General features: G+C 56.6%; 2 protein-coding genes across 3 annotated transcripts in view; both read right to left on the bottom strand.

Annotated features, from left to right (window-relative positions):
• PCMTD2 (protein-L-isoaspartate (D-aspartate) O-methyltransferase domain containing 2) overlaps positions 1 to 2,864 on the bottom strand; it is an 11,185-nt gene extending 8,321 nt beyond the window's left edge. For both annotated transcript variants that reach the window (XM_065892926.1, XM_065892927.1), the window contains exon 1: positions 2,558 to 2,864. In XM_065892926.1, coding sequence (XP_065748998.1) covers positions 2,558 to 2,864 — 307 coding nt within the window. The remainder of the gene's footprint in view (positions 1 to 2,557) is intronic.
• A 25,446-nt stretch (positions 2,865 to 28,310) lies between these two features.
• Positions 28,311 to 63,338, bottom strand: MYT1 (myelin transcription factor 1). Its single transcript, XM_065891828.1, has 21 exons — positions 63,284 to 63,338; positions 62,241 to 62,271; positions 56,772 to 56,834; positions 55,775 to 56,022; positions 53,531 to 54,295; positions 52,278 to 52,412; positions 51,718 to 51,808; positions 50,550 to 50,663; positions 47,219 to 47,433; positions 45,702 to 45,826; positions 44,929 to 45,183; positions 42,111 to 42,265; positions 41,071 to 41,133; positions 40,887 to 40,955; positions 36,563 to 36,625; positions 36,149 to 36,232; positions 32,577 to 32,798; positions 31,912 to 32,003; positions 31,243 to 31,346; positions 28,769 to 28,912; positions 28,311 to 28,451 (listed from the first exon to the last, which is right to left on the bottom strand). The coding sequence occupies exons 1-21, from the start codon at positions 63,336 to 63,338 to the stop codon at positions 28,311 to 28,313; spliced, it is 3,234 nt and encodes a 1,077-aa protein (XP_065747900.1).
• Positions 63,339 to 70,029: the final 6,691 nt, after the last annotated feature.

Below are 70,029 nucleotides of genomic sequence, written 5' to 3'. Positions count from 1 at the left end.
TCCAACAGAAATCCTGGTAAAGGCAACCCTCTGTGCGCCCACAGCTTTGTTTTGCACTCTGCCACTTGGTTCATCTGGCCCCTTCCTGTTGCAGCAGCCTGGCCCCAGGCCCAGGCCTCCCTGCCTCTGCTGGATGACTCACGCGCTCTCCTTTCTCAACACCTGTCACATACAGAGCTGCTGCTGTAACATTCTCTCATCAAAACACAGCCTACGGGCATCCTTGGTGGCTCAGTGGTTAAGAATCCGCCTGCCAATGCAGGGGATACGGGTTCGAGCCCTGGTCCAGGAAGATCCCACATGCCGCAGAGCAACTAAGCCCGTGCGCCACAACTACTGAGCCTGTGCTCTAGAGCTCGCGAGCCACAACTACTTAGCCCACGTGCCACACCTACTGAAGTCCACTCACCTAGAGTCCACACTCTGCAACAAGATAAGCCACCGCAATGAGAAGTCCGCACACCGCAACAAAGAGTAGCCCTCGCTCGCCGCAGCTAGAGAAAGCCGTGCGTAGCAAGAATAAACAAAAAATAAATAAACCCAACGCTGCCAAAAATATAAAATATCATTAAAAAAAGAATAAACATAGTTATAAAAAGAAAAACCACAGCCTACTTGAGAAGTCACATTTCCAGTGTTTGTATCACATCCACATTATTCCGTTTCCATCCCCACTGCTCTCTTGGTCACTTGCCAGAGACCAAGAAAACTTGCCTTTTTTCCCCCTCATCATGTTCTCATCAGCCCCTCACCTTTGTTAGGCACTTATTGAGGACACACCTCCTATTCCCAAGAAGCTTCACACCAGACTAAAAACACATATCCCCTGACCCACCCCAATAAAAAGAGAACTGAAAGCGGAGGGAGTACAGGGGGCGGTCAGGATGGTGGCACCAAAGACACAACACTGAAACTAGTCCCACAAGGCCCCTCAAGCAGAGCATCACACGACACCACACGACACTGTCAGGTTAAGCTGACAAGTGCTGCGTCCTCCCCACCCCCAACTGGGACCTCAAGAAGGGAGCGCCCTCAGCAAAGGGGTGGGGCCACAGAATGAGCACAGGGACGTGGCAGAAAGGCTGCGGTCAGAGAATAAGAAGCCCTAAGTCAAATGAAACACTTCAAGCCTCACATCTGCAGGCACTGGGAGGCCAGCAAGGTTTTCACCTCTGCAGTGATCTGCACGAAGCACCGTCACGGCTGAATGAACCAGACAGGGAGGCCCAGGACACACAGCATCCGGACAGTGAAAACGGCGCAGTGCGCGCAGCTTTCTCCCTGCAGATCCAAGATGGCTACCCGCGAATGCAAGCTCTCAAGTTACCTCCTTCAAATACATCAAAGCACCACGCAGTGTCCACACAGCTTCCCTTCCTTCAGAACTCTCCTCCCCTAATAACTAGTGAGAGTCCCAAGAAAGAGGGGACTCAGAAAAGACAAACAGCAACATCAATTGTAAGCCATTTCTTTGTAACTTCTACACAACATCAAGTGCAGCAGGTCAGCTGAGGTTTACTTTAAGTCACCTTTTCCTGAGCATTTCAGTTCTTTCCAACAGCATTTCTAATCTAACCAGTTTGATATCCTTAGCTCCTCCAATTTTTCAGCTCCAACAGAGGGAATTACAATTCACTAATTCCAGAATGATGAATAACCCTGGCTCCCTTTGCAAAGCAGTTTCAATCCAAGTTAAGTTCAAAAAGCATTTAGCTTAAAAAAAAAAAATTCACATTTAATAATCTGAGGGTAGCAATTTATAGCCTCAAGTCAGATGATCAGAATCTCAAAACTTCAGCAAATTCTAAAGTATATGAACTTATAAAGAAACCAAAAGTTTCATTCCATATCCACAAAAAGCAACTGTTACTGTTAAGATTTTCTTAAGTGCCTGTATCAACCGCAAAGAAACAATATTGTGATGGACCACTAATGATTTAAACATGACTTTAAAGCCGTTATTACTTGAAATCGCCGATATTCGGAATCTTACACTGACCCGGTAACGATGTTAAGATACTTAAGCCGAAAGCTTTGATATTTAGCAAACCTGGGAAAACAGCCTAATGGCTTCAAATGAGATAACTTGTGAAATCCTTCCCATCCCTGGAATATATTTAAAAATAAACAACTTACAAGTATTAACTTTTTTAGTATTAAAACAAAAACAAAAACTGCTTGGAAGAACTTTAACTTCCAGGGGACTTTAAAGTTAACTATTCCCAGTTTAGAGACCATGACAGGGCAGGCTGAGTGACTGTATTCATCGAGAAATGACCATACGGTCCAGATTTATACAATGTCTAGGTCCTCCGTTGTCCAAAAGGAGGGTGTGCCGATCAGATGTTGGAGGTGCAGGCTGGGGGGGACAGGAAAGCTTCAGAAGGACGCTTCTGTTCCTTACGGGGATTTCTCGGTTAATACAATCACCCCCCACCCAGGGACTGTGTGCACGCCACGACGGCCGGGAAGGCCGAGGGCAGTTACAACTCGGTCTCCACAAAAGGACACGCTGCCGGCAGGCTCTCCCTCCTACGTGGGACAGAGCCAGACTCACCGAGGATGAGCCCCACCATGGAGCTGAGGTAGCCGGTGCCGCTGCCCAGGTTCAGGAAGGAAAGGCCAGGCTGCAGGTCCAGGGCCTCCATCACCTCCGAGTAGATGCACGGAGCGGAGAGGTGGATGTTGCCGTGCTTCCACGCCAGGTCCTTGTACGCGTTCTCCTTAAACTCCTCGAGGTAATAGTCGGCGCGGTCTACAGCTCGGAAGGCCCGCTCCACCAGCTCGGAGCGGATGTACTGCGCCGCCTTCAGATGGTCTATCAGCTCGTCGTTGTCTTCACCAGCACTCACCGCACCTCCCATCTTCGGGACCGCGCTTACGGAAAGCTGCCGCTTTACGATTTTTAAAAGGGCAATTCATGCTAAAGGTTAGAGCGGAGCAATAGAAGTTCTAAACACATACCAATTTCAGATCCTGAATTCTGAAAGTAATACAGATGGAATATATCTAGCCATCACCCACCCCTCCCACCTTACCCTCCTCCACTCCCAAGAATGCCAGATTCAAAAAAGAAAAGTTAAATTTGAAATTCAATTATATCCATCCAAAAATGAGTTTGTAATTTATAGCATGGACTGAATACAGATGAACATGCAATACCTAAAACACAGCTGACGACTTAAAAACATCATTAAAGTATTAATTCAAAACTTTACTAAAAGTCATCATTCTAGAAAGTCAAGCATTTAGGATTAAAATCGTCTTGAATATACACCGATCTCTTTTTTTTTTTCTTTTTTTCTTGGTCGGGTCTTAGTTGCGGCATGTGGGCTCTTTCATTGCGGCATGCGGGCTTCTCTCTAGTTGTGGCGCACAGGCTCCAGGGCACGTGGGCTCTGTAGTTTGCAGCACTCAGGCTCTCTAGTTGAGGCACACGAGCTCAGCGGTTATGGTGCCGGGCTTAGCTGCCCCGCTGCATGTGGCATCTTAGTTCCCCGACCAGGGATCAAACCTGCGTCCCTTGTATTGTAAGGCGGATTCTTTACCACTGGACCACCAGGGAAATCCCGAATATGTATCTATCTTAACAGGTATATATCCACATATGGAAAAATCATTGAATGTAAACATAAAAAGGGAGCAGATATGTCTACTAGAAAATCATTCTAATATCAACCTCTTTGAATATTTCAAGTGCTGTAGATCCTTTTTTTGTACATAAATCTTCAAAAGCAAAAAAAAAATTTTTTTTTAATTCAGGTCAACAAATAATAAAAAGTTATTCATTGTTCATTTGAAATTCAAATTTACCTGCTGTCTTATATTTTATCCAGCAACTCCACATCCCACATACACATAAACACCAAGTCAAGCAGTCCATTCAAGCTCCGATCTGGACGTTCTGATGTACAAACTTCAGGCAAAAACAACACCCACAAAACCCTCTTCCCCTCGAAACATACTGTGACACACACCTCACTGTGACGAACACAGCACCCGTCTCAAGGCTACAGCTTAGGAGCAAGAGAAGCTGCTACTAGAACTCCCTCAACTCCTCGAAGTATCAATACCTACTACACAACCTTTCCAGCTCATCGACAACGGAAAGTACATTTCCGCTCTCCTCCCAACCGCCTTCAGGAAGACAAAGCAACAGCACGTGCTTCCCTCTGAGCCGGCTACCAGAACACCACGTACCCTCCTCTAGTTCACAGCGAAAATGCTCCTTCACCTATAGAGGTTTTACTCTTCCTAAACAACTCCAATTTTATACTTACCCTAGGGACTTTTACTTCAAATAAAATGGTAATGTTTACAAAACATCTGATACAAATTGCTGGGAAAAAAGAAAACAGCACTGACTTCCCGGTGGTCCAGCGGGTAAGACTCTGCGCTCCCAACGCAGGGGGCCCGGGTTTGATCCCTGGTCGGGGAACTGGATCCCACATACATGCCACAACTAAGAGTCCACATGCCACAACTAAGAGTCCGCATGCCGCAACTAAGAGTCCGCATGCCACAACTAAGAGTTCCAAACACACACACCCCACACACAAAACTGGCAGTTGTGGTGGGAGAGATTTCCCCAGGAATGAAAGCCACCGACCCACACAGACTAATCTTCAGCTTCTCACAAGGACACAAAATGTGTGAAAGGTGGGACTTTTAATACAAACGCTCTTCTATGTTATGGCTGGAACAGTTCATCTTCATCGTCAAGATTTTAAAGCTGAAGACTTCCCTGGTGGCACAGTGATTAAGAATCCGCCTGCCAACGCAGGGGACGTGGGTTCGAGCCCTGAGCCGGGAAGATCCCACATGACGCAGAGCAACTAAGCAACTACCGAGCCTGCGAGCCACAACTACTGAGCCCATTTGCTGCAACTACTGAAGCCCGCACGCCCTAGGGCCCACGCTCCACAACGAGAAGCCACCGCAATGAGAAGCCCGTGCACCACAACGAAGAGTAGCCCCCGCTCGCCACAACTAGAGAAAGCCCACACACAGCAACGAAGACCCAACGCAGCCAAAAATAAAAAATTTTTATTTAATTAAAAAAATAAAAATATATAAAATAAATTAAAGATTTTAGAGCTGAATATTAGACTTCCAAATCACTAGGATCTTCCAATTATTAGATTCTCACCCCCACTCTAAATTGTTTCAGAGCCCTTCCTGGTTACACTCCACGGCCAGTTAACTTAGCCAGATGGGATAACGTGCTAATGAGGTCAAGTTTAATCCTGGGTAAGCCACTTAGTTCTGAGGCTAAGGCCTATAGCCCTAGTCTTGGACAGTCATCTTAAAATTGGGGTCACCAGTTAAAAGTTGGGTCACGTTTGCTTGCTTTAGGGAAATGTCTGGCACCCACACATCCTCCAGGACGGACCTGAAAGCCACCTCTTCACCCAGAAGCCCACAAAGTATAATGTTCTATCCTCAGAAAGCAAACACGGAGTATATGTTGGGTATGTTTCATTGTCTATTAAGTATTTATCCCTTATTTTCAACTTTGCCTCACTCTGAAAGTTTATTCCACGTGCAAAGGCCACGTTTTTAGTAAAACTAGCAACTAACTACAACCTTTTTACAGGCACCACCTGCCCGTCACGACCTCGTTTGGGCTTTACGACATTATTAGGCATATTGGGACTGAGAAGTTATTCTCGTGATCACACACCAGTGTGAAAGGACAGGGCTGCCATTCAACCCCGGGCCTATGTTCTCTACCCCACACCAAATGCAGCTTTTAAAAATCCTCAAGGGAGCAAAACTCTACCAATGAACACACTGGTAATCTCTACCCAAAATGACAGACGAAATAAGTGCGTGGTAACCCTATCTGCTGCCACTGGTAGGCTGCACGCGATAACCTGTAGGATCTGATATTTACTATTAACTTTCCCTGGCAATCTAACACTCCCTCACACTGGAAACAATCACTGCTTATTACTGACCACGAATGTGGTCAGTCCTAACGCCACCAAAAACACCAGCAACCGGTTAAGAGATGTCCTTGCCAAACCAAATCTGGACCTACAAGCCACTCAAATTCAATTTTTCAAAGTAATGGCAAGTCATTTTTCGGATGCTGCACCCGACTATACTTTGCAACCCTGAACGCACCGCTCCGCAATAACCGGGCACCACCCAACAAGAAAGCCTTACTCTAATGCTGCTTCTTCCCAAACCAGCCGTAAGGGCACAGGGAGGAGACGGCGCTCGGCCATCTGGAGCAGGACCAGGCATCGGAAGGTCTCAGGTGGACAATCGAGGAGGCTGTGACAGTGGCCAGGCTAACGAAGCATGCAGCTCTGATACCCGGGGCCAAGATTCAGGTCGACGCCGGGTTTATCAGGCTACTTATTAAGGGCAACATGGACAAAGTAATTCAGCTGGAAGATGAGCTGGGGAGAAGGAACCAAAACCACACCTCCTGCCGCAGGAATAATGGAAGAAATGGAGACTTCTTTCATTTTGAAAACCAGAACTCTTACAAGGAACGCAGAGGGATTTTTTTTTTCCCCAAGTACTCGAAAGGCTGTCATATACACAGTATACATGAATGAGCCTGATGAAAGCCAGGCCAGTGGAACACGTGTTGGATGGAGATAATTTCTACTAAACACACAAAAAAATGCTTTCTAAAACGGGAAGTGAAAACACTGACACGTTGTCAGAACGAGGAGTCTCTCCCCGCCAGGGATGTCCCGCGCCAAGTACAAGCAGGGAGGGGGCCCAGGCGCTGGTCTCAGGGGCCGAAACCCACCATCCCCAAGGGCCCCTCCCACCCTAGCGTACGGCTCTATTTCCCCCCAGCAGAGCCACAAGTTCGGACTTGTTTATACAGGGACCTGCCGGTCTACCCAACACTGAGAATGCAGTTGTTTACTTCAGCCCCTCCTCGGTCAAAAAGAACGAAGAAAACGTTGACAAGCACATGAGCAAAGGGGGGAAATAAAGGACTTCTCTGATGTGCAAACATCAACTCGGGAGACACAGGCCCTCGCAAACACAAACGAAACACACGCACCAAAGCCCGGCGAGCTCTCCTTTCCCAACGGAAGGCGTCTTTCAAGTCTTGCCCGAAGCTAAGTCCCCAAGGCTTGAAGGGCCAATACTTCCTTAACAGGCTCTGTCACCTTCTGAAAAGGTCCAACCTGTTTCAAACCTTGGTAACTCTCCACTTGCCGTGCTAATTGCAAATGCTTCCTACTTAGTAAGTCAGGGACGAGCTACGCGTCTGGAGAATTAAGTCAACCTAAGGGGTGTAAGCAATGCGCACCTGGAGAGACCTCGGGAACCCCCGGAACGCTGGAGGGCGGACCCCCGGGGAGGGGGGGGGGCGACGGGAGACGCCTGGGACGGGGAGGGGTGTTTATGCTTGGGGGTGGGGAACGAGAGGACAGCGGAAGAGGACAGGAAGACGGGGAGAAGAGAGGGCGGCCCTGGGGGAGGGTCCGGGAGCCCGGGACCACGGGAAGGGGAGGGGTGGAGAGGAGGGAGAGAGGGGGAGGGGGCCGAGGGGCCGCACCGCCCCCCATACCCCGCTGCAGGCCGGGCCGAGGGCGGCGGCGGCGGCGGCTCAGTACCTCCTGGCTCGGCAGGCCCGCGGAATCGGCTGCTGGGCCGCACCTGCAGCTCTTCTGGCGCCCCTCGCCAGGCCGCCTCCCACTACGCAGCCCCGACCTCCGCCGCCGTAAACATCCATCGCCCCACTGCGCCTGCGCGCCCGAACGCCCTACTGCGCGTGCGCCCGGGTCCAGCGTTTAAAGGGGCAACGGCGCAGCGGAGGGCCCCAGCCAGACGTCCCGGCCGGCCACGCGCTCCGCTGGGAGGCGGAAGTCAAAGGGCAGCCGCAGGTGACCGTTAACTCTTCCGCGCCCCACCGCGAGCCAGGACTCAGCTGTGACCACGACAGGCAGGGCTCACTCCTTGGAAGTGACCTTCCAGGAGGGGACCGACCGGTGAGGAAGAAATGAAAACACAGGGGATGGACAGCAACTGGCGGCGGCGGTGGCTACTGTGGCTTGGATGACACGGAAGGGACATTCCAGCGAAGATCTTCAGGACCGGAAGGATCCAGCTGTGCCAAGAGAGGGTCCAATGGCTGCAGGCCAGGGAGAGCTGAAGGGGGCAGGAGCCTCTACCATGCCCACCCCTGCGAGGGGTCCACACAGCCCCGACTTGCACACCCACCCTCACTGGCTTCACCGCCGCCTCCCACGCCGCATCCTGATCAGCCCTTCCTGTCATTCTGCGTCTCAGAAGCGGCCTGCCCCTGCATCCCGGCCCACTGGCAGATCCTCGGTGTTACTTCCCCGGCCACCCACCGACGCGGGGGGGCCTTCTGCCCCGATGCCACACATCCCTTGTGGGCCACCTGCCCGGCCTACCCAGTAAACTTTGTGAAATCTGCCCGAAACTCACATAGGTTTTCCAGCTGAGTCTTGAGCAGCAGGACCCTTTCTTTAAACACAGTCCTATAAGGGAGCCCTTATACTTAACAGGTGCAAGCACTGCTGCCTGGGTCCCTCCTGCCCCCGCATTCCTCCCCAGACTTGAGCTGCACTTAGGGGCATGGTTTTCACCACTTTCCATGTTCCAGGGAAGGCTTGCTTCTCTTGGTGGTCCACAGCCCCGAATCAGTGGCCCTGTGGTTGCCGCCAACCTAGTGACGGTCACACCGGCTCTCAGAGCCCTTCCTACCTGATTGCCTGTGATGGTCTGTGACTGTTTCAAATTACAGAGGCCCTGGAGCCATCCTTGACCCTCTCCCTGCTGTGAGGGGATATGCCCTCCATCCACCCCACCCTGCCTAGGCCTTGCTTCCCTCCTCTCTATGCGGCCAGGCTGTAACCTCGCATCTCACCACCCCTCCCTCTGCTCTGCGGAGTGGTCTTCCTAATATAAATAATAGACAACGTGCCGTCAGTACTGGTCTTTGTAGAGCATCACGCTAAGCACGTCACAGAGATTATTTCCTTGGAGTAGATATTAGCATGCTCTCCAGGAAGAAGGGCAGCCCCGACCATGGGAGCGGGCCTGGGCTCACGGCGAGGTTGTCCTGCTGGACACAGACATCTGGCAGAAAAGCTGCACTGTGACAAAGGCCACATCTTAACTCTGTCCAGGTAGAAGCCAGAACCAGGTCTCTGTGCCACCAGCGTGCCCTCTCCCAGCCCACAGCAGCGAGGCCTGCCCCTGCCTCAGCACAGCTGAGCCTCCCTCTGCCCTGCCCCTCACAGGTGTCACTCATTTAGACACCCCTGCTTCCTGACAGCATCCAGCCCATGCAGAATTTGTCCGTCTGTAAAAGAGATGTCAGTGCCCTGCCAAGGCCACCAGACATACTGTAGTTGGATGAGCTGGGATTATTCCTCGTCCCGGGGAGTGGGGGTCACACCATGGGGAGCTGTGGGGTGTCTCTAACAGGTATTGGGAAAGCTCACTGAAAGATGTAGGCTTGGGTTGGGTGATTTGTGGGCCACTCATGGTTGATGTATCTGGAGGAGGGGTCCCCAGGCACAGGGGTGGTCATGCATAGGCCTGAGGCAGGAGCACACCCGAGGCTGGAGCCACATGCGGGGTTGTGTCGTCATCTTCAAAGAACAGTACTAGGACTTCCCTTTGTTCAGGTAGCCCTTTTTTTTAAGGTGTTTTTTGTGTGTGTGTGGTAATATACAGATAACATAAAATTTACCGTTTTAACCATTTTTAAGTGAACAGTTCAGTGGCATCAAGTACATTCTAATCGTTGTGCAACCATCACCACTGTCGATCTCCAGAATTTTTTCATAATTCCAAACTGAAACTCTGTACTAAGAAACTCTGAAGCTCCGACCAAGATGCAGTGACAGGAGTTGGACTTGCCCCCGTTCGTGAAACAACAAAGAAATGGACAAAATCCGTGATGCAACAGTTCTCGGGACACTAAACATTGTGCAAGAAAGCTCAGTGACTCCTGAGAGATGAAGAACCAATGGGCTGAGCCCTGCAATTGCCCCCATCTTACCACTGTGAGAATCTCCAGGCTGCAGTGCAGAGAAAGGGAACCCAAGCAGAGCCAGAAGGCCTCCCTGAGTCGAGGAGATAAAACTGAGAATTCAGGGAAGCCAAGGCAGCTAGAAGCCACAGCTGGTGAGGAGAAAGCGACATTGAGAAGGAACTTGGGGATCTGCAGGAGACCCCCCCGCACCAAAGTTTCAGCAGAGAACTAATCAGCACATGCATGTCAGTAAACACCCCAAGTCTGGGCGAAGAACCGGCCGGAAGGATTCGAGGTAACGCCCCACACCGTAACAAGGCAGGAAGTAGTGCGGGTTCCCACCAGCCAGACTGGAAAACCTCTTGGTTCACTGGACATTGGTTAGAGGATGGAGAAGGCTCTTGCCTCAGTAGTGAGGAATAATTAGCCCCAGACTGGTCACCGCACAGACCCCACCTAACAAATCAAAGAAAGATTTGGAAGAATGAAACTATTTGCTTCTAACTGTATCCCAAAACAAAGCTCAAGAATTTTTTTTTTTTTTTTTTTTTTTTTGCGGTACGCGGGCCTCTCACTGTTGCGGCCTCTCCCGTTGCGGAGCACAGGCTCCGGACGCGCAGGCTCAGCGGCCATGGCTCACGGGCCCAGCCGCTCCGCGGCATGTGGCATCCTCCCGGACCAGGGCACGAACCCGCGTCCCCTGCATCGGCAGGCGGACTCTCAACCACCGCGCCACCAGGGAAGCCCAAGAATATTTTTAAGAACACAAAATATCCAACCCTCAACAAGGTAAAATTCAGTGTCTGGCACCCAATCTAAAATTGTCAGGTACACAAAGGGGGAAAATACAACTCATAATGAGGAGAGAAGTCAAACAATTGAAACTGGCCCAGAGCTGACACGGATCTTAGCATCAGTAGACAAAGACACTAACACGGGTGCTGTAATGAATATCAAGCACCGAAAACAGTTAGGTAGAGACATAGAGGTTACAAAAAAAGACTCACATATAACCTCTAGAAATGAAAATTACAATGTCTGAGTTGAAAACTATGCAGATATTATTAGCAGCAGATTGGACATTGCTGCAGGAAGGTTCGAAGAGGTAGCAATAGGAACTGTCCCAAATAAGACATGGAGAGAAAGAAGAATAAAAAGTTAACAGCCTCAGTGACAACTGTGGGACAACCTCAAGTGACCTAATATACATGTAATTAGTGTCCCAGAAAGAAGGAAAGACAGGTTGGGAGGGAAAAAATTATTTGAAAAAACAAAGGCTGAAAATTTTCCAAATTTGATGAAAACTACAAACCTCAATGTACCTCCAGCTCAGAAACATGAAGGAAACTACACCAAGGTGTAACACAATTGACTTGCTCAACCAGTGATAAAGAGAAAAAACTTTTAAACACCCAGAGAAAAAAAGACACATTATGTACAAAGGAATAAAAATAAGGCTGACAGCAGATCTCCCGATGGAAACAATACAAGCAAGAAGACAGTGAAGTAACATATTTAAAATACCAAAAGGAAGAACAAAACCCTGCCACCCTAGAATTCTAGCTTTCAAAGACAAAGGGGAGGGGCTTCCCCAGTGGTGCAGTGGATAAGAATCCGCCCGCCAATGCAGGGGACACAGGTTTGATCCCTGCTCTGGGAAGATCCCACATGCCACGGAGCAGCTAAGCCCGTGCACCACAACTACTGAGCCCACATGCTGCAGCCACTGAAGCCCACACGCCTAGAGCCCATGCTCTGCAACAAGAGAAGCCACCACAAGTAGAAGCCTGCGCACCGCAAGGAAGAGTAGCCCCCACTCGCCACAACTAGAGAAAGCCCACGTGCAGCGACAAAGACCCAACGCAGCCAAAAATAAGTAAATTAAAAAACAAAACCAAAGGGGAGAAGAGTGTAGTGTAAGTGCCTGGCATGAAGCTTTGATCACCGAGGCATCCATGTCAGATGACATGGCTCGTGAATAAACATATCACCAGCTGTACGACACGACTACCAGCAAAACAATCAGGTAGGGAATTCCCCTCCCGCCTTGCATGGAGTTCCCATTTCAGAAAACCCTGGGAGACCTAGAAAACTGAGCACCTGAATGACCCTGCCTACACCCTAATTCCTGCCCTTATGCTCCAGGCTTGCCAGTAATGAGTGACCCCATGATCCTAGACACCCCACCCTCAGACCCTAATAAAGGCAAAGCCCCAGGCTCTCTTTCTCCCCCTCTGACCTTGCTGTGTGGCCCTGAGCTGTGCCATGTACCCTCCAGCACCTGTGAGTAATAAATCCTGTTCCTCAGAGTTCCCTCACGGTTTTTGCTAAAGTGCATCCAGTGATCATAATAAGAACCACAAGAGCCAGTCCAGCCACAGCATTGCCCCAGTAGCAGGGTTAGGGGGGGGATGTCTCCGGGGCTCACTACAAGTAATACAGGCCCAGAAAGTGCCTCAGGCATTCCTAGCTGAGAGCATCACCATCAACAAGCTGGGACTGACACAGCAAAGAGCAAATTACATCCAAAGTGAGCAGAAGAAAAGAAATAATAAAAATTTGAGCAGAAATCAATGAAACAGAAAACAAGAAATCAATAGGGGAAATTAGTGAAACCAGCAGGTGGTTCTCTGAAAAGACTGATAAAATTGATAAACCTCTAGCCAGGCTAACCAAGAAAAATAGAAGATACAAATTATTAATTATCAGAAATGAAATAAGGGCCATCACTATGGATCCCATGAATATTAAAAGCAAATAAAAATATTGTGGGGACTTCCCTGGTGGCGCAGTGGTTAAGAATCCACCTGCCAGTGCAGGGGACACGGGTTCCAGCCCTGGTCCATGAAGATCCCACATGCTGCGGAGCAACTAAGCCTGTGCGCCACAACTACTGAACCCATGCGCTGCACCTACTGAAGCCCACACGCCAAGAGCCCTTGCTCCGCAACGAGAGAAACCGCTGCAATGAGAAGCCCGCACACCACAGTGAAGAGTAGCCCGCGCTCGCCACAACTAGAGAAAGCCTGCACACAGCAATGATGACCCAGTGCAGCCAAATAAATAATTAATATTTTTAAAAAAAGAATATTGTGAACAACTCTAGCTCACAAATATGATAATCTAAAAAATGAACCAGTTCCTTTTAAGACGCGATTTACCGAACTCATACAAGGATATATAGATCATGTGAATAGTCCTACAATCTATTAAAGAAATCAATAATTAATGACCTTCCAAAACAGAAAGCACCAGGCACAGATGGGTTTACTGGTGAATTCTACCAAATACTTAAGGAAGAAATTATACCAGTTATCTGATCTCTTCCACAAAACAGAAGCTAGGGAACACTTCCTAACTCATTCTACGAGACCAGAATTTCCCTAATACCAAAACTAGACAGAGACATTACAAGAAAGGGAAAGTATTAGGTTGACCAAAAGTGTCATTTGTTTTTTTCTGTAAGATGCTCTAGTAGCACTTAGCTGTCTTTAACTTCATTCGAAGCAATTTTGTTAGATTGTCTGTGACAGCTGTCATATCAGCGTGCATTTAAAACAAGACTTATCAAAATTGGTGAATTTTTGTGTAACCATTTTAATATTGAAGATGGAAGGGAAAAAAGCAACATTTTCAGCATATTATGCTTTATTATTTCGAGAAAGGTAAAAATGCAACGAAACGCAAAAACAGATTTGTGCAGTGTATGGAGAAGGTGCTGTGCCTAATTGACTATGTCAAAAGTGCTTTGCGAAGTTTCGTGCTGGAGATTTCTCACTGGACGATGCTCCACAGTCAGGTAGAGCAGTTGAAGTGGACAGGGATCAAATCGAGACATTGGTTGAGAACAATCAATGTTATACCACTCGGGAGATAGCTGACATACTCAAAACATCCAAGCCAAGCATTGAAAATCATTCGCACCAGCTTGGTTATGTTCATCGCTTTGATGTTTGGGTTCCACATAAGTTAAGTGAAAAAAAACCTTCTTGACCGTATTTCCACACGCAATTCTCTACTTAAACGCAACAAAAACGTTCCATTTTAGAACAAATTGTGACGGGCGATGAAAAGTGGATACTGTACAGTAATGTGGAACAGAAGAAATCGTGGGGCAAGCAAAATGAACCACCACCAACCACACCAAAGGCTGGTCTTCATCCAAAGAATGTGATGTTGTTTATATGGTAGGATTAGAAGGGAGTCCTCTATTCTGAGCTCCTTCCAGAACACCAAACGATTAATTCCGACAAGTATTGCTCCCAATTAGGCCAAGTGAAAGCAGCACTCAACAGAAAGCGAAAAGCGTCCACAATTAGTCAACAGAAAATGCATAATATTCCATCAAGATAATGCAAGACCGCATGTTTCTTTGATGACCAGGCAAAACTGTTACAGCTTGGCTGGGAAGTTCTGATTCATCTGCCATATTCCCCAGATATCGCACCTTTGGATTTCCATTTATTTAGGTCTTTACAAAATCTCTTAATGGAAAAATTTTCAATTCCCTGGAAGACTGTAAAAAGCACCTGGAACAGTTCTTTGCTCAAAAAGACAAAAAGTTTTGGGAAGATGGAACGATGAAGTTGCCTGGAAAATGGCAGAAGGTAGTGGAACGAAAGAGCGAATACATTATTCAATAAAGGTCTTTGTGAAAATGAAAAATTTGTCTTTTATTTTTACTTAAAAACTGAAGGCACTTTTTGGCCAACCCAATACAAACCAATATCTCTCATGAGCATAGACACAAAAATCCAATACGTACAAATTGAATCCAATAATATATAGAATGAATTACACACCACGACCAAGTGCAGTTTACTCCAGGGATACATTTAACATTTCAAAGTAATCCATCACATCAACAGGCTAAAGAAGAAAAATCTTATGATCATATCAATTTTGGATATGAAATTGGATTTTGTCAGATGCAGAAAAAGCATCTGACAAAATCTAATACCCATTCATTATAAAGACTCTCGGCAAACTAGAATTAGAGGGGAACTTTCTCAGCTTAGTAAAGAACATCTACAGAAAACCCACAACAAACATCATACTGGATGAGAAAATAGATACTTTCCCAAAACATTGGGAATAAGGCAAGAATGTTCTCACCACTTCTCTTCAACATTGTACTAGAAGCTCTAGCTAATCCAATAAGACATGAAAAGGAGAGAAAAGGTGTGCAGATTTGGAAGGAAGAAATAACTGTCTTTGTTCACAGATGACAAGATTGTCTACATAGAATATACCCCCAAAATCTATTAAAATAAACAAACAAAAACCTCCTGAACTAATAAATGATTATAGCAAGGTTTCAGCATACAATGTTAGTATACAAAAATCTATCGCGTTCCTACTTACCAGCAATGGACAACTGGAATTTGAAATAAAAAACACATTTACATTAGCACCAAAACAAACAAACAACAACAACAAAAAAAACCTTAGGTATAAATCTAACCCAAAAAAGTACAAGATGGGGGCTTCCCTGGTGGCGCAGTGGTTGAGAGTCCGCCTGCCGATGCAGGGGACACGGGTTCATGCCCTGGTCCAGGAAGATCCCACATGCCGCGGAGCGGCTGGGCCCGTGAGCCATGGCCGCTGAGCCTGCGCGTCCGGAGCCTGTGCTCCGCAATGGGAGAGGCCACAACAGTGAGAGACCCGCATAACGCAAAAAAAAAAAAAAAAAAAAAAAAAAAGTACAAGATGGATAAGAGGAAAACTACAATACTCTGATTAAAGAAATCGAGGAAAACCTAAATAAATGAATAGCTATTCCACGTTCACAGATAGGAAGACCCAATGTTGTTAAAATGTCAGTTCATCCCACATTGATCTGTAGATTCAATGCAATCCAGTCAAAATCCCAGCAAACTATTTTGTGGATATCAACAAACTGATTTAAAGTTTATGTGGAAAGGCAAAAAAAAAAGAATATCTGACACAATATTGAAGGAGAAGAATAAAATTGGAGACTGACAGTACTCGACTTCAAGACAATTTAAAGTTGCAGTAATGAAGACAGTGTGGTATTGATAAAAGAATAGACAAACAGATCAACAGAACAGAATAGAGGGCCCGTAAAAAGACCTGCACAAGTATAGTCAACTGTTCTTTGACAAAGGAGCAAATCAATTCAATGGAGAAAGGATAGCGTTTTCAACAAATGATGCTAGAACAACTGGACATACAGATACACAAAAAAGGATCTAGACACAAACCTCACAATTATCACATAAAAGTTCTAGAAGATGATATAGAAGAAAACCTGGGTGACTTTTGGCTTGGCGATGATGTTTTACATACAACATCAAAGACAGTATTCATGAAAGAAACAATTGGTAAGGTTGATTTCTTTTTCTTTTTCTTTTTTTTTTTTTGGTTGCACTGGATCTTAGTTGAGGCAGGCGGGCTCTTTAGTTGCGGCTCACCAGCTCCTTAGTTGTGGCATGCGAACTCTTAGTTGTGGCACGCATGTGGGATCTAGTTCCCGGACCAGGGATCGAACCCAGGCCCCCTGCATTGGGAGCGCAGAGTCTTAACCACTGTGCCACCAGGGAAGTCCCAGTAAGGTGGATTTCATTACAATTCAAAACTTCTGCTCTGTGAAAGACACTATTAAGAGAATGAAAGGATAAGCCAAGGACTGAGAGAGACTATTTGCAAAACACCTAACTTATAAAGGACTTGTATCCAAAATATATAAAGAACTCTTAAAACTCAACAACAGAAGCCAAATGATCCAATTTAAAAATGGGCCAAAGACCTGAACAGATGCCTCAGCAAAAAAGACATACAGAGGGCAAATAAGCATATAAAAGGATGTTCAACGTCCTACGTCATCAGGGAAATGCAAATTAAAACAACGAGGTACACTACACACCTGTTACAACGGCTAAAACCCAAAACACTGACAACACCAGACGCTGGTAAGAATATGGAGTAACGGGAACTCTCATTCATTGCTTGTAGGAATGCAAGCTAGTGCAGCCACTTTGGAAAACATTTTGGCGGTTTCTTACAAAGCTAAACAGTCTCATTAGATACAGCAGTCTCCCTGGTATTTACCCAAAGGAGTCGACAACTTACGTACACACAAAAACCTGCACACGAATGTTTACAGCAGCTTTATTCATAATTGCCAATTTTTGTGCACAACTGTGGTACATCCCAACTATGGAATGTTATTATTCAGCACTAAAAAGAAATGAGCTGTCAAGCCATGAAAAGACAGGGAGGAACCTTACGCCATTTCTAAACAAATGAAAGAAACCAGTCTCAAAAGGCTACAGACTGTGTGATTACGTACATACTGTATGATATGACATTTTGGAAAGGGCGAAACTGTAGAAATAGTAGAAAGATTAGTGGTTGCCAGGGATGGGGTTGGGGGAAGGGGGGATACATAAACAAAGCACGTAGGGTTTTTAGGGCAGTGAACCTATTCTGTGTGATACTGTAATGGTGGCTATATGACATATGCATTGTCAAAACTCACAGAATGTACAACCCCAAGAGTGAACCCTAACGTAACTGATGGTCTTTAATAGTGTATCAATATTGGTACATCAGTTGTAACAAGGTACCACATTAATGCAAGATGTTAATCATAGGGGAAACCGTGTGCAGGGGAGAGAGGGTATACGGGAAGTCTCTGTACTATCCCCTATTTTCTGTAAACATAAAACTACTCGCAAAAATGAAGTATATTAATTTTTTTTAAAAGGAGATGAAAATTTTTTCAGACATACAAAAGCTAGAAGCAGCAGCAGACCCACACAACATGTGTCAACAACAAATCAGCCCTTGCCATGGGCACTTGCCAGCTACCTCTACAAAGATTAAATCATGTGCTGCTCCTGTAGCGGCAGCTGCTGACTTTCAACACCCCTTGAAAGGAGTTCAGGGTGGAGAGCAGAAATGAGGGACTCTGTGCTCTGGGAAAAAGTGGCAGAACAGGTCTTCAGATAGTTAGATATTTTCAGGAGCCAATTTTATGAGCCCACTTCTTGCATCTCCTCGTATCTAGAAAAGCACTAAAATCCTTCATGGTGACGTCTGCTCCTTGTGACTAGCAGAAACCTTCTGCAAAAAAAATGCGTTTGACTGCATGTACTTCCCCTTCACCAAAATCACATCTATACTGACCTTCCCCCCCACCTCTCTGGAGCGGTTTCTCAGAGATATCTGGGATACTGTCTCCCGGGCTGCAGTCCTCATTTTGCCCCAAATAAAACTTAACTCGCAACTCTCACGTTGTGCATTTTTTTAAGTTGACACATGAAATGATAAAGTGAGTTTTTCATGCAGAAAGCAAACAATAACAGATGGAAATACAGCTCTACACAAAAGAATGAAGAGCCCTGGAAGTGCTAACTGTGCGGGTAAATATATAAGATTATTTTTTAGCGTGCCTCGGTCCTGGACAAGGACGTCGCTTCTCACTTCACCTACTTCAGTGCTGTTTTTACTATGGACAAGAATTGCCTTTGCAATTACAGTAACTAAAACATGCCTCCCCCACCCCACCCCACCCCCAGTCCCGCTTCCGACGTCTCCTCCAACGGAGGGGGAAGGGCTCACGTCCACTCTCCGCATCTGGGGCCTCGGAGTGAGATTACTGCCCACAGACGCATCAGACTCCACTGGGGGGGGGGGGTCAAGGAGGGGGCCTCAGAACAAGTGAATGCTGTTACACCTGGACCTTCTCTCCTGCCTCTGGCCATCTGTGAAGTGAGGCAGGACGCATCGCATCCCAGGGCCAGGCCATAGCAACGACGAGACCCGATATTGACCACAAGGCGTCGCCGCTGCACTGTTGTGTTGCGAGCGTCCAGACTAGGTCATCTGAAGAGAGAGACGTTTGTTCTTCATTTTAAGCCATTCGTGGCCATTTGTGGTGGAATTAGCCACAGTTTCAGACGTGAGCTGACGCTTCTCTGCTATTTGTACTATGTTTGATGTTGATCTGAAAATATTGGTGAACTCAAATGTATTCATATAAGTAAAATGACTGGGAAGGATTCTGGAAAATAACTTCTCATCTTAAAACAAACGACCTTAATAAAAGGTTAGCAATGCCTGGGCACAGGAATCTTCAATGATTACTTTTATGTGTCCACTTGACTAGGTTACGGTGCCCAGATATTTGGTCAAATACCAGTTAGGTGTTACCATGAGGGTAGCTTTTAAACGTGGTTCACATTTACATCAGTAAACTTTGAATAAAGCAAATTACCCATCAGAATGGAGGGCCTCAGCCATGCAGCTGAGGCCCTAAGAGCAAAGACGGAGATCCCACTCACCACCCTCTCACTGCCACTCACCTCCAGACATCAAGACCTCTGGGTCTCCAGGCTGTTGGCCTGCCCTACAGATTGCAGACTTGCCCCCCCCACATTGTGTGAGCCAGTTCCTGGAAATAAACCACTCTCCATATATAGATATAGATGTACGGGTATAGATAGATACACATGATATGGATATAGATACGGATACGGATATAGATAATAGATATAGATATGGATACGGATATAGATATAGACATAGATATAGATATGGATACGGATATAGATAGATATAGATACGGATACAGATACAGATATAGATACAGCTGATATAGGTATCTCCTCTTGGTTCTGTTTCTCTGGAGAACCCTGGCTAACACAGGGTCCTGACCCAGAAGTGGTAGCAGATCAGGGCCCAGAGGTCTGTCTACAGGACACCTGGGGCAGAAGCACCCTGAGGTGCTGACACCCGCATTTCTTAGGGTCCCGTTCCCAGGATTTGAGGGGCCCCTTCCCCTTAGCCAGCTCTCACTGTGTTTTATGATTTATGAGAGGGAAAGCTTGAGGGGACAGCGTGAGCGGGTAGCAGCCTTAGAGACATGGGGCCAGCCTGGGAAGAGCAGACTCCAGAACCTCTGGCTGCAGCTGTCAGTGGACAAGACCAGTTGCTAGTGCAGGTGGCAGCAGCAGTCGTATTCACCCTGCGGGCACCAGGTGGGTGGCAGCTAGACTTTGCAGACAGGAGTGCCCTGGGTGGCGCCTCCAAACCCAGGGCTTAGCTGGCAGCTGTGGTCAGACATCAGGTGTCTGGTAACCCACGAGGGGCAGATCTTGGAGCCAGGAGTGGTGGCTGGTGCTGACGGGGGGTGCAAGAAGGAGAGGCAGGCTAGAGGGTGTCCGCAGAGCATCAGGGGTGGCATGTGGCCCGGGGTCTGGGCTCCCGCTCGCTCCCTCCCACTCTCCTTCAGCAGCATGTGCTGTGGACCCCTTTACAGAGAAGGAAACTGAGGCACAGAGGCTGGAAGCGTCCTGCTCAAGGTTCCCAGGTATGAGACGGGCCTGGACTCAAACCAGAGAGCTGACACCTGTGCTAACGTATCGGAAACCAGGAGCCCCCGTGAGGGGCATCTCGGCATACTCCTAGCTCATGTCCATCTGCTGCCCCTCACCACTGTCCAGACGTCCTTCCTGGGCCCTCCTCCGACCCTACAAATCCCCCACCCTGCTGAGCATGAGTTCTGTGCTTGGCTGCCCACGGCCACACCAGTCGGACCCTCAGCCTCCGCCAGAGCAGCAGGGGGGCTCCGGGCGACACTCCACTTAAAGGGTTTAGGTGACTGAACAATGTTTGAAGACCGCCAGTCCCGACCCCGGGCTCCGACGTGCAGGGCGGCAGCAGCATCCCCTCCCCCACACCACTGGCCACCCAGGGGCACATAAACCTGTTGGGGGTACCCTAGGGCCCCTCTAGCATGAGCGCGGGGTGGGTGTGGATGGCCCCTGGGGCAGAGCTCTGTGGCCAGGGGGGTGAGCCTTGAGGCCTGGAGCACATCACCGCCACTGTGAACCCCTCTCACAGATGCCTCTGAGCTGGCTTCCCGGGGACATGCGATGGCAGGGGTGGGGTGTCCAGATGTCTCAGGGCAGCCTGCTCCCCGTCGCAGTGCACGCACTTGTCTCAGCGTGTCTGCCCCCTGAACTGACGAGGAAACTGCCGCACGGAGGGTCGACCTGCCCAGGGCCTGGGCCGCTCTGAGTGCTGTTCACAGGACACGTGGCGACCGTGAGCTGGGAAGTATCCCTGCTGCACTAAAGCATTTGCGGTGGGCTGTGGACCAGGGAAAGAACCCCTCTGAACGTGCACACATGATTTCTCAGTTTAAAGTTGTCCGGACTCTAAAAGGCCCCTAGACTCAGCACTTTAAGAAGGAAACACGTTTGAGGGTCTGGTCGTGATCCCAGACCCCAGCTTGACAGGAATCACGTGGGACAGACCTTCCCCCACCCAGGGTCAGCACAGGGGATGAGGCCAGGAGGCCGCTGTAACCTCTGGGAACAGCATGAATGTGGAGGGTACAGTGTCAAGGTGGCTCTGGAATGATCAGGAAGGTTCTGGAAAACGTGGTCCCAGGGCAAGGACCATGTCTTACTCCTCTCTGCCTCTGACTGAAAATGCGTGCATCGGAGGAGACTGCTTTTAGGCGTCCAGAGAAGACATCTTGGACAAGCCTGGCTGCCCTTGAGGGAAACCCATGGCTACCCCAGTGACAGTGAGTCCTCACCGGACAACAACTGGAGAGGGGCCACTCTGACAGCAGGTCTGGCCTACCTGGTGGCTGCCACCATCCCCAGCTCACAGTGAAGGAGGAGCCTCTCCAGGAGGCTCCAGAAAGAGATCAGAACATGTGGCTGGTCCGTCCTCCTCCCGTCGGACGGCATGGACTGTGAACCTGGCAGTAAAGCTGAGAAGGGAATCTCCTGGGCCTGGTGGCCGCAGACCCCTGACATCCAGGTGGGGCCCCTGCGGCTACGTCAACCTCTTTGTCCAAGACACAGAGGCCAGCTTCCACCTGGCTCCTCCCACACTGCAATGGGGCAGTGTACCTTGGGCCACACTACAGACAAGCTGATCTGCAAAGAGCCTTCTCATTCTGAAAAAAAAAAGACCCCGTCTGTAATTAGCCCGAGGTGAAGGGAGACAAATACTTTCTCTTTGTAGCCCCTCTGTCATGTTTTAAAGCAAAGTTATTTATAAATCAGAAGCACTGATTGCTTTTCTCTCAGAGCTTAGCACCCTGGAAGGAGGGACCAGAGCTCCCCTGGAGTTCACCGTGGAGCCACCTGTCAGGGAGGGTTAGGCTCAGGGTCTCTCCCTTGACGGTCCAAGCAGGTCTGGGGACTTCTTAACTCCTGGGGCTCCTGCCAGGCGTGGCTCCCACCTGGGGGCTGCTCCTAGCTGAGGCGTCCAGGGGCACAACTGGATCCTCCTAATTCAGACCCAGGGCCCTGGGCCCACCTCCTGCCCCATGCAGCCACCCCTCTCCCCACTCTGGCCTGATCTAGGGGGCACCCTGCTCAGCCTTCCTGTGGCAGGTGGGACATCCAAGTGGAGACCCAGAAGGTGCTAGAACTGGGAAAGGCAGGCCTGGGGAACAGTGTGGCACACTCTTGTAGGGATGGTGAGAAAGGGAGGGGAGAGGCCAGGAGGAGACCCAGTGCAGCTTCTGCGGGGCGCAAGGGGGACAGGCTGGAGGAGGGCACAGAGGGGGAGGGATGGAGGGAGCCATAAAAGGCGCTGGAAGGGTAGAGGCCAGGCTTCAGTGGCCCACACACCCTAGACCAGAGGGGACAGGGAGAGGGGCAAGGCTAGCAGGGGCGGGGTCTGGGGGGCAGAAGGGACCACAGGGGCCTGTCCCTAGGGTCAGCTGCCAGCACTGGTGGTGTGCCCACGATCGTGGATCCCCTGGCACCCCTATGTGTTTTAAATCTGACGGGCACTTGGCTGAGGTGGGGGCTGGGATTCTCTCGGAGAAGCCACCTCCTATTTCAAGGAGGAGCAAAGAGAAAGGCAACGCCATGACACCTGCAGACCCGTATGGCAAGGTTTGGACCCGTATCGCCCAGTGTTAGGAAACCCTCCACATCCACAGCTGTAACAGCCTCTATGGAGCCAGGAGCCTTAGGGGTGCAGTGGCTAAGGGGAAAGTCTCTCCTGCAATCATGGGGTGGCATCAACACAGCCTCCACACACAGCCTGATGTTCACCCACTTGGGGCGTTACCTGTGGGTCCAGGTAAGGAGGGCAGGTAGACATGCCTATCTACATTGGCACCCTCTCAAAACCTGGCTAAAGTGACAGTTTTTAAGGTATAAACTGGCAGGCAACAAACACATGAAAGGATGCTCAACATCACTAATCATTAGAGAAATGCAAATCAAAACCGCAGTGAGGTATCTCCTCACACCAGTCAGAATGGCCATCATCAAAAAATCTAGAAACAATAAATGCTGCAGAGGGTGTGGAGAAAAGGGAACCCTCTTGCACTGCTGGTGGGAATGTGAATTGATACAGCCACTATGGAGAACAGTATGGAGGTTCCTTGAAAAACTACAAATAGAGCTACCATATGGCTCAGCAATCCCACTACTGGGCATCTACCCTGAGAAAACCGTAATTCAAAAAGAGTCATGTACCACGATGTTCACTGCAACACTATTTACAATAGCCAGGACGTGGAAGTCCAAGCTATTAGGAGGGACAGCCTAAGTGTCCATCAACAGATGAATGGATAAAGAAGATGTGGCACATACATACAATGGAATACTACTCAGCCATAAAAAGAAATGAAATTGAGCGATTTGCAGTGAGGTGGATGGACCTAGAGTCTGTCATACAGAGTGAAGTAAGTCAGAAAGAGAAAGACAAATACCGCATGCTAACACATATATATGGAATCAAAAAATATATATGGTTCTGAAGAACCTAGGGGCAGGACAGGAATAAAGACGCAGACGTAGAGGATGGACTTGAGGACACGGGGAGGGGGAAGGGTAAGATGGGACGAAGTGAGAGAGAGGTATGGACATATATACACTACCAAATGTAAAACAGATAGCTAGTGGGAAGCAGCTGCATAGCACAGGGAGATCAGCTCGGTGCTTTGTGACCACCTAGAGGTGGGATAGGGAGGGTGGGAGAGAGACGCAAGAGGGAGGAGATATGGGGACATATGTCTATGTATAGCTGATTCACTTTGTTATACAGCAGCAACTAACACACCAGTGTAAAGCAATTATACTCCAATAAAGATGTTTTTTTTAAAAAATGGTATAAACTGGCAGGAAGGGGAAGATGGAAGAGGAGACAACAATGTGATTCAGAAGGCAAGAAAGACACCGATATGCAGTGGACGACTTAGCAGACCCCAAACCCGAATTATAGCTAGAGTGTGGGAAGCTCAGAACCAAGGCCATCCGCACCTCAGAACCCGGGTACCTGGCAGATTCAGGTGATGCTGGAGAAGGAAGAAAGGGCCTGTAACAAAGATGGCTGGTGGCAAGTGTCTCTGAGAGCTGGGGAACGCTCCCCTCCCTCAGGATAAAGCCTTGAGTTTTATTCTCTGCAGGGTGTAAAAGAAGGGTCTGCAGGCTGGGAGAGGAGGCCTGGCTGTGGACGAGGTCCCCACCCCAAAAATAAATCCTAAGAGAGCATATGCCAATGACACCGAGACCCTCCCCCAACCCTGGACCCCAGGAGGCTGGTGGCTGAGGCAGACCCTCCAAGCAGGAGGTGGGATCAGCTTTTTGCGGGGTGAACAGCTAATGTCATCGTCAGACTGTGGGACCATACAACCTCCTAGCATCACGGTGCTGCTGCATCTGCTTGAAGCCAGAGGGGCTGCCGTGGACCCTCTGCCCACAGCATCACACACAGACACCAGCAGGTAAGTGCAGAGCCCCATTCAAGCCCAGGTCTGCTGACACCACAGTGGACAAAGCCTCAGAAGCCCAGGATATCATCGTGGATGGAAGCCGAGAGATACTGAGGACCCAGAAGCCCGAGGCCAGGCCGCCTAGTACCTCCCAGAATCCTGGAGCTGGAGAACAGCTTGGAAAGCCTACAGGTCTTATAGGAGCAAAGCAGCCTCCTCAGTGCTGTGGTTCTTCAGCGTCAGGGTCCTACACGCCAGCATCCGTGCCCACGGTGCTACCTCTCCAGGAAGCCCCCTCTCCTCCAATCCACCTGCCACATCCGGCACACGGCCTCCGAGAGGTCTTCCGAGATCCCACACTCCAGGGGCACGCCCTTGGCCCACCCGGCCAGCCATGGGCCTGAGCAGCCCTGAGGGCACGGCTGAGTCCATCTTTGCTGGAGCCCAGGCCCAGGGCCAGTCCAGGGCTGGTTTGGAGCTGACCTCTCCCCAGGCTGTCCTTTCGCTGTGGCCCACCTGTCCCCCAACTATGCATACAGGACTTCACTGAGATGCGGCTCGTGGAGGGAGCCTCTGGCCCGCCCCTGCCCCTACCCTCCACAGCCCCTCTGTCCCCCCACATCTGTGCACTCACCTGCTCTGGACGCTGACCTCTGGGGCCCTCTTCCCAGCCGTGCTGTCTTTGTTGTTCCTTGGACCAACCAGGTTCTGCAGAGCCCGCAGGCAGAGCTAACCGCGACGAAGCCAGCTGGAGGCCTGCGTGGCAAGTGCTCCGGCACCCAACCGTCACCTCCACGGGCACCAGCGCTTCTCACGTTGCTGGAGCCCTTGGAAATCTGTGCTGAGGCCGTGCCATGTGGCGCTGGGGAGAGGTTCTGGCTGAACTGGGGCCAGGTCGGGGTGCGGTAAGCTGGGTCCCCCGAAGCGCAACGTTTCAGAGTCAGGAGGCTAAGAGGCCCGCTAAACCCTCGGCAGGGAGCGGGCGAAGCCCGGGGAGAGGGTGGGGGCAGGGTGTCACGCGTGGGACAGACACGGACCTTCGCCCGTTCTTCCGCAGTCCTGGCCTCTGCTCGTCTCCTGCCAACTCTCATGCCTCCAGGACGCTGTCACCCCAGCATCCGCGTGCTGACACAGATGAGTACCAACCCGGACCACTGGTTCCCTGTGCCCCCCCGGGGAGCCCCTCCTCAAGGCTGCACAGGTTCCACGCACTGTCACATGCTCTGGTCCCCACAGCCAGCAGCTGAGGCCCTCCAGACCCTCAACTGTCCAGCTGGGACGGGTCTTGGAAGTGAGGCCCAGAATTCCTAAGAATCTCCCTTCGTTCTCAATTCGGGTGGGAGCTCCAGTTTGCCCTCAAGGGCCAGATTCCCAGTGAGGTCAAAGTGTGTTGACAGTTCAGGTTGAATGTGACCAGAAGCCCCAAATCTAAGTCTTACCTGGGAGAGCCCCGCCTGACACAAAAGGGTAAAGCAGTGAGGAGCCACTGCAGCCATCGCCGCCTTCAGGTATGGCTGAATCCAGGAGCTCTGTCTGCCTCCCCCTCCCACCTCCACCTTTCTCTCTCCCCCTTCCAGCTCTGCCTCCCTCCTAAATGTCCAAACTCCCTCCTCTGCAGATGGCTCCCTCCTGCAGCCAGGAGAGGTGGCCTTGGGCAGCCCCCATTTCACACCCCCAGTCTAGCAACCCCAGCAGGAAGACTTCTTCTGACCCTAAGAGAAAACTCTGATTTACACATGCAGGCCTGCGACTCAAACCTTGGGGGGGAGGGCGGTTCCACAAAGGAGATGTGGGTTCCACGTGTAGCATCAAGGAGAGACCACCCACCATCCACTCCCCAGGAAGGTGACCCCTAGAGCTCTCGGGACAGAGACGGCACCCTCACCAGACACAGCTCCCACTCGCAGTCAGAGTGGACTTTTATTAGGAAATCACCCTGCAGACACTGAGAAGTGCTGTGCTGTGGGTTCAACGTTTCCTGAGGAAGGAGAATCACAGTATCAGAGCTGTCAGAGGGACGGGAGCCTAGAGCGGGCAGCTGCTCAGGGAGGCCTGCGGCCAGCACCCCTCACAGCGACAGGACTCAGCCATCAAGAACCGGCACACAGACGCGACACAAGAAACACGCCAGAGCACACACGTCTGCACTACGCTTAAATAAACAATAAATACAGAATTCCATTTGCTGTCGTCCGCGCCTGAAACCAAAGGAGCCAAAAGGGATGAAGAAAACCAAAAAGTCGTTCTTTCCATTGGACCGAGGGGGAAATATCCCCAAATTATCAAAATTCCTGTTACAAAATACTTTTTTAAAATTCCATTATTAAAAGAATAAATAACAAAATATATAAAAAATAACTCAGTTGCATTAAAATCATAACTAGAAGTTACAGCAAGATTTTTCGTGTGGCCTATCGCATAGTGAAATCGTTAATTTCGCTTTGATTTCATTGATTTCCCTCTCGTGTGTGCTAGTGTGGGATCTAGGTAAAATAGTATAAAATTAATAAATAAAAATGTTAAATAAATAGCAAACGTTAACATAAGAGGTTGTGAATATAAATACTTACATTTTGACAAAATTAAATAATTTACAGAATAATTAAACTAACTACTTTCTTATTTCTTCCAGGAAGTGCAATTTCTCTACTTTTAAATACTAACTTGGAATCGCAGTCACAGTTGATTTGGACTCTATTTACACGTTAGGAACATTGTGTTTTTAACACATTAAATCAAAATTTACCTTCTTTCTAATCTCGAATGGATCTAAAAAGAAGTGACACCTTGGTGGTCTCTAGTTAGGAACTTATCCCCTGACCTCGCTGACACTGTCCCCACCTCAGTAAAGCTCAGCCATGACCCGGGTGGTGGGCGGGTCACGGGCCACGTGGCACACAGAGAGCCAGAGGCCCTGGCCTTGACCCCAACATGGGTCTAAAGGCCACAGCCTCCAGGGAGCCAAACCCCGAGCACGGGGTCTGCAGGCTCGGCCGGGGGTGCTTCCATGTGGAGCTGGCGCTGTCTTTCAGGGGGTCCCGGGCCAGCTTCCTCGAGGCCTACTCCTAACCTACCCTCTGGAACGCCGTTCTCTTCCACCCTTAACGTAAAAACTGAATTAAAGGACAACAGGAAACACACTCGCCACGCGGCCTCACCGCGCAGGCGCACTGGCCGCCCCAGGCTGTCTCATCACACGCACCACCGCCCGGCCGGGCTGCCCTCTCGGCCTTGACAGACAAAGGAGTACTGTGGCTGCAGCTCCAAAACTTCCCTGAGAACCTGGTCCTTGAGTTTCCCCTGGAGACTTCGAGCTTTCAGAAGCAAAAATAAATCACTTTGTAATACTTCACGCCCCGCACTCGTGTGGAGAGGTCAAGGCCTCTGGCCCGGCGAGCGCATCGCATCGAGGGAGACACGGATTTCCAGGCACCCCTCTGGGTAAACCCCCCGAGGCCGCCCTGGGCTGCCAACTAGAAGTCACTGTGAGTTGGGAATCTCCACTGGGAGGGCAGGGCAAGGGAGGTAAAAGATGGAGGCAAGTCGGGGTACCCCCGGTGCCCCGGATCAGCACGAGGGCTCCTCACACGAGGAGAACTAGACCTGGATGCCCCTCACGGCCTGCTTGATGCTCTCGAGGAGGTCCTTGTTCTCAGGGTTCTGGTAGCACTCCTGGTTGGAGTACATGTCGGTGAGGGTGCTTACATAGGCATCAAAATTCTGTTCGCATATTGGCTCCTAGAGGACAGAACCAGGTTAGCGAGGCCCATCCGTGTGGGCCCCAGGGTTTCCAGAAGCAAGGGAAATCGATGGGGGAAATCTCGGACCCACACGCCCACGCCACCAGAGACAAGCCCACGGACCCACCACGGGCAGCACTCGGGCTGAGACAACCACAGCCCAGGCTGCTCAGGGTGCTACAGCCACCATGGCCAGCTGTCTGCCCAGGCAGAATCCCCAGCTCAGGGCCCTTCCAGCAAGACCCCAGAGGCAGAGGGGCACCCTCCCTCCCAAGAGCCCGAGGACGTGGCCGCCACGGGGCCGCTGCTACCTACCATGTGCGGAAGGCGGATGTTGGCAAGACTTTGGATGAGGGCTTGGCTCAGGCCGGACAGCTCCAGGAACAGGGCTTCGTTCTGCTCCTCGATGAGCCTGTTCTCCTCCTCGATGTTCTTCAGGCTCCTCTCCATGGACGAGATCTGCGCCAGACAGAGACGGGAGCTGCCTTCCGACGCATCCCCCCGGGAGCGCACGGGGCGTGCCCGCTGGGCCACGCCTCACGTCCCTCTGCGAGAGGGTGAGGAGGCAGAGGCCCTGCCACAAGTGAGGGCTGGCAGCACCCTGGTCCCTGGGTGGAGGAGGGGATGCGGTGACTGAGCCAGGGCGGGGGTGCCACGGCTTTATGTGCCCCACGGGGTGGAGAGGAGCACAGACTGAGGCACCTGGGCTCAAGTCCCAGCTGCTACTAGCTTCCTGTTCTTCCTCTCTGGTAGGGACACTGTACACACCTTGTGGGACGTCCACCTGCCTTTGGGTTTCCCCCACCAGAAAGACCAACCGAGTGCCTTATTAAAGCTGTGAAGGCGGGCTTCCCTGGTGGCGCAGCGGTTGAGAGTCCGCCTGCCGATGCTGGTGGACGCGGGTTTGTGCCCCGGTCCGGGAGGATCCCGCATGCCGCGGAGCGGCTGGGCCCGTGAGCCATGGCCACTGAGCCTGTGCGTCCGGAGCCTGTGCTCCACGGCGGGAAAGGCCACAACAGTGGGGCCCGCGTACAGCAAAAAAAAAAAAAAAAAAAAAAAGTAAAGCTGTGAAGGCAAGCAAAGCAGGCCGCTGCAGCTCTCTGCAACTCACGGCGGAGTGGAACCAGCACACCAGAGAGCATCCTGGGATTTCTGGCACAAACACTTCTCCTTCTCTGGACCCAGCAGGGCACTAGGAGGGAGCCTGGAAGTTCTCCCAGGGGCTCTAAGGGTTCCACATGGAACAGCAGAGGACGGCGATGACAGGGCTCACGGCCATGGGCAGTCTCGCCTGCTCTAGGTGCCACAGGCACCACATGAGCCTCAGGGTGAGCAGAACCCCGTGCAGAGGGTCACCACCCCCTGGGGAAGGTGGGAGAGAAGCCCACCCCGGGGCCTGGCCCAGAGGAGACATGCTCGGGAGGGCAGCCCCCAGCCTCACTGCATCTCAAAGGAGCCTCAGGGCAGAGGCAATCTCACGCAGTGTGTGTGACACACCAAGCCATCCCTCGGGGGCAGGATGGCGAGCCGCCGTTTAGGAGGCTACGGCTCTGTGACCCGCGGCTGAGAAGCGTCACTCTCTCACCGCCTAGTGACAAGCCTTTGGCTTTAAAAAAGTTTTGAGTAGAGGTCTGGAGCCTGCCTTCTCTGCCTGAGCCCTCCTGCGGGCACACAGCTCAAAACCGCCCGGACGGGAAAGGGGACTCCAAGTCCTTCCAAAAGGACGATAGTGAATAATCTGTCTATAAATAGGTGGGCATTGGCAAATAAAGAGAAATCAGAGGTGCTTCCCAAGGGTGTTGACACTGGGAGATCCCTTGGGCTTTGAGAAGGAAAGGAGCAGGGAGGTATGGGAGGGACAGCCACCCAGTGGGGTGTCTCGGTCCCCAGAGACAGCCCCTGCACCCCTTCTCTGCTTCCACTGCCTGTGAATGTGGAGAAGACGCTGCACAGCAGGACAAAACTCCCTCCAGATCCTCATGGGCTGATGCTCTTTTTACACCAGTTCCTGGGTAACAGGAGGTCAGCGTAGAGGCCCGTCTGCCAGGGGAAGGAGGGGCGGCACAAGTCACGTGGACTCCAACATCTCACACTTCCCATCCACCCCCTCTGCCCTCCAGTTCCTCAGGGCCAGGTCACCTCCTTGTCCCTGGGGACGTGGCTGTGTGCGGCCTCCCCTTCTGTGCCCCTAGCTCTGCTCCGGCCCCCACTCAGCAGCCAAGGGAAGGGCATGGTCTTCTTTTCAAAATAGACCATCACCGTTCTTTGTAGGTTTTTGTTCTTGCTTTTTTCTGGTTGCAAATGTTCGATTTGGGGAAATCAGAGAGGTAGGATGCAGACACCTAAAGTAACGTGTAACCCTGTCCCTCAGCAGTTCTTTCTGGGTCGGACGCCGTGCTCACCGCTTTCCTCGTAGAAACGCATTCACCTTACAACAAATGAATGCAGTAGGCTCTCTTATTATCTCCACGCTACCTGGGAGGACATCCAGGGACGGATCAGATGAGAGCCTCACAAGGTCACAGAGGTGGCTTGTGGCAGCGCTGGGCTGGAACCCAGCAGCAGCCGGGCTCTGAGGACCCACACTGGGGTTCTGCCCCTACTAACCAATGGGACCAACAGCCACCAGCACCTCAGGACTCCTGACGCCGCTGAGCAGAGCGCGCGCTGAGCAGAAGCTGGACAAGGCGCTGGGCGCCCCGCACGCTCCCCAGAAGAGGAGGCCGAGGACGGGAAGGACATCCTTGGGTTGGAGGGCGGGGCGGGGGCAGGTAGGCAGCACCACCCACCTGGGACTGCAGCTGCACCATGGCGGCCTCCATCTCGGAGTTGGACTCGTTCAGGTCGCGAATCTCCTGGTTCAGCTGCTTGATCTCCTCGTCGCTGTCCAGCACTGCCCCAGAGAGAAACCTCAGTCGCGGCTCTCGCAAGTGGGGGTCAGCCGAGACCTGATTTCTAGATGGACCCAGGGACCCCCTTCCCAAGCAGAAGCCCTGGCTCATGGCCCACATCTCAGGCTGGGAAAGGTGGCCTTCAGGACTAGTAGACGTGTGTCAGCTGTTTGCCTCCTGGCCCTGGGTCTTGGTGGGAAAATAGACGCCTCTTGGGCAAGTGTTAATTGCTGAGATAAAAATGGAAGTTTTTCCCCGATGGCGCTGATTTCCTCAGCTTCCCTCTTCATTGAGCCTGAGTGAGTTCACAGGCCCACACTATGGCTTCCAGCGCAGCCAGCGGGGCTCACCAGCCCCCAGGTTAGAGCCGTAATGACCACGCGAGGGCACAGGGCAGCCAGAGGCTCTGAGCCCAGGTCAGGAGGGCCAGCGGCTCGGCTCAAGAGCTCTGTCCCCACCGCGACTCGCTCCAGGGCGGCTTTGCTTCCCGACCCGCTTCTCGCCAGTGCCACCCGCCCACTCTGGCTGCAAAGACCACGTGCAGGGGCTGCAGGAGGGCAGCCTTACCATCACTCGTCTTGAATTTTGTGCCGAGAACCTCATCCCCTGAGACTTTTCCCTTCTTTCCAGCGAAGGTCGCTCTGGGACAGCCGGACAAGCTGGAAGCAAAGGTCACACGTGAAAAGCCAGTGCAAGCTCACGCACCGTGGGCCAGTCTGAGGTCACATGTCACAGAGAGAGCTGGCGGCCTGGTGGGATCCTGTTTGGAATGTCGTCGCTCATCCCCGGTGCCCCTTGCTCCCGACTCCAGCCCCAGGCTCCCTCAGTCCTCAGCAGCCCAGGCCATTCCCAGCTCAAGCCACTGCCCTGAAGTCTTGTCCCTCGGACGGCTCGGGGCAAGCGCCACACCACCTTTTCAGAAAGGACTTCCTACCCGCTTCCTGCTGCTATCTCCCCGCAGTGTGTACCATCCTTCACCAAACTAGGTATTTAACTTGTGTGCTGGTTTGCAGGGGGGCTGGTGTCCTCTTGTTCTCCAGAGACTGACACTTGATGGACTTGCAGTAATGGCTTGTGGAATGAATGGGCTACCAGCTCGGGTCTTGCTTTTCCCTCGAGAAACTACCATTTACACCTGAGCCCTGGTCTAGCCCTCCCTGGGAGCCTTGCCCACAGCCCCGCAGCTGGGGCCCTCCTGGGTGATGCAGGGGCAGGGAGGCTGGGATAGTCACCTCCTGTGGGTGAGGAAGCTGCCGTTGGCATGGCCAGAGCCGTCGCAGCCCGGGGTGGGGCAGGTGGGCCCCTCGTTCTTCAGGGGCTTCCAGGAGGAGGATGAGCCATTGAGGGAGCCCTCTTTCTGCCTTCGGGCGGCCAGAGGGCAGCCCGACGCACTTCTGTGAGAGGCGTATTTGCCGCTGATGTGACCAAGCCCCACGCAGCCTGGAACTGGGCACCTGGGCACAAAAAGGTCAGAGGTGAGCCCCAGGCGCCGGAGCGCAGAGACCCCCCCCTCCCTCCGCCGGCCAGACCCTAAGACACACCAGGGTCTCCTGGACAAACTCCAGGCCTTGGAGCAAGAGAAGCACAGGAAGCACAGGAGGCCTGGGGCCTCCCCAGCACAGGGCTCACGCTCCCCCCCCCGAGCACAGGGCTCATACTCCCTCCCCAGCACAGGGCTCGCGCTCCCTCCCTAGCACAGGGTTCGCCCTCCCCAGCACAGGGTTCGCCCTCCCCAGCACAGGGTTCGCCCTCCCCAGCACAGGGCTCGCCCACCCCCCCCAGCACAGGGCTCGCGCTCCCTCCCCAGCCTTAGCCTCACATCCCCTGCACAGCTGGGGGGTCAGCAGCCACCTTCTTGCCCTGACCCTCAGCAGCAGTGACCCCTGGGGCCTGGGGCTGGCTCTTGGTGGCCTCAGGTCCACAGCGGGACCTTGGGGCTGGCATCATTTCTGCATCAGCCCAGAGGCCACTTGCTGGGAGCTTGCCCTGAGCACTGGCCACCTGTCACCGCTTTCTACAGGCCACAGACCCAGCAAGCACAGAGGACCCAGTTCACAGAGAGCTCGCTGGGGTACAGACACGCCAGAGGCAGGAAGCCCCCGGGAGGTGGCAGGGCTGGGGGACAGCGTGCTGCCTTGTGGCCCGCACACTTGGACTCATCTCACTGGCGCCCTCCTCGGCCGGGCCCATCCTCATACGTCCCCTGTCTCAGCTCTCACCCCCTTCTCACTCATCCTAGCCACGTGGGCCCTAACGTGGGCTGTCCACCAGGCCTGCCCAAGGTCACCTTCGCCGCCGATCCAGAGCGGAGTCACTGCCAGGGGCCCCTGCAGGGGACTTGGGGAGGTTCCCTTCTATGTCCACCGCCAAGCCTGGACACCTCCCAACTGTGGGGTCCCAGGGGGACCACCGGGCCCGGCCGTCTGAGGTACCTGAGGTACCTGACGTTACAAGATCAAGAGGCCAGGTGAGAGTCACTAGCTGAATCTAAGCGCTTCTCTCCTGCTCTCCTTGCGAAAACCCTTGTCTTCTCAGGAGGGGCTGCTGGGGTTTCCCAGCAACTGCCCTCGTGGTGAGTAGCTCAGATATGTCAACGGTGACTCTGCGAGTCTTTCCCTCCACACCCCAGGTCCAAATCTTCAGAGCTGTCAGGTGACCTCATGTTAAGATGTGTGGCACACCCAGGGGACCCCCCGGTCAGAGGCACATCTCTTTGGTCGGGTGCCAGGGCGGCCGGGGGCAGCCGAGGCCTCTCCACGGGCAATGGATGTGCAGCTCCCGAGCCGCCACGCTGGAACCCCCACAGACTTTCCTTCTTCTTTTCTTACTGGGGTACAGCTGTTTTACAATGTTGTGTTAAGTTTCCACTGTACAGCGAAGCGGAGCTCCCTGTGCTATAGAGCAGGTCCTCGTTAGTTATCTGTTTTACACGTATTAGCGCGTATGTGTCAATCCCAGTCTCCCGAGTCATCCCACCCACCACCTCCACCGACTGTCTAGGTCAGTTATTCAGTCGTGGCCAAAGGGATTTACTGCAACGTGCTGACCGACTCAAACGCTGCAGACACGAGACGCCTACGGGGGAGCTCTTCCTCTACGGGTCCCTCCGCAGCCGCCCCAGTGCCGGCCGACCAAGTCACGCCACGCAGCAGGGCCTGGCGCACCGACTGAGGTTTCTGCGGCCACCTGCCCTGGTCTAAGATGCTCGTCACTTATAAATACGGTTAGTCTATGGCTAGGGAGGAGATCCTACAAAACGGAGGTGCTGAGTGGGCGGCCCCCTCTCCTTGCCGTGGAGCCGTTAGAGACTCCATCCATCCTGTAAATGGTGAACTGTTTCTACAAGTCACCTTCTCCACTTGGCTGCAGAATCTTGCTGTTTGTTTTTAAAGCAAAGCTGACAGCACATCAGGGAAAGGAAAACCACTTTTCCCCGTTAACCTGAAAAACGCTGATCTTGACGCTAATTGTTTGCAAATGCAGCACAATTCGTTTATCATCCCTACCAGCAGGATCCTGGCTAAACCCGTAACAGCAAAGCGTCTGTATGATCACAGGCCAATTCCTAGGTTCTCAGAAGAAGAAGTATTCTTTACCCACCCCCTCATTTAGTAGGCAGCATTCCCAATACCAACAACCACGTATTTTGCATGTTTGATTTAGCATTCATTACACTTTTACTGTATAAATTAAATAAACAAGCCACTGCCTTACTACAGCAAACAGCCGGCGGGGCTGTCCCCTTTGAAGGGCATAATGCGGGTCAATTAGGCCCCTCCTCCGTGGCCAAGCAGATGTTTGGGTGGCCAAGCAGCTGGGGTGAGCTCCCGGGAGGAGCAACGGAACCTCGGGCCAGGTTGATCCCCTCCACAGAGGTGAGTGTCCAGCTGTTCCTGACAGTCAGGGCAGACCTGCTTCCCGTGCAACTGCGTGCCCTGCCCCAGCCAAGCCACCAGACAGCCAGAGCCCTTCTCTTCCAGCCCTCACCCGCCTGGGGGCACCCACTGCCTGCTCTACCTGGTGTCAGCTCTGAAAGTCCCGGGCAAGCTGGGTGGTGGGTCACCCTGTTTGCACCTGTGGCACAGCCTCGCCCCCACCTGCCAGTGGGGAGCTCGGGGGGTCCCTCCTGGAAGGATCAGTTTTCAGCAATACCAGCCCCCACCAGGCGAGTCGGGGTCTGGGTCAGGGTCCATGACATGTCAGGCACCCCCGGTGAGAAGGTCCGTAGAGGGTTTCAGGCACTCCGATCACTTAAGGCCCAGGATGTCCTCTCTCCTCCCCCACAGGACTGTTGAGGTCCCAGTTCAAGGTGACCTTCCCAGGCTCCCTCACTTCACGTCAGCTCCCTTCAGAGGTGTGGGAGCGCGCACACGTGATTCAGAGACTTGCTGTCTTTCTAACCACCCTCTCCTCCTTGACTCTTTGCACCTGACCTTTCCCACCAGGCCAGGAGCCGTGCAGACCGCAATGCCCGTGAGTGCCTGGGGTCGCCAGGCCCTGAGGTCCATGCCCAGGTGCCCAGGTGCGCGGGCAGCAGGGCACTCTGCCTCTCCCGGCCCGTCAGACGCCGCAAACCCAAGAAGCCCAGACAGGAGCCCGCACATGCAGGTGCCCTCTACACAACGCACACGGCTCCCGCCTGCAAGGTGTCCCCGTGCACGGTGCGAGCATGTCTGTAAAAGTGGGCGTCGTCACAGCTATATTAATGCAAACAGAATCTAGAAGGAGCTTTTAAAATTATAAAAAATACCGGAAAACCCCAAGTCTGCACAGCAGCCAAGAGGCCGGCAGGACCTGGACTCACTTCATCAGCTCAGGGTCCTCCTTGTCATCCTTTGCGGGTGTAGCCTTGGCTCCGCTTTTCTTGGCACGAGGGCAGCCTGACAAGCTGGTTTTGAAAGAGGAAACAATGCCACAGTGGTCCAAGGACAGCAAAGCCTCACACCCTCCAGCCTCACCCCTCCCCTTAAGCTCTGTGACAGCAGCCCCGGCGGGCCCCGGCAGCGGGGCCACATGCAGGAGGCGGCACCGTGAGCCCCCAGCTCTGGTCACAGGGCGCCCTGATCAGGCTCTGGGAACACTGGCAGTTCCCATGAAAGGGACGAAACCGTCTCTGGACGCAGCAACGTTAATGTCTTACTTGGAGCCTGGAACTTCGTCTGAGGAGGAAACCGTCCCCACCCGCTCCGGCCTGGCACCCAGGGCACGGCAGGCTCACCTCCGGTGCGATGCGTAGTTCCCCGTTATGTGGCCGGAGCCGTCGCAGCCGGGTGTGGGGCACCTGCGGAGGAGAGCGGAGCTGGGACCAGAGCCGCGGAAGTCACTTGGCCACAGAAGACGCCTCTGTACTCAGCCCCCTACAAGTCGTCTACCCACTAAGGTCTCACATATGGCCACGTGTGTCCCGGCCGGCCTGCTGCCACGACCTCCGGGCCTCAGAGCTTGGCCACCCACGCTCCCCAAGGGGGCCCGGGGGGCGGAGAGGAGAGCACGTTTCCACTGCGGGATGATGGGCTCTTGACTCGGCCTCCTGCAGAGGACCAGGCTGGACTAGAAGGTTCCAGAACACATGTGGGCCTTTAAACAAGCGCTCAGGATGCAAACCTCACATCTAGGACCGGTTCATCCTCCTTGAGCTTGCTGGAGGAAGACGGCCTATTCCCACCAAGGGCTGCCACCGTCGTGAGCACGAACAGACAGCACTGAGCCCCTGAGACGTGCCACCCCCAGAAGTGGCGACGTCGGGGCGTGAGTCCTACTTGGTGAGTGCCGAGTTCACACGGGTGCGGGCTTTCGAGGGATGGCCGGCACCAGCCGAGGGGAGGGAGGGGAGGCACAAACCACAAAAGCCCAACTGGGTGCACCCCAAGTGCTTGATGAATGTATCACATAGAAGGTAAAACTTCCCCTCTGATACACCAGCTTGGGTTTTCTTATTTCTTCCCTGAATGTCCACTGAAGAAACATGAATCCGTTCCCGCTGGCGCCCGTGGGGAAAGCACCCGATCCTGCAGGTGGGTCCTCAGGAGGCCTCCTCCTGGGTGGATCTACCGCCTGTGCCGTGTCCCTCATGAGGGCGTGGTTTCGTCCTATGGACCCGGCAGGACCTTGGTGCTTGCATCTGAAGAGGCTGGCACTCACTGGGTGCTTATCTGCCATTCCTGGCTCCGTCCTCACACGGAGAGAGAACTGTGGAGCAAGGCCATTCCTCAGCGCAAACGTGGACCCAGAAGGACAGAGGGCCGAGCTCCAGCGGGCCAGGACACGGGTGGCCGTCAGTCAACAGAGGGCTCCCTCGCGCCCAGGCTCCGGCAGCCGGCAGCAGGCGACACTGCCCGCCCATCTCAGGCTGGCGTGGCAACACGGAGGGGCTAGATGCCCAGGAGCCTCCTTCTTGGCCCCTCTCTTCACCCCTGCCCCAAGTGCCACACGTCAGCGCCTCCCTGGCCTGGCAGCCGGCCAACGGGTCGATCTCCCTCCTGTCGGGCTTTGGGGTAACTCAGACCCCACCGAGGTTGGGACACCTCCCGCCTGTCACGTGTGGTCACATTCCAACCGCCACATCTGGGGCAAAGAGGTTTTTGCGTTTTAACGGAAACCACCCACCACCTCTGTCCAGGTAAGCATCACCCTTTTCAAATGACCCCCAGCCGCTGGGACCTCCTGCTCTGACACTCTGCGTCTCTGCGTGGCCCGCGGTCCCAGGGCACCAGCTGCTCAGAAAGGCCCTCTGGGCCGCACTGAGGGTACCAGGGTGTCCCTCGCACGGCTCTCTGCACTGAGGCCCGGGCCTTGTGACACCCTCTGGAAGGACACTCTTCTCCCTCCTGGTCCTTCGCAGCTTCGGAACACACAAGCTGGGCGCTGCAGGCAGTGGCCAGGATGGCGGGTCCACAGCAGCCCCAGGCCTCTGCAGCCATAAGCACAGCTCTGGTCTGCGGGTGACACCCCTGCGAGTTGCAGCCTCTGGTGGTGCCTGTGAGTGGGTCTCAGGTCTGGGGGAAGCGACTCGGCGAGAACACGCACGTTGGGGCCCTCCAGGAAGGCGGGGCGGCCCCACCCTCCTTGCTGGCCTGATGTAACGGCTTTTCCCCAAGAGTCCTGTCCGAGAGAGGATGACGTCACACGGCTGGAAAAGCAGGTGTGTGCTCTGGGCGCCAGTAGCATCGGCCAATCTTATGGCCCTGGGTAACCCCAGGGCCAGCTCCAGGAACCGTCCCACCTTCTGTTCTGAGTGCGTTGTCTGGGCAAGACAAAGAATCCATGCCGCTTGGTGCACAGCAGACGTCACCCCACCCCCAGCCCTGTCCTGCGGCCGGGGCGGGGTGGCGGGGGGCTGTCCCCCACCCCGTGCAGAGCTCCCCCATGACGCCCTTGCAGGCTGTGTGGCTGCACTCTGAACGCCCACACATGGAGTGGGCCGCGCGGCCCAAGGCAGCCGAGTCCCCAGCTCCTGACCACACTGGGCACGTGGATGGGAAGAACAAACGCCCTTGGGATTTGATTAAAACACAGAAAACACATCGTCTGCAACTGTCACCACAAACCAGGTGTTGATGGGGGGCCACCAAAAAAGACTCATTTGCAAGGCACAGGTGCCTTTGCCCCCCGTGGACAGGTCACCTTCAGCTGGCACTGCCACGAGGCTGATCAGGGTGCCAAACCCCCACCGAGCGGGGGAAGGAGAGAGGAGCATGGGGGAGCCAGGCCACACCCACACTGTGGCCTGCGAGAAGCAAGGAGCACGCTCCACGGAAGGACCCCTGGGGGAGAGAAGCGCGGGAGGGCGTTAGGGAGTGATTTGTTTCCTCACGAGGAGAACTTCCCGTTGCTAAACTTCCAGGGTTACAGTTCTTCACAGGCTCTCGGTCTCAGAAGGGCACTGACCCTCCCCGTTGGACACATTTGTGGCCCCAGACCGAGTCTGCGTGCTCCTTCCAGGAGCCCTGACTAATGGCTCTGCAGGAAAAGGGCTACTGAGGGTATGTGGTCACTTCGATAATTCCACCACCACTGAGGCAGGCCTTCAAACTGGAAAACCATGAAAACTGATCCGTTAGAAAAGCAAGTCGAATTGGAAAAGATAATAGGAGAAAGGATCACGAGAAAGATGGTAAAAGAAGAGAGGAAGGAAAGCGGGAAGAGGACGGTGGGGAAGAGTGCGTCGAACCTACAGGACTGAGGGCCTCACTGCCTTTCTGGGGCTGGACGCGGGGTGAGTGAGCACATGTGTGAAGCTGCCATGATGAGCTGAGCCTCAGAACACGCAGGTGTCAAAGCCGATAGTTCCCAGAAAGACGCTTCTGGCCATGACCCCTGCCCAGCCTTGCCTGCGGGAACAGAAGGCCCCACGGGTCAAAGAGGCAACGCCACACTTCTCCCGGCTGCTAGGAGCAGACAGGCTCCCCGGAGCCACAGAAATGAGGCCGGCAGGACCGGACCCTCTGAGAGAGCTGGAGCTTCCTGCCCCGTTTCCGAGTCAGCTCAGGTCGCCAGAAGCCTGCGGCAACCGTGGTTCCTCACCTTAGAGGCACCAGAGCCCCAGTTCCTCTCCGGCCTCAGACGGGGATGGGCCGGGGAAACCCGGCCTGGATTCAGACCCCCAGCAGAGAGGCCCAGGGCGGTAGGAACCCCCTGAAGAGGGGGCGACCTGAGGGGCCAAGAGGGGGCCCTCCTTCCACAACCTCGGCTCGGCCTGGAAACCCAGAGCCAGCACCTTGTGGCTTAGGGCTTAGCCCAGCTCAAGGCATGAAACCAAAGGCAATCACAGCCCCGGGTCCAGCCCCGCGAGGACGCTGAGAGCCGGAAACCTCTGGGTCCTTGCTCCTTGCTTGAACAAGACCATCAAGGAGAGCGGCTGGTGCCACAGGGCGGCCCTGCCCAGACGTCAGGGGCAGGGGGAGCAGAGACAGGGCACAGCCAAAGAAGGGGTGAGCACGGAGGAGAGGCGTGGGGGCGAGGGCACGAGGGGCTAAGACGGAAGCAGCTGGAAGGGGCTGCACGAGGAGGGAAGCGCACAGAGTTTCCGCTGCCGTCACCAGCATCCAGCTCACTTAGCAAGAGCCGCACGGCCTGTAGCCCCGAGTCACAGAGAGACTTAGAAGCCAAGGCCAATTCGGGACTCCTCCCGAATCTCCACGGCAGGAGGAAAGCAGGCCCAGACAGCCCGGCAGGGCTCCTCAGGAGAGGGAGAGAACGGGCCGGGCCACCACGAGCCGCAGCCAGGCCCTGCCCCTGCTTCGCCCTCCCAACCGTCAGCCCTCAGAGGGGAGCGCGGGAGCCTGTAGCAGCCCCGGGCCCAAGGGGGCAGGCAGACAGCGGCACTCAGAGCAGGGAGATAAAGGCAGCAGCGACGACAGCCCAGCCAAGCAGAACGAGCCCCTCCGTGGCCCTGCCTCTCGGCCCCACGGCCCCGGGCCTCGGGCCGGGGCCGGCCTGTGCCAGAGCCCCGCAGAAGGCTGCCTTTGGCCAGAGCCTCACGGAAGGAGTGAGCAGAGCAAGGAAGCCACCCAAGAGACGGGAGGCCGGGAGGGCAGACATACTTGAGGTCAGCAGAGTGGGCAGCCATGAGGTTTCTGAGGCTCTTGTCAGCAAGAGGGCAACCAGAGAGGCTGAAAGAGAAGAGATGGGATACCGGGGTGAGCCAAGAGGGGGAGCAGAGGCGCAGAGGAGGAAGACCCACCGCGCAGCACCCAGGCCAGGCCGGACCCGAGTGGGGGGACGAACCTGCGGTGGGAAGCATAGTTCCCAGTGATGTGGCCGCTGCCGTCACAGCCGGGGGTGGGACAGCTGGACAAAGGAAACAGAGCGTCAGAACAGAGAGCGAGGCACCCCCACCAGGCCCGCCCCCCAGGCTGAGCCCGCTCGGAGAGGGCGGCTGCCACCTGCCTCTGGCCCACCCGAAAGCCAAGGAGCGCCTCGTCCCCACCAGCCCTCGGGGCCGGGCCCTCGCCTCTCCGACTATAAGCTTCTCCCACACAACTTAACTCAAGAAGCAAAGGGAACCCACGTGAAGCTCAGCTTAAAGTTGGGGTGCCTCCGAAGCAGACGTGCTGTGTGTGCACACGTGTGCGTGCTGGGGATGCGTGTGCAGGGAGCCCCTTCCTGACGCGGCAGGGCCTTCCCCGAGGACAAGACCAGAGCCACCCTGGGGCGAGCCAGCTACAGGGCAGGAGGAAGCTGGAAGCTGGCGGGGTTCGGGGCAGGAAGAGGAGCCCCAGGAACGGACTCTAAGCGTCGGTGGGGGCTGGATCACCTGAGGGGCAGGGGCCAGGCCTCTCACGCCCCCAGGGAAGGTGGTTCTTAGTGGGGGCCGGCCAGAAGGCCGTGGGGTAGCGCACGTCTACCAGTAGCCGCCCCCTCTCCAGTGGCACCTGGCTAAACTGACTCGGCTGCCGGAGCTGAGGTCACGGAGCCCAAGGCGGAGCGCACCTCAGGCCTGGGCGCGAGGGCCAGGAGCGCAGCGGGCACTCGGGGGCGGTCCCTCCCCTCGGCCCTTGTCTGCTCTGTGGGCCAGACGGGGGCTTTTGCCCTCACTCTTTATCAGCCTGAAGGAGTGGGTTAGAGGCCCGCGTGGTGCAGAGGTGAGAGGACGCCTTCCCCCGCTGCCTGGCCCAGGAGGGGCCTAGTAGCGGAGGCCCAGCCTCTGCCCACCAAGGCAGCCAGGCCAGCGGGATGGTCAGCACGGGGCGCTCCCGCCGAGGCGAGCTCCTCTCAGGGCCGTGGCGGTGCCCTGAGGGGTCCCGCCGCCCAAGGGGGGGACTTACGTGAGCAGCTCCTTCTTTATGTCCTTGGAGAGAAACTTCAGCTTAAAGTTGGCCAGGGTGACCTCCCCAGGGTACTTCCTCTCCTCAAAATTCTCCTCCGACGCTTCCTGGTCATCTGCTTCAGAAGAAGCAAAAGAATGGGCTGCTGGCTCTGACTGCAAAAGACCAGCGGGGAGAGGTTTCAACCGGCTGGCGGGGGGCCGGGCGCCCGGCCCGGGGGCTGAGGGAGAGGGGCCTTTCAGAGGCAGCTTCCGGAGTCTCCTGTCTTCTGGAAGCAGGCGGAAGACACAGGAAACGGCGCCCCGAGGGGCTGGGGTGCTGCCTCACCTCAGCCACTGCTCCTGAGCTGCCCGGGAACGAGGAGACCCGGGCGCTGCCCGGCACCACGGCTTCTGACGCCCTCCGCGGACTCAGGCAGGTGGGTCGCCTCCAACCACCCGCCCTGGGCTGCAACCTACACGCCAGAGTGCACGCCGAGGGCGGCTCCTTTGGGGCTGGGGACGCACTCAGTAGGCAGTGGCACTGAGGAAGTGCTTGTTGAAACGCTTCGAGGATGAGATGGCACGACGCACAGAGTATGATACAAGATAATCACAGCGACCTCGGGACCATCTGGCCCTACCGAGGCCCGGCCAGCACGACGACCTGGCCGCAGCAGGCACCGAACGAGCACTTTGGCCTCAAAGCGGGGCCCGCCAGGGCTGAATCGCCACCCGAGGGCAGGGTGCTGTGGATGCAGGGGTGAACGAGGACAGTCCCTGCGTCCGGGCGCAGGGGAGGAGTCCACGAGAGTCAGGGAGGGCAGTGCCCTGCAGGTCCGTCTGCAGCAGACCATTACCCCCGGGGTGGATCACGACTCAGACCTCAGGACTGGGACTTGCCGTGTGTCCCAGGCATGCCGGCCAACCTCCCGGGCGCCACACTTTTCAACTGGAAAGAATAGCTGCCCCTCCCAGGACGTCTGGGGATGGAAGGAGGAAGGGCCCTCGGCACCATGTCGTGCTGAGGTCGCTGTCGCCACCGTTACTATTACTGAACAAGGCGCAGCTGGGTGGACAAAGCCCCTCAACTCAAGCCCAGTCTGCAGGAGAAACGGGGGCCTCCCAGAAGCATAGGGGTAGAGGCTGCTCCGGAGCAGGGAGCGTCCCAGAGGCCCCTAGACACGGGGGCCAGGGGTGTTGAGGCGTTAGGGGGACCTGAGGCGGGGCTGCTGCCAGAGTTGGGTGAGGCAAGGCTAAAGAGTGGGGCAGTAGCCCTACCCAGGATGGTCAAGGAGCCTCAGACAGAGCTAGAAGGAGAGTCTGAGCAGGGAATCCAGGGCCCTGGTAGAGGGACTGGGAAGGCCCGATGCAGGAGGTGTTTCTGGGGGGTCACCCAATAGGACGTGGGCACCTGTGCCCAGGGCACAGGGGAGGAGAGGAAGGGCCTGGGGGTCAGCTGAGGCTTCCCGCTGGAGAGTGGACTGTCGACCATGGGGCAGAGCAGCAGGCCTCTGTGGCCAGGGACCACAGGACCTCTGAGACCAGGGTCATCCACAGAGGACATGACCGTCCTGGGAGGGGGTGAGGGTGCTCAGAGGGCACGTGGAGGGGGCGGGGGGCAGCGTGGCCAGAGAGGCCAGCCTGAGCTGGGGGTCAAAGAAAGGGGCAGGGAAAGGGAAGGAGCCGAAGGAGGGGCCGAGGGGCAGAACCGAACAGGGTGACAGCAGACGTGGGGACACCACGCTGGTGGCCCGGAACAGGAACAGGAAGGCGGGGCCCACCAGCCAGGGAGGAGCCCTCAGCCAGCCTCCCGCCCCTGGGGGCTCCCCCTGAAGAGGTGTCCCTCTTCTGAGGCCAGACATTGAGTTGCAGCCACGTGACCGAGGCAGAAGACCTAGGCCTGAGGCTCAGTCGGCCCCTCTGTAAAGTGGGGCTGCGTGCGAAGCCTGCAGAGAGAGGGGCCCTAGCTGGCCCTGAGGGTGGGACTGCGGAGGGGCTGGGCTCTCAGAGGGGCCCTCACCACCCCGTACTCCTGCACAGGGACCTGCCCCCCTCGCCCTCCTGGGCGTGGGGGCTGGCAAGGAGGGCAGGGCTGGGGGGGCACCCACAGGCCTCCACACTGTGCAGAGGCCACCTGGTCTGAGCCCTCAGAGCAGGGCTCTGCTGTTCGGTAGGCTCTTCTCCTTGGGGAGAAGCCCTGCATCAGCCCCTATCTCAGCTGGGTGGAGTAACTGGGAAGCGAATGTCCCACTGCCCCTAGACTACAACTCCAACACAGCGGCCTGGTGTGCGGCCCTTCACCAGGCAGTACTGTCCTGGGACTCTGGCCACTGGCCACCCAAGGGTCTCCTGAGTCCAGGAGTTTTCTCCTGCCTCCGTCCAGGGAGCCAGGCGCCTGAAGTGTCCTGGTGACAGTGAGAAGAGGCTGCTGCCAGAGCTCAGGGTGTCCCTGATCTGGACACAGCAGGTCGGTGGGAGGCCCACAGAAACGAGGAACTCGGAGCCACTCCCGAATCATCCCCCGTGGGGTCTGAACAAAAGCCCTTCTCCTCCCCGTGCTCTCGGAGAACCGCATTGGTGCTGAACACTGATTCTGCAGAGGTGAGAAGGCCACCTCTCTCTCGGAGGGGACAAGGCCACAGACTGGCCCAATGGTGAAAATCCCTCCAAGAAGGTGGGCTTAGCTGCCCAAAGGGTGCAGGACCCTGGGTGGAAAGGGGCAGGACGCACGGAGGCTCTGCCTGGAGCGCAAGTGCGTTCACACCCGCCCTCGGGTAAGGCAGACTGACCACCAGCGCCTGCTCGACCTTCTGCCAGCTCAGGACCCCAGGACCCACCTCCTCAGGTTCCTCCTCTCGCTGGCGGCTGGGCTTGGTGTAGTCCAGGGGCCGGTCCCACTCGTCCTGGCGGGAGGCGTGGCTGGACTGGGGCGAGGTCACGGAGCTGCTGGGGGCCGTGATGCTCTGGCCCTGGGAGGCGTCAGGTGAGGTCACGCCGGGGCCGCCGCCGCCGGGGAAAGCGTTCTCCCGCCTGCGGTGTCTGCGCATGCTCAAATCCAGGGTTCCGTTCTCGTCCACCGCGATGTCCGTGGCCTGCATCGCAGAGGCAACGCCTGTGTCAGGCCCCCCCCCCTTCCCACGCGTGCCTCTGGTCCCTTACTCAGCTCACCGGAAGCCCAGACAGCGTCTCCCTCCAAAGAGAGCAAGAAGAGAAGAGCCTACGCGGGAAGAGCGTCCTGAGGCTGACGTGGGCCACGCTCTGCCCACCGCCTTGAGGCTTCCAGCGCCGGAAAACCAGACCCTTGACACGGCAGCTCGCGTGGGCCCAAAAACACGCGCAGGGCCCTTAGACTCGGCGAGATATGGGAACACACGTGTGCACAGCCACTTGGGCCCCCTTAGGCACAGCGCACGGAGTTCGGAGGGGACCCATCCGATGTCTCTGCCCAGCAGGGTCAACGGTCAGGAGGGAGAAGAGGAAAGAGTGGTAATCACCTAGTAGACCCTGGGTTTGCTGGGCCCCCTTCGTGCAGGCAGCACGTGCCCCTGACTGCAAATCCCAGCCCCCTTCTCTGCCTCAGCAGGGGCTCCTGGCGGGGGGACACACCAACCTTGCCGGGCAGGTCCTGCGGCTTCGTGCTGAGGTTCTCGGGCATCTCCCAGCAGCGCGTGGAGAGGTTCAGGATGGCCGTGGCGGCCATGTGTGCGGCCTCCGCGTCGTGGGCGTAGTCGAAGCCTGTAGAAGAGGACGAAGTGCAGGGGCTGGGCCTTGGGGGAGAGGCCTTTGGGAAAGGTTTGGCTGCAAAAAGGGAACAAGAGCAGGCTGATATACAACCTGAACGGGAGGCGGCCATGCAGACATGGGGTGGGGGGCGGGGGGTACTTCGGGGGGGCTGAGAGCAAGCACACAGGGCACAGCCAGGGCCGGGAGCCTGGCCCCACCGCAGCCTCACCCCTGTCGGGCATTGAGAAGGCCGTTTCTATCTTGACCTAACTTGGGCAGAAAGGGCAAAGCCTCCGAAGACGTTCGAGCGCCCCCAATATTTCAAACAAACAAGTCGGTGATGCTCATTGAGAGACTAAAGTCTGCAAGTAGGAGGAGTGTCTGGGATATCATTCAGGTGGGAAAAGTTTATCACAACGCCTCAAAAGGCTGCTTTCGGTGTCGCCCCCGCCCCCTCCGCCAAGAGCCACAGCTTCGGTGAATGACATTATTAGTGTTCCAATAAACACGACACAGGAAGGCATCAAACGTTATCTTTTCTAGTAACTGTGCTATAACCATAAGGTCACCCTCAGGTATGATTTCTGAGTAATCAGGATATCGCCAGCAGATTTCCAGCGCCCCAGTGTAAGTGGGTGCCTTGCGGGAAGGCACGAGGCCCCCCGTCCTAACAAGCCGGAGAGACACTCGCACTCCAGGTGGTAATTGTATCATTAACCTGTAGGAAACTCATCACTGCCAATTCTGGGGGCCGACAACAGCCACCAGGGGCCGCCAGCTCCAATCTCAAGTGCACTGGGGCACTTTTCCATTCTATTTGTATTTCCAGGGCTAACAGGCTTGCAACTCACAAATCAGCGCAATAAGTGACCCCTCCCCCCCCAAAAAAAAGCCAGGAAGGCTTGTTCTGGAAGGTTTGGCGGAATGAATGTCGTTAGTGCGATGAGCACCCGGAAAGTTTGCTGCTGATGTCACAAATGGCGCATCGTATCCAGCAAGACGGTCCCCGCGCAGGAAGCATCTGTCGGGTACCCAGGCTCAGCACAGCGGTTGTCTGACCCTCCCAGACCCCCAGCCCTTGAGCTGGAATAAACTGGCTGGGGACGGACAGCCAGGGGAGGGCACGCTCGTAGGGTGAACCACGGCAGCGACGTCGTTAAGTCTGTGGACACGCACGGCACAACGGACCTGGGTTTGCTTCACGTGTAGTGAGGAGACACATCCAGTTTGATGGTGAGTGTGTGGGCAGCAACGTGGGTGAGACACGGACTCTGAGAAAGCCGCCACGGGGGACTGGGGCGTTTGGGGCCCCAGGGTGGAGAGGACCGACACGCTGCTGCTGAGGGCTCCCCCTCCACTGCCCCACAGACGCTACACCTCCGGGAGCAGCTTTCCCCAACTTACATTTAAAGGCTTTCGGTGAGGTTTCGCTGGTCTGAATCTTTGGGGCAAGCATGCGCTTGCCAAAAACCTGAGCGTCAAAACTTGCGTAGTCGAAGGTGACCTTAGAGAACTTCTCCAGCTCCTTGGCCAGGTTGGCCCTGGGTGTGGTGGAGGCCACGCTGGGCCGGTAGCTTCCGTACGGAGGGACCTCAAGCTGCTTCACGAAGCACATGGGCCTGGGGTGTGAGACGGAGATGAGAACCGGGAAGACAGGACGCAAGGACCCTGTGCTGTTCATCCCAATGCCCCGTGCCATGGCCTGGCCCAGCCATCCCTCAGACCCGCGCGGACAGCGACCCAGGCAGGCCCTCCCTCACATCCACCACTACAGGGTGCCCAGGGGCTGATGTGCAGGAAGAATTGCCACAGGGACGAAGCACTAGGAGCCTTGAAGAAAACAGTGCGTGTCCCCTTGCGGACCGCGTCAACAGAGGGAACGAGGAGAGCAGGTTTCTGAGCCCTTTGCAGGGAGCCCTAGAGGAGCATCCTTAGGGCGGCAGGCAGCCGAGGCAGAATTCTGGTGGTGGAATAACTAACAATTCCCCAGAGGGGAGGGAGCTGGAGTGCCTGGAGGGAACATGAAGGAGGTTCTGAGAATCAGCCTCAGGGCGGCCGACTCAGCCCTTAGCCCTCCAGGTCGTCTGCTGAAAGTCACCTGAGATGCCCCTGGAGGGGCTGCTGCAAGGGTTAAAGACACGCATGAAAGGACGCTGCAAGCGTTCAGCCACTGTTACTGAAGCTCTGAAAGAGCTCAGATTTTTAAATGCACAAGAGATGGTGCGAACACACCAGCCCTGACAGCACTGGAGCCACGGCGGGAGGAAGACCAGCCCGGCACAGAAAGGCCACAAGGTCTATACCGGTCTGCGGAGGAGCCTGTGTTCCAGTCAGCTGAGAGAAGAGCGGAGGAGGCCTGGGAGAGCCACGCAGAGACTTCAGTCTGGAAAAGGTGGTGGGCGGAATTAAGGAGGAACCAGTGGTGAGGCCCCCAGGGCGCCAGGCACTACGAGAACCTAGGTGTGACCCGAAAATAGGAGCCGGGTGCCAGGAAGACCCTGCAACCACGAAAGGCTGGCTCTGCAGGGCCTTGGGAAACCGACGGCTCTCCTTCCCCAGCAAGGGCGGGGGCCCCTCTGGACCGGCCAGTGGCATCGGAGAAGTGGCCGGTGAGTGCTCAGGCACCCCCGGGGGGAGACGAGTCCTAAACTTAATGTCTGTGCCACGTTTTGGTGGCTTCCTCAGCCGGGGCTTCCGCCAGCAGCAGACTCAGTGTCCGTGACGCCCACAGAGCTTTGCGGAGATTCGCCCCACACCCTGGGGGTACTGGCCTCTCCACGGAGCACGTGGAGCCTGGATGGAAAGCTCTGCACCGCGGCCACAGCTGCCACCATCTGGCCTCCTCACCGAGGGCCCGGAAACAAAGCGGCCCTGCCTCATCCAGCCTCGTGAGAAACCTCTGAAGTCTATAACGCTGTCGTCCCACTTTTACCGGCAAACAAACGGAGTCACGTTCCCGGGGCACAACCCCCACATTTGGCAGCTGTTTGGCCCCCACCCTGGCCTCGCCAAGCCTCACCTGCCTGGTAGTTTGACATTTTGTCAGTGACTTGGATCAAGGCAAGAAACCCGACAAGAAGCCAGAGGAACAGGAATAAGATGGAGGAAAGAAGCAGTTTCCACCACCGTGAGCGCCACCCGCTTGAAAGAAGCCAACTGGAGTGCAGGGCGCCCCAGTGCGGGAGGGCGAGGCCCAGCCCGGAGACCGCTTGCACGTGACCCTGAGGCCGAGGTGGGAGGCCACGCTGCTCAGGCAAAGGGTCTGCCAGGCACATGCCAGGGAAGGGACAGCTGGGTGACGGAGGTGGCCCGCCCACCTCCAGGCCATGGTCTGTGCCATCGCCCATGCTCGTGACTGCCGGACGCCGGGCCTGTGCAGGGGACGGTGGCCCTGGTCTCCCACACTCTCCTTCGGGAGACAGACGTGGAGCAGAGAGTCTAGACGGGACGACCTGTCAGTTCTAGCTCCTCGGAGATGAGGGAGCAGGGAGTCCGCTGAGCAAGGACACGGGGGTGAGGGAGAGTCCCCCAGCACGGTGGGCACCAGAGAACCGGTCCCACTGGGAGGAGATTCTGAAGGCAGCCTGCAGGGGAGCGTGTGGCCTTGGGAAGGCTCCTCAGCCTCTGGCCTTGTTCGTGGCACCTACAGGGGCCTGCGGGTGAGGCCACACCAAGCAGACTCGCTCTGAAGGGTCTTTCAGAAGCCCCCTCACTGATGAGCCGTGTCTGCACGCACACACGGGGGCATATGCACCTAAACACACGGCACCTCAAGGGTCACGGCGAGTGGCGCTCCGGAGGGTGCCGCTGGCACCCACTCCGCTCCCCAGTTCACGGTCTGTCCTGGGGTGAGCAGCTCCCAGGGCTCCCTAGACAGCAGGGGTCCTGGGCTGGCGCAACCCACTCTCTCCAAACAGGACCAGCGACTCCACAAACAAATCCCTGAACAATCCCAGGCGGTGACATCAGACACCCTCGGGGACAGCGAGGCAGGGGCAGCCGCGCGGGTGTCGGGGCCCATGAAACCACCCTCCAAGTCCCCCCTGGGAGACACCAGCACACACGCGCACATACACACGAGCGTGGACACGCACACACAGCGGCGGAGGGGCGAGAAGCCCCCTGGGCACTTGCGGAGGCAGCCCATGAAGCCTAGCGGGACCCTGCAGGGCCTTCCCGGGTAAAAAAAGCCCCTGCGCGTCCCTGATTCTTGTTTGTAGGAAAAAAAAAAAAAAAAAACAGTCTTGAAGCCCCCTAGGCCTTCCCTCCCAGTTCCAAAGAGCAGGTTCAGTCAGTTAATAGGACAACAGAGTCACAGGGCTCCTGGTTTCTCCTGAAGAGACAGAGGGGACAACCTGACACGTATCTCTGGGTCACTCCGCAGAAACTAAGACCCCACCCGGTGGAGGATGGTGATGACATGCTGACCGCAAGCACGTGGACCCCAGACTGCTTGGAACCGTAAGGCTGAGATTCCCTCACCATCGGCTGATCAGAAGAGGGTCCACGAGCTGATCACCCACCCTGGACCCTCTCCCCTCACGCTGGCCGTAAAGACCCTGCCTGAGAGCCACCGGGGAGTCGCGTCTTCGGAGCACGAGCCGCCCGTCCTCCTGGCTCGGCTCTTGTAACAAACCTTCTCCGCTCCAGACTCTGAGCTCGGCCTCACTGCACGTCAGGCGCGTGGGCCCGAGGTCGAAAACACGCCTCCCGGTCTGTGACTCATCTCACTTACCTGAGGATCCGGTCCGAACTGGAGCCGTTCTTGGAAGGGTCTCCCGTCGGCGGCTGTTGCTTCTCATGAGACTTGGCTAATTTTTCGGCAGCAGCAATGGGACACCCAGACAAACTAGAGAAAGGACAGGAGGACAGCTGAGCCCTCCTCCAGGCCCCACCCATCCGAGCCGGGAGCCAGGCGCCAGCAGGAGCTCAGGGAAGGCTGCCTTGCCTATAGAGGGGCCTTTCCCCAGGTCTGTCCTCGAGCCCTCAAAGCACCTGCTGCTCAGCCAGCTTCTGTTTTTGGAAATTCTAAGCCAACGACACAGAGACAAAACGCACCCGGAAGTTCTTCAAGGCTCTGAGCAAAGGCACCTCCTCTGGGTGGGTGCGGGGCCCAGGCCGCCTCTCACCTCCCTCCTCTCCCCTCACCACCAACCAGAGCTGCTCACAGTCTATCAGCCCACGGGCCACGGGCTGGGTGCTGACCCTGGAGGACATGGTCTACCAGGGTCACACGAGGAGGGCACAGGTCCTGCCCAGGAGAGCACCCAATCCGAGACGCCACAGGTGCAGCTTCCACTGTCAGAGCTGAGAAACTGCGATCAGCCAGGAGAGGTGACATCATCCCAGCAGTGCTGGGGAATTTAGCCTCTCCTCAGTGGTCGGACCTCAAAAACTCTGGCCAGCCGTTCCAGCTGAGTGTCACTTGCCGGAGCCACTTCACGCCCCGCCACGGCTGCAGCTACCCATGGCTCGGGGCGAGGGCGGGGCCGACCTCTCACCAGAAGACGGCAGACAACTCAGGCACCAGGCTCTCAGCACCCCTACAGAGCAGCCAGGCTCGGCCCCGGCTGCTGAGGTTCTGCCTTGAGCAAAAGCTAGTGTCCAGAGGTTTCCCGAATCTCAGCAGGACAGGGTCTCTACCTGGCTCTCCCCACAGGCTGCAGGCCTCCCTGCGCTGCGTGCGTCCATTCCTCCAGCCGCCCTCTGGTCTCTCGGGACCCCCGCTCACAGTGGCACAGGTGAGCACCCCTCCAGGTACTGCTCTGCTCCCGCCAAAGGTCTGCCCTGACCGTGCACTCACCCCAAAGGGCAGCGCACAGGGAGACCATGTCCCAGGCACCCCCCTCCATGGCCCTCACCATTCCCAGCCCAGCCCAGCCCAGCCCAGCCCAGCCCCGTACCTTCTGTGCGTGTTACGGTTGCTATTCACGTGGCCCTGGCCTGTGCAGCCAGGAGTGGGGCACTTGAGCACGTTCTCATGCATGGCCAATACTGCAAGACAACATGGGTGGGGGGGAGCCGGTGAGCACCACCAGCCGCGGAGGGCGCAGGAGCCCCAGGCCCCGCTCAGTCAGGCCACGCCCGCCCCCTCTCACCGCGACCCTGGCCTCCCTGAGGCAGAAACCTTACAAACTTAACGGTCACGATTGCTGCCCCTCGCCTAGAAGCAAGGACAGCTTTTCTCCTGAGCCCTCAGAACACAGACAGCGGCCCCTCCCCAGCTCCAGGGCCCGGCCTCCCCTCCTGTGTGCCCGTGTCTGTGGCCGGTTTCCAGGGGCCCTGATCCAGGCTGCCATTTCAAGGTGAATAACTGGGCGTGCTCCACGTCGCCACGCTTGTAGGGCCCAAGTTTGGGCTTCTGGATGTGCCAGTCCAGAGGGACAGGGTCCTGGGTGGCCACTCCTCTACGTGGACACCATCCAAACACCAGAGGCGGCCTGAGCCGTGCAGAGCTACTCACTCTCCGGGGGGATCCTGTCCTTGTGGGGGCAGCCAGACAGGCTGCGGTGGTGCGGGTACAGCCCAGTGACGTGGCCGGTGCCGTCGCAGCCTGGGGTCGGACACTTGATCTCACGCTTCTCAGCTCTTGAGGGATCTAAACACACAAGGCCTATCCGTCAGAGGGCAGCTGGGAAGCTGGGCGGGAGGTGGTGAGCAGGGAGGCGGAAGGGCAGCTCACCGTCCTTCACTCTGGCTGTCCAGAGAGGAGGGTGACCAGACTGCCCAAGAGCCCAAAAGGGACCGTGGCCGGACAGCACGGGCAGCCTGCAGAGACCGTCCACACTGGCCGTCCGCGTGGAAAAGCTCCCCACAGATTGCGGCAAGCCACAAACAGCAGGACCCGCAGGGCTTTAGGGGGGACCCCCCCGGATGGCGGCTGACACCTTCTGCCCTGTCCTGCTAATGTCACGCGAGGGCCACTGGCTTCGGGCTGGGAGCCAGGCCTCTGCACAGAGAGGTAAAGCCGTGTGACAAGGTCTCTGCCAGGACACGTCCTTTGTATTTGACAGTAACGGGGACCGAGGGGCTGAGTCACTTACCCAAAGCAGCTAATAAAGGCCTGGGCAGAAATTTGACCCCAAATCTCAGTTACTGACCTCGTAGAGCCTCTGCAGGCCCAGAGAGGTCACTTTCAGTGAAGGGAATGCCTGAGAGGCAGAAGGGAATGCCTCTCAGGACACACACGGTCCCCAGAGCACAGCCAGTGTCCCAGGGAAACTTCCAGCGGAGCCATCCGTCCCCTTTGGTAGGGAAGCCACAATGCAGAAGTGACAGACATCCTCAGAAAGCCCACCCCAGGGAGGGCAGGGCCCTGGCGGGCTCTGTGTGTGTGGTTTAAATGGGAGGAAGTTGTCCTCAGACCACCGGGCAGGCAGGGGCACCCTAAGGGGCTCACAAGCCTCTCCCGGGCACTGCCTTCCTGCGCTCGCTGTCGCTGGCCTCTCTGTCCAGGGCTCGTACGGCGTCTGCACCTCAGCGTCAGTCGGTCCCTGAGAACCAGTCCCACTGTCCTCCATGGCTCAGGCCTGCTCTGCACTGCTCAGTGCTCCCAGCCTGGCCACCTGCCTCACCGACCACAGGCGGCTCCTGTCTGGCTCACACCACCTCCCCCCGCCCGTGCCCCCCAGCCCGTAAAGACCTCAGGACTCGCCCGTGGGTCCGGGACTGCGCACCCCTGGGAGGGGGCGGGGCAGGGCCAGGTGCCCGGCCTACCTTTGCTGCAGTAGCTCTTCCGGGCGGCGTCCAGGGGCCTCGCCGCCTTCCCCGGCTCGCCCGGGCCCAGCGGGCCTTGCTCGGCAGGTGGGCATCCCGGCTCGCGGACAGCCCGCACCTGCTCAGCCTTCAGGGCGATGGCCTGCTCCAGGAGGCCCAGGTTCCCGCGGGTCATCATGTCGTACATCTCCGACTCATCCGTGACTGTGGACTTCTGGGACCTCGAGTCCTCGTCCTTCCCATTGTCGTCAGAGCGCACTTCCACGAGGACGGAGTACGCGGGCCTGGGGCTGGGCGGCGCCGGGTGCCGGGGCTCAGAGGCCTCCGGGCGGGGGGCGGGGGGAGCCTGCTCCTGGCAGATCGCATCAGGCGGGGCCTCCCCCCGCTCAGTGCCCAGGGCCACCCTCTGCTTGCTGGACTCCTCGCTGGCCACACCCTCCAGGGACTGGGGACGCAGCTCCTGGGAGCGCTCACTGGTGACTTCGATCGCTTCCTCTGCATCCTCTGGCTGGATGAAGACATCCTTCTCCCCCTCGTCGCTGGTGGCTCCTTCCTCAGCCTCCTCCCGCACCAGGCGCACGATGCCGGCGCCCCGCTTGGCCCCCTGGCCCGAGTCTTCCCCGACCAGTGTCTCTTCAGCGATTTGGCCCAAATTTAGGAGAGAAGTTGCAATGATCTCCTGATAGCTGCTGTAGCTGCCCTTGGAGGAGCCCGTGAGGCTGCTGATGGGATTGGATCCGAAACGAGCCTTGATGGGGCTCCTTCCTGCACAAAACAAGAAACCACGTGGGAGGCACACGGGGAATAGAGGATAGGTCTCCAGGCGGGGCTCCTCCAGCCTGCCCCACTGCCGCTGGGGGACACCAAACCCCCAGAAATGGGCTCGGGGTGGCCGTTTTTGTCAGCCCCTCTGCCCGGATCTGGAGGTCACAGTAAACTTATGTTGGGAGGTGGAGGGAGAAACCACCGCTGTATTTTGAAGCTGAGAATTACTCTGATACTTGTGATTAACGGTCCTCCCTGTTATGTGTACTTTCTTAAATCAGGCGAATCTACATTTCATAAAATGGAGCTTAAAGAATGGATCAGGGCTTCCCTGGTGGCGCAGTGGTTGAGAGTCCGCCTGCCGATGCAGGGGACACGGGTTCGTGCCCCGGTCCGGGAAGATCCCACATGCCGCGGAGCGGCTGGGCCCGTGAGCCACGGCCGCTGAGCCTGCGCGTCCGGAGCCTGTGCTCCGCAACGGGAGAGGCCACAACGGTGAGAGGCCCCACATACCGCAAAAAAAGAAAAAGAATGGATCAGATTTTTAAAAACTGTTTCATAACTGATAAACAGCAAAAGCTGTTTTTAAAGCTTAAGGCTTTTAATTGCCAGGGCTAAGACGCAGCGGGTGCTCACCACACCCAGGCCCCCTGGGATCAACGACAAGGACCACCCCCCAGGGCGCAGCAGCCAGCCCACGTCCTCCCACTCTAGGAGGGGCCGAGCCAGGGCCGATGCCTGAGCGCCAAACTCCCTCCTTTATAAGAAACCCAGCAAGCGAGAGTCCCCTGGCCCTGCACCCTCTCAAGCAGGGCCGGGTCGCCAGGAGGGAGGCGGGTATGAGGACCCTCCCTGGAGTGGCTGCAGAATGAACAAAAATCCACCTCAGGCCCTGAGAGGCGAGAGCGCCAGAAGCTTGGAGGTGTTGCGGGGTTGGGGCCTCAGGCCTCAGCCACATCCCCAGGACCCTACAGTCAGCCAGGGTCTCGGGACATGGACGTGTCCCACCGTCGCACTAGTGTTTGCCCAGGGCTGGGGGCCCCGCAGGAAAGAAGGTGCCGGCAGGGAGACCCCCTCAGTTCCCCCTGCCCCGCCCAGCTTCCCCGAACACCCGCACCATCTCCCCTGATGCCAAGCAGACCCCTTGCCCCTCCTGCAGGTGGCTCTCCTGAGGCCGAGTGGGGCGGGTCTATCTGAGACCCCGCCACACAGACGCACAGCCACATCCATCTGTCCGACCGTCTCTCACACACACAGACACACATCCAGGTCCACAATGCTCACATACAGATGAGCCTCTGGGCACCCCCCCGAGCCCCAAGCGCCAGCCCCTCCCCAGGAAGCCTTGCGAACGTCAGACAAGAGGCGCTTGTTCTCAGCAGGGCTCCCTCGCTCGCGGGAGCCCCGCCTGCTCACAGGCTGCGATTCTCCAGCCCACACTAAGCGCCTTTATTCAGGGGAGAGAGATCAACAAAGCACCTTCAGCTGGCTCGGGGCGAAGAATCTCCTCCTGTCCTGCCGCCCCGGCCTCGTCCTCCTCCGCAGTTCCTTCCGATTCATCAGAAACAGAGGCGCCCTTCACCTCGGCATCCTCGCTGCTGTCGCTGTCCACGCCGTAGCCCTCGTCCAGAGCCAGCTTCAGGGGGTGTGCCTTCCGTTTGGACCCCAGGTGCTCGGCCTCGGCGCCCCCCAGCTTCCTCTTCTTGGCCAGAGGGCAGCTCAGTAAACTGGGAGGGAGGAGGCCGGGCCACCCCGTCAGCACCTCCCGGGCCCCCGGCCTTCACCCTCTGCAGCGCTATCCCTGTCCTGAATATTTCTCTTTGCATCTCATCACCACCCCTCCACCAAAGCCCCAAACTCAAGACTGGCAGGTTGACGTGTTCAAAATTTTACAGTAATTGTCCGCACTAAAAAGGCCCTGACTGTGCTTTAAATTTCACTTCCTGCTTCTCTGGGAAGGCCTAATCTCAACGGCCCCGTCCACGCCACAGTCATCCCCCCTGGGATGGCCGGGGGTGGGGGCCGGCCCAGGCTGCTCTGCTCCGTGCCCACCGCCCCCCAGGCAGGTCGTCGGGAGTGCCCAGGCCCTTCCTCCTTCACCTCCAGACCCTTCACACCCTCACCCACCTCCTGAGCCTGGCACCGCAGTCGGGGGCCCCTGAGGCCCAGCAGACCCCCGGGATGACAGCAGTGAGAAGAGCCACCCAGCGTGTGCCGGCTCTGCTCTGGGCTCTCCCGCACAGACTCCTCCGGCCTCACAGCAGCCCCAAAGGGGAGACACCGGAAAGGCATGCCACAGCCGCGCTCGGCCTCCCAGTAAGAGGGTCACGTGGGAGGCCACCGCAGCTCGGCAGCCAAGAGCAGGGGTGGAAGGTTCTAGATCCACAAAGGGTCCCAGAGCAGCAGAGGAGCTCCAACCCCCAGCAGCCCAACCTCTTTCCCAGGAACCCTGTTGAGGGCCCTCCAGCCTCCTTACCTTCGGTGCCTGGAGTACTTGCCCCGGATATGTCCCGAGCCCGTGCATCCGGGAGTGGGACAGCTGGGGGGAGACAAGCAGGGGTGGTCACCTGGGGGCGGGCCCCGTGGGGCATGGGGAGAGGGTCCGAATCTCGGGGCCCACCCCAGACCCTCACCCGGGGAAGCAGAAGATTGTCTCCAAACAGTTCATCTCAGAATGGCTGCTTGCAGTTTGCAAAAAATTAATGAAATAACTCACCCCCATTTATATAAATGAATGGCTCATTACAATTTTATAAGAGTGTTTAATTAAAGATCTGTGTGTATGAAATCAAGGCTGGACGACTTCCTTTTTCCACAGTGAGTCTTTCCCACTGCAGGCAAACCACCACCAGGCTTCCAGGGGGCTGGGAACAAGGAAGCTCCGGGGTGCCCCCAGAGCCAGCACCTGAAGCTGGCCCAAGGGCAAAGCACAAACACGGGGATCCTCCAGGGCCTTCAAGATGCTGCGAGGCCCTGCCAGGCGTGCCCCTCGCTGGCACACCGCCCCCGGCAGGAAAAACTCTGCAAAGGTGCAGCTTTGACCCAAGCCACCGGACCCCGGCTGCAGGTGGCAGCAAAGACCCCACTCCAGAACCTGCGGCCTGGTGTGACCGCAGCTCCCCACGAAGGGAGGTGAAGCCAGGAGGGCCGAAGACCCGGGAGCTGCGTGAGACCTCGGTGGGGCGAAGCCCGGCCTCTTACAGTTCCAGGGGTCCCTCTCGCTTCACCGTCGTCTACCTCCCCACAGAACCAGATGGTGGGAAGCTCTGGAAACGTCCAGTCACAGGCACAGACCACCCAACCCACTTCCCCATCATCAGCTCCCCAGGGCAGCGAGGGGCCTGTGGGCTTTTGAGACGGAGAACCCGTGGTGGTAACAGGGGGAGCCCGAGCTCCTCCCGGGAGGTATCACCGCAAGATGCCCCCATCCAAGAAGGGACAACCCTGTCGTCACGGGGTCTGAGCCCCCCACCTCCGAGCAGGCTCTCCCAGACCCACCGACACCAGTGAGCTCCTGGGTCTCACAAAGGGGCACCACTCTGGACCTCTGTCCAGACACACTGATTGATCACGGACCTGACTACAGAGGACTGTGGGGTCCCACCGGCCGGCAGGCCACACTCGCTGACGGATCAGCAAGAAACAGAACAGTCCGCGGAGGCAGGGTCGCGCCCCCCAGCGCGACGGTGGCCCTTGCGGGAGCCGGGGTCTCTGAGGGGGACGCACCCTGCAGCCCCCCGTGATGAGGCCACCGTGGCTCGTCTCCTGGTGTTTAAAAGAAGAGAGGGGGCTTCCCTGGTGGCGCAGTGGTTGAGAGTCCGCCTGCCGATGCAGGGGACACGGGTTCATGCCCCGGTCAGGGAAGATCCCACGTGCCGTGGAGCGGCTAGGCCTGCGCGTCCGGAGCCTGTGCTCCGCAACAGGAGAGGCCACAACAGAAAGAGGCTCGCGTACCACAAAAAAAAAAAAAAAAAAAATTAAAAGAAGAGAGGAAAGGAGAGAGGGAGAGGAAGGGGGAGGATGGGGGGGGAAACATGCGAACTTTGTGTGGGTTTCCTTTCCAGACAGACAGGACTTGCTGCTGCCCGAGGCCTCTCACTCTGAAATCTATGCCCCACACTTGCTGTCACTTTCTCAAGAACTAGCTTTGAGACTCTTCACAAAAGCTCCTTGTTATTGGGGATTTGAAGCTGAGGTCCCAATTAGTCGATTAATCACTGAGTCAGTCAGGCAATTAGGTGCCAGCTGCTGTAGCACTGGCACTGCCCCCAAACACGTCACCTGCTCCGAGCACACCTCCGCCCACCAGTTCAGAAGCGCCTGGCCTCCAGCCCTGAGGGCCGGCCCCTCCAAGGGCAGTGGGCCAGGCATGCGCCGCATGTGCAGAGCTGCCAAGGGCCCCTCTGGGAGAGGAATCTGGAGACCCCCTTCTCCCCACGTGCCAGCAGAGAGAGTACCCGTTGAAAGTGAGCCCCAGGGGCTCAGTGCCAGCAGGTCACCCTATGGGCACCCCCAGTGCTGGTAGGATGCCCTCTGTGTGCTCAGGGCCGGAGGGCAGGGTGAGGCACCAGCTCTGGTTCCAGGCCTCTGGAGCCCCTCCCCAGCATGGAGGAAGAGGGAGACCCGGCCAAGCCCTCCCCCGATTCCACAGCATGGCCCTGAGTGTGGCAGAGACAGGGAGGTGGGCAGAGGGCCTGCCTGCCGTCAGCCTGAGAGGGGTCCTGGCGATGGCTCGGAGGGATCTGAGGATCTGGACATAAACAGCAGCTCTCAGGCCATGGCGGAGGCCGGGAGGAGCCGTGCCCCAGCGGGAGCCCCTGGAAGCGACTGGCTTCCCTCCGGCCCCGTGGAGGCAGGTAGAGGGCTCCCCACTCCCTTCTGTCGCCTTGGCAGGAGCTGGCCAGTGGCTCAAGAGGAGGCCCTCAGGTGAGGACAGGCAGGCTGCGGACTGGGGCGCGGGCGTGGCAGACGGGCATCCTTCCCGGGACTGGGAGACGCCCCAAGGATGCTCCAAGAGGGGTCCACCCACTCCCTTCCGCAGAGAGGGCAGCGCCCACCTTCCCTGCATAAGCCACCTCCCACAGCGCGGACAGCAGATGGGCCCCATGGAGACCGGGGGCGGGGTGCAGGGGGAGTCTGCTGGCTCTTCACTGCACAAAGGGAAAGGCCACCAGACCCGCTTGTTTTCTCTCAGGGACTCGGCTTCAAGTCAGAGCAAGAGCTGAAGGGGCTCCGGGTGGGAGGAGGCATCCGAGAGTCCTGCTTGGTCCAGGCCCACCAGCTCCTCAGCTCATTTCCTAGCAACCGCCACTCGCCGGCAGGCGGCTCCCGGAGTCTCTGCTTGAGATGGGGAAAGGGCCGCTGGGGGCGGTGGGCCACAGATTCTGGGTCCACAGGGTGCAAGGCCCTCGTCCAGAGTGAGCCCTGCGGGTACACCTTCCCTGTGACCCGTCCTCCCGTCAAGTGATTCCGAAGGGGTTCCTTTGACATCCCAGTGGCACGTCTGCTCCGGGGTCGCTCTGCCTGCGCTGGCGCCCACTGCGAAGGCCCCGCCGGGACCAACCACAGCCCCCCACGCGCTGGGGGCAGGAGTCGGGCTTGCAGCACCTGCCCCTTCCCGCGGGGTGAGCGCACAATCACAGAGCCCCAGGGATCGTGCCCCACGGGTGGTTCGTGGCCAGCGAACGGTTGCGAACTCAGGCGTGGGTGGCACGTTCCACGTGGATTTTCCCCTAAGCATCGATTCTCGGAAACGGGAAGAATTGCTGAGGACATGGTTGCTAGAACACGTCAATGCATCTCTCCCCAGTTTCTCCATCAGACTGCATGCGGGCCTCACCATTACCATGTAAACAGGGTGAGGCCAAAAGATCGATGATGCTGCACAAATCCCAGATGCCCACACGATCCCCTTCCTTACACTGGTCAAGTCCGCTCTCAGAATATTTCAAAATACATCTGTTCTGGGTCATTTTTGCTTCAAAGTTTCAAGAGAAACCTAGCCCTCTGGGTTTGCCTTTCCAGTCTCCTCCATTACTTCATCTGTTCCCAAAACTCAAGTCCTGTGCCCAGCCTCCTCTCCCTCGTTGTCCCCAGGATGTCCCCAGGTGAACGTCACATAGCCCAAGGGAAGCAGCACCTCACCCGGGAGACCTGCTCCGCACCCTGCGGTCTGCGGCCCCTCTGAGCGTCACGTGGGGTCTCCTCCACTGGTCCACCCGCAGGCCCCTACCCTCCAGGGAGCTGACCACTGTGCTCCATGCAACTCCAGGGGCCTGGCTTGTCTGCTGTGCCCCCCTCACCCTCCAGCCCTGTGACCAGGACTGGCCTTTGAGCAGGAGGGTGTATGATTCAGCTCTTCCGGCTGTGTGAGTTCTAACCCTCCGAGCCTCAGTTTCCCCACTTCACAAATGGGGAAGCACCAGCAGCCGCCAGTGCTTCCATGAGAATCCCTGAGATCGGCCTGCACTGTGCGGCCGCTGCAGGGCTCGCCGCACGCGCGGGGCTCTGAGCGCCGCTCCCACGTGCTTCCCCTCCCGCCTCCAGGTTACAGCCTCAAAGGTTGGAGAGATGCTGGGATGTTCTGGGGTCCTCTCATTTTCCTGACTGGCAAAAGAAGCCATCCACTCAACCACTATCTGGTGAAGAATAAGATGGTCCCAGCCCCAGACGTGTTCACTGTCTAGTGAGAATCTTCACCCCTAAGAGTGTAGAAGTGGCTTATGCCCTGGAACCATGCAATTAGGTGGAGAGAGCTGTTCCAGGCTGGGGCACAGGGAGCACGAAATAACAGCACCCACCCTCAGTAACTAGAAAGCTCTGTTTGTCTCCATCCTCGAGTCTGGAAGCCCACAGAAATGTCCATCAGGGAGTGGCCGTCACCCCCAACCCCGCAGCACAGGCAGAGCAGGACCATGGTGAACTCAGCACCAGAGCTGCCCCAGGGGCAGGAGGGTGGGCTCGGAGCCCCTTCATCCCTCCAGCAAGCCTCAGGCAGGTTACCTCGGCCACAGTTCAAGTCTGGCCCCATCTCACAGGAAACTTATAAAAATTAGACGGGGCACCCAGAGCCCACCTGGCACACTGGGGGCCCTCCCGTCCGTCTCCAGTGTTCTGAGCCAGACGCACTGGCACTACCCCTCGCCCGGGAAGGGGGGATGCGAGAGGCTGCTTTCCTTGCCACTCACTGGACACCATTCACTGGAGCTCTGCCTGGGCAAGATGGCCCCCGGGGCCGGCCCTGGACGCCCCAGGAAGAGCCCAGGCCCGCAGGACCTGCAGTCCGAAGGCCACGTGGGGCGATGCTGGGGCAGCCCAGCCCGTAAGCATTGGGGTGCCTTTCTCTCTGGCCTTCCCCCAGCCCCTCCCCTCCACACACACACAAAGCCTTTAGCCAAGCCCAGGACGGAAGCCAGAAGGCGAGGGCAAGTCGACCTCTGGGGAGGAAGCCTGGCCCCTCCTGCTTCAACCCAGGAAATTGCCGTGTGTCTGTCCTCCCTCCTGTTCAGGATGCCCGTCCCTGTGAGGCCGGCCTGGAATCTGGAAAGTCACAGAGCTCAGCCGATACATAAGCCACTGCTGCCCTCAAGTCAGTGGAAGACTCGGGCGTGGGACAGCCTGTCCCCTCACCTCTGGCCGAGGAGCCACTCAGACGGCACCTTGCTGCCGGCTGAGGACCATGGTGACAGTCATGTCCCAGGGGTGACAAGGTGTGAGCACATCTGTGCCACTGGGCAAGGCTGGCTGCATGGTGGTGCCAGGACAAGGCGGGAGAGGACAAGGCAGGGTGAAGATGGATGCACACAGGCCAGGCAGAAAGGAGCCTCGTTAGGGAAAGCAGGGGCCCGGGCGCGGTTGCTCAACTCCAAGCCCCCAGTGCAACATTTAGGACGAACGGGGTCACAGGCGTGCACCATGCTGGGTGCGGGCAGGAAGCCTTTCTTACCTGAGGTCGGCACCTGTGGGCTCTGGGGGAGCTGAGTGAGAGAAAGAGAAACAGGGAAACTCATGTGGGAAGCAGAACTGAAAAGGCACGTGTGTCTCCACAGCACAAGCGACTGAAGGGCGGGGGCGACCCCCGTCCTGAACCCTGCTTTTCCCTCCTAGAATGTCCTCCAGGGTCTCACAGAGGGAGCTGCCTCCTCCAAGCCGGTGCTCATGTCAGACCCCCCCCCCCCGCCCCGGTGGCTGCTGGTTTTGCAGAGTCGGACAGAGGCCCCAGCTAAGACAGGCTCCCTAGGACAGCATCTCTTTCTCTAATCTCAGGGAGCAGTCATCTTCTGGCTGGAAAGAGGACCCAGAGGATAAAGCTGGCCGGAGAAGAGAACAGGTGGCCCAAGCACCTGGTCCCTCAGTGATGGGGCCACTGGGACAAGAACTTGCATTAGTCTGACTGGCAGACACTTGAGAAGCTCGGGGCGTCCAGCCCCTCCTTGAGGGCCACCCACGCACAGGAGCGGTGTGTGCCCTGTGGCGTCGGGGTGGCAAGGCTGGCCAGGGTGTCAGGACTTGGTGCCTGCAGAACAAGCAGGGCCTCAGCCCCTCTCCCTACCCCAGTGCCAGTTCAACCCAGCAACATCCCAGTGCCCTCATCGCCAAGACTAATCTGGAAGGCAGAGAGGCTGGTGATGCGAGGCTGGCGGCCTCTCCTTCCCAAACAGAACAGGTCTGACCAGGTTTTGCTTTCCCCACTCTGCAGCGCTGGGGCTGCCACCTCCTCTCCTCCCCAGCAGGTGCATCTGGGCCAAAAGCCCCCCAGTGGCCGTGGCCCTCAAATGCACCCTGAGGCTGAAGAAGCCTGAGGCCACCAGGTGCCCGGCTTAGGGGAGGAGCGTCCCAGGGGCGAGGCACTGCTGCGGGATTCCGTCCTCCTAAGGACAACTGCTGTGGGAGGTGGCATTTACAGCTTTAGGACCTGGGACTCTTGGCCAGAGGCAGGCTGTGGACGGCCCTGGCCAGACCCTGCTGGGAGGGGAGGGGGGAACTCACCTCGGAGGGCCTTGGATCTCGTACGAGCTCTCTTCTCGTCATTTTCTAAGCTCATCTGCAAGTAAAAACAACTGCGCTGTCAACAGGAAGACGGCAGAGCCACCCTGTGTCTGTAGCGTCACCTCCAGGCATTTTCTGTCTCAAGCTTCGCCGGGGCCTGTGAAGCTGACACAGGAGACAAGGAACCGCGAACCCACGAGGAGCAGGTGAGGCGGAGGTGCTTTGGGGCAGAGACCACTGGCCCCATAGTGTCCCTCATCTCCTGCTCTGGGCCCTCCTGACGCCCCCAGGCTCACATCCAAGGAGGAAGCTGCAGCCCCCAAGCCTTCATTAACGTCGGGGTATCGTAACACATGGTCCCCTGGCGACACCACTCACCGCAGGCTCTGACCCCGCCATGCTGAGAGCCCAGCTTCCCCTGGGAGTTGGTGACCCCGGCACTCGAGGGTCGTCTTGTTAGAAACAGGTGCCTGGGACCTGAGCGGGCTTCGCCACCCCCCATGCGCTGTCCCGCGGAGAGCCAAGGGAGCAGCCTGAGCTTGGGGACCCGATCACCCTCAACACGAGATGGGCGGGTGCTTCCAGCAGCACAGGGGCCTCCAGGCACTGCTGCCCAGGGGAAGACAGTGCAGGTCATCCACTCATTTAAACTCTTCTAATAACTTTTTCTAATTAAAAGTGTAAAAAGAGGGCTTCCCTGGTGGCGCAGTGGTTGAGAGTCCGCCCGCCGATGCAGGGGACACGGGTTCGTGCCCCGGTCCGGGAGGATCCCACATGCCGCGGAGCGGCTGGGCCCGTGAGCCATGGCCGCTGAGCCTGTGCGTCCGGAGCCTGTGCTCCGCCACGGGAGAGGCCACGGCAGTGGGAGGCCCACGTACCGAAAAAAAAAAAAAAAAAGTGTAAAAAGAAGCGGGTGAAATTGATTTTAATACTAGACTTTACTTAGTCCGATCTCTCCAAAGCATTAGCATTTCTACAGCATCAACAGGAAAAGTTACGAACGGGATTTTGTTTATGCTAATCTTAGAAGTCCTGCACATCTCCTGGACTCACAGCCCCTCTGAGTTTGACCAGCCACATGCCAAGGGCCCGTGGTCACAGCACTGGCTCTGGAGGCGGGAAGCAGACGGGGGTGAGAGCTGGTAGGAGCGCAGGCCGAGGCGTCCCCTGGACCCGACACACAGGCCACCCTCCCAGAGATGCTGACTCCCCCAGGAGAGAGGGAGCGGAGGCCCTCGAGGGGGACAGGGACCCCGCACATCCTATGGCTACCCTGCCTGAGCCCATCAGCTCCTGTCCCGCATTCTCTGCCTCAGACCCACTTCCATGGGGGATGCTGCCCACATCCTTCCAGGGAACGAGGCAGAGCCCTGGGAGGGTAGGGACGCCCCAGAGCACAGGTCATCACACGGGATCCCCAGCCGGGTCTGGGCTGGAGGGAGTGGGAGATAGAAGGGGCCCTCTTCCCAGCAGGTGTGCCCTGTGGGGGGCGGGGGAGGGAGCAGCCCCACTTCCCAGGCCCCCAAGAGGCCATCAGAGCAAAGCCAGCCAGTGGGAAAGGAGCAGCCGGGGAAGGGGCTTCAGTCCCCAGAGGCCAGCACAGGACAAGCAGCTACGGTCCCGCTCAGGAAGAAAGACAAGGGACCCCTCCCATTAACTCCCCTGCTAGTAAGCTAGAACTTGCAAAGTGAGCCCCCCACCCCGGGCAGCATGAACGCACAGAGATTCATGTGCTGTGTGAAGGACGGAAATCACAACCTGGGGTAATTTATGCAGCCGTCGACTCCAGGCGGTAGAGCTGAGAGCTGTGCGTTTACAGCCTCCCGACAGCACGGAAGACAATTACTATAATTCCTATTTTTAAAGCAGCGTTCCCCATGGACCAATGGCTCACATTTAAAGTGAAGAGAGGAGCAGGTGTCAAAGGGACTTCATTACATTTATGAGTCTTCAAATGTCGTCTGCGCTGAGCCCAGCACAGCGGCTTCCGATGCAGTGGCACAAAGGGGCCAAGGCGTCTGATTGCCAGGCCGCTCTCAGCTGAAATGCAATCTACAGCTCTTTTTTTTTTTTTTTTTGTCAGTTTTCCCAAGGAAATTGGCGAGCATTCTGCTAGGTTAAAGCGTGCCTTGGCAATTTGGATTTCCTGAAGATAAATTATTCAAAGAGCACAGAATAGAGAGGGTTGCAGGATGCGTCCGGGCGCTGCTCGCGCACTGCAAGCTCCTGTTGGCAGAGCTGACAGCTGTGGCATTCACCCTGCCAAGCACCTTTCCATCTGCAATTTACCTGCATCAAATGGTCAATAAGTGAGAAGTTCTCTCCAGTGCACGGAGCTTTGAAGTGCAAAGGGGAAAAACTGAACTACGGGAGGAAGAACTAGGGTTATGGCTCTTCAATACGAGAATGAGCTTCTGAGAGCCGGGTGCCGCCACCGACGGGCAAGCAGGGAAACCTTGATTTCTGAGCCAGCGCCGCTGGCTTTTTACTGCTTTCCTTCTCTGAGGGTGGTTCTCTGCATCCTCCCACCCTCAGCACCGGTGCCTCACGTGGGGATGGGTAGCCCTGCTCAGCCTGCCGGCCGCCCCGCCTTCTGCCCCCGCCACAGCAAGACAGGCCAAGACAGGGAGACGCTTCCCAATTTTTCATTAATTTATTTTTGAAATTCTTCCCTTGTTCCGAGCACAAACCAGTCAAGTCTGTTTCTGAAAGGCCCACACGTAGTCGAGTGACCTCCCACCGGAGGGTGAAAGGCCCCATCCCGGCCTACCGGCCTCAACACACCCCCGTGGGGCTAGCGATCTCTCAAGAACTGGTCCACGCTGCTTCTGTGATGCCCACTGCCTTCCGCCACCAGCGGCCTGTCTTGCGGTTGCCCTGGGCTCCCTGAACCAGCTCTTCGCTCTAATTAACATTTCAGTCGTTCTGTCTTCAACAGGAAAACTATGGGAGAATAATTTACAAATGCAAACACACCCCATTTGGCCACATCTCTCTTTTTTTTAATTATTTGTTTGTTTGTTTGTTTGTTTATTTTTTGGCTGCATTGGGTCTTTGTTGCTGCCCGCAAGCGTTTCTCCGGTTGCTGTGAGTGGGGGCTACTTTTCGTTGCGGTGCATGGGCTTCTCACTGTGGTGCCTTCTCTTTTTGTTTTTGTTTTTTTTGCAGTATGCGGGCCTCTCACTGTTGTGGCCTCTCCCGTCGCGGAGCACAGGCTCCGGACGCGCAGGCTCAGCGGCCATGGCTCACGGGCCCAGCCGCTCCGTGGCATGTGGGATCTTCCCGGACCGGGGCACGAACCTGCGTCCCCTGCATCGGCAGGCGGACTCTCAACCACTGCGCCACCAGGGAAGCCCGGTGGCTTCTCTCGTTGTGGAGCACGGGCCCTAGGCGCACAGATTCAGTAGCTGTGGCATGCGGGCTCAGTGGTTGTGGCTCGTGGGCTCTAGAGTACAGCTCAGTAGTTGTGGTGCACGGGCTTAAGTTGCTCCAAAGCATGTGGGATCTTCCTGGACCAGGGATCGAACCCATGTCCCCTGCATTGGCAGGCGGATTCCTAAGCACTGTGCCACCAAGGAAGTCCCTGACCACATCTCTTAACCAGCGAGAACGGTCTCTTCGCCCTTCTTCTGAACCTGCTTTGTTGTATCACGTGATGGTCTCACTCACGGGGGTGGCGATGCTTGGCTGTTTTGTATTTTTCAGTAAAGTCAAGGGTAATCGTGTAAGCTCTTCTTAAATGTAAACGGTTCTCACAATGACTTGTTACAAAACCAGCCCCTTCCACATGGCACCCTTGCCAAACCTGAGGTCCCCGAGTTGGATGTTTACAAACTCGGGGACCAAGAGAGCAAACGTGCAGAGCAACCTTGAAACCAGTAGCTCCTTAGGCTGTGGCTGTGAGAAGGGCTCTCAGAGTCCAGACGCACAGCCAGTGACACAGTGGACAGGGTGGACTCTCCCCCAGGAATGTCCAGTCAGAGGTCCAACAGGCTTCGTGCCGACCTTCAGCTCTACCCCCAGAACCCAGGCCTGCCCACCCCCTGCCAAGTTCAGGTGGTTTCTGGAGGGGTGCCTCCCCCGTTTCTCTTTCTGGCTCAGTCATCCTCCCTCCGTCTGTCTGTCTCTATGTGTCTCTCTGAACCTCTCTCTCCGACTCTCTCCCGCTGTCCCTGTCTCCGTCTCTCTGACTCTCTATGTCTCTCTCTGTTTCTCTTTCATTCTCTTTCCTTCTTGGTTCTTCCCGGGGCCTTCACAGCTGAAGAGCTTCCCCCCTCTCCACCCTATACCACGTCCCTGCCCTTCTGCACCATGGCTAAGGGCTAGACGAAAACCAGACTCCAGGCTGGAGCCTGGCCCTGAGCAGCCCTGGACGTCGCCTGATGCTCCGGCCCCTGCGGGCTGCCCTGGCCTGAGTAGCACCAGCTATGGGACCCGAGGCAGCAGGTCCCTCACTGCAGAGAAGGGGAGATGTCAGGGCGTCGGGGGGCAGCTCAAGAGGAAGGGGCTGCTCAGCCGTGGGAGCCTGGGTGGGAGTGGGGAGGCCCCGTGGATCAGAGAGGACCTGAGGACATTCAGGGAAGAGGGCCTCAGGGGGCGGGTGCGCCTGCCCCGTGGAGAAGGTGCACCCTTGGGTGGCCAGCGCCTCTCAGTGGTCAGGCCTGCGTCCTCCCTCCTTGCACCCCCTCTCTCGCTCTCCCCCTGGCCTGCTCATCTCCATCTGAAATAAGCTCAATCATTCATGTTTTTGAGGTCAGTGTCTCCCTGCAGAGACCTCTTTGACTGCTCGGGGCATACTGTGTAAGGTCAGACAAACAGGCAGAGGGACAGACAAACTGGGACGATCTGAAATGTCTCTGAGATCCTGGAGCTGGGAAGGTGGCCAGGAGCCATCAGAGCAGAGACCAGAGCCCCGAGCTGCTGGAGAGTCCAGGGCCCCTGGGACCACAGAGGACTCCCCCTGGCCCTGGGCTGCGGGAGTAAGTCCAGGAGCTCGGGCTAGTGCCCCATCTTACTTAGAACGCGTTGCAGCAGCTTGCAAAGCTGGGGTTAGAATGGACTTAGGACGACTTTTAAAACGCACAAGAGTGTTCGGGTGATGGCGTCCCTTTTCCTCCGGGAAGACCCAGACGAAGAAGGGGGAGTGTCTGCTGGCTCGCAGGACCAGGCAGCCTGCCTAGAAGGAGCGGTGACGTGGGGAGAGGAGGGCAGAGCAGGGGCACAGTCTGGGCTGGTTTTATTCCCTCGCCGTGCGCACAGCCTGGGAGCAGAGCGTTGGGACAAACCCGTGCTCCTACCTCTGGAGAGACGCCCCCTTGAAGGATTTCCAAGCAGCTTTCAAGTACGTTCCTTGCTCCGTCTCCCACCAGCCATTCCAGCAGAATACTCGCCATCTCCCAGCCCAGCCCGCAAGCCACAGCAGGGCAGACCCCAGAGCAGCTTTGAAGATGCTGAAGTCCTGCTGTCTCCGGGATCCTCAGCATACATCCTGCTCTCCATTCTCTGATGGCTGAGGCTAAACCACACACACGCACCCCTGCACCTCCTGACAGCTGTCACAGCACCCCCGGTTCCTGGCGGTGACGCCTGTGTCCCCCTTGGAGGACGTCTGACTGGGTGTCTGAAAATCTCTGACGCTCCACCCGTTGTCCAACCGACTGGCAGCTGAACAGACCAGCCCTCTCCTTGGGCTGTAGAAAGGACACCCCATGGAGCATTATTTAATACGCATCTTGGGAGGGGCTCTCCTGGCATCTCCAAGCGTGGGGTCATGGCTCACTCCAACCCCTACATTAAAATTATAACTATATAATAGACACCCTGATACAGCAGCCATGCCTGGATCCATCTGTCTACAACTTCAGCATAAATGGCGTTTCCACCTTCTCGGGGTAGAAATCTAGCCACATCCAAGGAGGCAGGTCAGAGGACACAGCTGGCGCCACCTCCTCCCCTCGCCAGGAGCGTCCGCTGCAGTGGCAGGAGGGAGGCCCTGCTGGGCTTCCCCGCAGTCACCCTGCTCCTGGCTTGCGTACCTCTAGTCATCCACTGAACACCCATGATCTGGGGCCCAAGTGCTTCATTCTTCAAGGTCAAGAAGAGCTTTAAGGTCCTACCATCCATACCTGCTCCTTTCCTCCTTAAGTTTATAAAAAAAAAAAAAAGCCCGACGCCCAGCACTTCCCACAAAGCACACAACCAGCTAATCTTGTCTAACAGCCCCCTCCAAACCCACCTCCGAGCTGTCCACACGCCTGGTGCTGAACTCAGAGGCTGGCCGAGGCGGCTGTGACCACCCCACGCACACAGGGCTCCTCTGCTCCGGGTGCCCTCGGGGCGCCGAGCTCCCCAGCTCCCCGCCTCCTTCTCGGGCCAGTCCTGCCATTGTGAGCGCTCTGCCCTCTTGTGTCCCCACCCCTTCTTGGCCTCCTCGGTGAGAAGGTGCCCCCGGCGCCAGCCCCATAGTCCCTCCTTCTCTGGCTCACTCTTCTTAGCTTCTCTGCTCAGAGCAGTAACTCTGGCCCCGTCTGCCCAAACTAGAGGAAATGACCCTAACGGAGCAGGTGTGAAACAGTCGGCGCTGGGGGAGAAGCTGAGCGTGGCCGCCAAGCATGTTCCCAGCAGGTCCCACACACTCCAAGCTTGTCACACCTGAGCCGCGGGGTGACTGCAGCCTTCCTACCTGCCCCTTACACAACTCCAGCCACTGTGAAGACACGGCACCCAGAGCCCCTGGCCTCAAACCA

Source organism: Phocoena phocoena, chromosome 15, assembly GCF_963924675.1.
Source record: "Phocoena phocoena chromosome 15, mPhoPho1.1, whole genome shotgun sequence".
Lineage (NCBI taxonomy): Eukaryota > Metazoa > Chordata > Mammalia > Artiodactyla > Phocoenidae > Phocoena > Phocoena phocoena.
The sequence above is the reverse complement of the archived record's forward strand: the minus strand, read 5'-3'. Positions and strand labels throughout refer to the sequence as shown.

Coding starts and splice junctions, on each gene's coding strand:
- MYT1 (XM_065891828.1), bottom strand. CDS start 63,338: ATGAGCTTAGAAAATGACGAGAAGAGAGCTCGTACGAGATCCAAGGCC. Junction 45,827..47,218: donor CTCACCGAAAGCCTTTAAAT/GTAAGTTGGGGA, acceptor CCTCTTCTACAG/GCTTCGACTACGCCCACGAC. Junction 28,452..28,768: donor ACATCCGCCTTCCGCACATG/GTAGGTAGCAGC, acceptor TCTGTCCTCTAG/GAGCCAATATGCGAACAGAA.